General features: G+C 37.5%; 5 protein-coding genes across 5 annotated transcripts in view; 2 read left to right on the forward strand and 3 right to left on the reverse strand.

Annotated features, from left to right (window-relative positions):
* Positions 1-6,403: 6,403 nt before the first annotated feature.
* Positions 6,404-6,922, reverse strand: LOC134654769 (uncharacterized). The gene has a single exon (XM_063510240.1). It carries the CDS (start codon positions 6,920-6,922, stop codon positions 6,404-6,406), a length of 519 nt encoding a protein of 172 aa, XP_063366310.1.
* Positions 6,923-22,127: 15,205 nt separating this feature from the next.
* LOC134654770 (E3 SUMO-protein ligase ZBED1) lies at positions 22,128-23,576 on the reverse strand. Its single transcript, XM_063510241.1, has 2 exons — positions 22,769-23,576; positions 22,128-22,153 (listed from the first exon to the last, which is right to left on the reverse strand). Exons 1-2 carry the CDS (start codon positions 23,574-23,576, stop codon positions 22,128-22,130), a joined length of 834 nt encoding a protein of 277 aa, XP_063366311.1.
* Positions 23,577-32,072: 8,496 nt separating this feature from the next.
* Positions 32,073-33,894, reverse strand: LOC134654771 (uncharacterized). Its single transcript, XM_063510242.1, has 2 exons — positions 33,572-33,894; positions 32,073-32,198 (listed from the first exon to the last, which is right to left on the reverse strand). Exons 1-2 carry the CDS (start codon positions 33,731-33,733, stop codon positions 32,073-32,075), a joined length of 288 nt encoding a protein of 95 aa, XP_063366312.1. The 5' UTR covers positions 33,734-33,894.
* Positions 33,895-48,470: 14,576 nt separating this feature from the next.
* Positions 48,471-53,181, forward strand: LOC134654772 (uncharacterized). The gene is made up of 3 exons (XM_063510243.1): positions 48,471-48,658; positions 51,930-52,132; positions 52,464-53,181. Exons 1-3 carry the CDS (start codon positions 48,471-48,473, stop codon positions 52,961-52,963), a joined length of 891 nt encoding a protein of 296 aa, XP_063366313.1. The 3' UTR covers positions 52,964-53,181.
* Positions 53,182-70,896: 17,715 nt separating this feature from the next.
* Positions 70,897-72,089, forward strand: part of LOC134654773 (uncharacterized) — a 7,614-nt gene continuing 6,421 nt past the window's right edge. Inside the window, exon 1 of the mRNA XM_063510244.1 lies at positions 70,897-70,928. Within this exon, the coding sequence (XP_063366314.1) occupies positions 70,897-70,928 (32 nt within the window). The remainder of the gene's footprint in view (positions 70,929-72,089) is intronic.

Raw genomic sequence — 72,089 nt, forward strand, 5'->3', positions numbered from 1 at the left:
TATGAGTCTTCCAATTTAAGTGAGAGTCTATTTTAACACCTAGAAAACTAGCATTTGTAATTTCCTCAATAGGAGTCCCTGCGTCAGATATATCTAAAGGAATTGGTGGAGTTTTATAATGCCTAAATTGAATCAGCTTTGTTTTACTTAGATTCACTTTAAGATTTAGAGTCTCAAGCCAATCTAGAAGTGTTCTAAGGCTGCGCTTAATATTATCGTTCATATCTGTGTCCCTGTTCTCACTTGAGAATAATATAGTCGCGTTATCTGCAAACATCACACATGGTTCTTCAATTTGATTTGGAAGTTCGTTTAAGTAAATAAGAAAAAGAAGTGGACCTAATACGCTTCCCTGAGGTACCCCCAGTGTAACCTTTTGAAGGGTAGATTGTTTGTGTTCAATTGTTTTGTTTTGCCTATCATAATGTTCGATAACCACAGCTTGCTCTCTGTTGGCTAAGTAGCTCTTGAATAGCTGCAATGCGTTCCCTCTAACTCCAATGTGTTCTAGTTGCTGTAAAAGTACGTTATGTAGCACACAGTCAAAGGCTTTTGACATATCGATTAATAGGGAAACGCACGGTTTACGCTCATTTACGTTATCCCAGATTTGCTTAAATAATTTAAACACAGCCAGAGAGGTCGATTTCCCTTTTTGGAAGCCAAATTGGGATGAGCTTAAGATGCCATTTTTATTGAGAAACTTGCTTAGTCTTTCATAAATAACTTTTTCGAATATCTTAGAAAAAGCAGGCAGTAATGCTATGGGTCTATAATTTCCCATATCAGTTTGGTTGCCTTTTTTATATAGCGGTTTAATCAGCGCTTTTTTCAGTTGATTGGGAAATATGCCAGATTCAAGTGTCAAATTTATAATATAAACAAGAGGTTCAACAATTTGGTCTATGCACGACTTAATGAGTGTAATAGGTATGCAGTCATAACCTGTACTCTTTTTATTCTTTAATTGTCCAACAATTCTTTTAACTTCGTAAATGTCAACGGGAGCTAAGAAAATGCTTTTTGTAGTGTTTATTTGAGATGAATTGTATTTTGGTGATTGAATAGAGCTGTGTACGTTTTGATTAATAAAATATGTGTTAAATGCTTCTGCTATATCAGAAGCATTTGATAAGTTTACCCCACCAGCGTGGATTTCAGATATCATAGTTGGTATGGAATTTGTGGTACTTGTATGTTTTTTAATTAAGCCCCAAGTAGCTTTAGTAAAGTAAAGTAAAGTAAAGTAAATTCTTTATTTGCATTAAATGTGCTTATTAACATTATTAACACTTGCTTTATTAGCTTTATTAACACTTGTTTCAATATAATTATCATTTGTTATAATTTTTGATAGGTTAATAACTCTCTTCAAAATTTTACAATATTTTTTATAGCTGTATAATTTACTGTCATCTCGCTTATTTTTTTGTATTCCTAAATACATTTTACGTTTGTTTCTACTAGACTTTAAGATGCCCCGCGATTTCCAATTTTGCCTCTTCCTATGATAAATTTTTACATTCTCAAGTGGCACGCAGAGGTTAAATATCATTGTAAATGCATTAATGAATTCGTTATAAGCGGCGTTTGGATCTGACTCCATGTATATACTCGTAAAATTCATTTGCTGTAAATATTTTAAGAATATTTCTAAATAGTAATCTATTCTCCGAATTTTCTTATGCCAATGTTTTTCTTTAAAACTAAAACTAGTTGGTATTATAATTATTTGGCCAGTATGGTCTGATATTCCCAAATTCAATACATTAGCACTATATTTAGGACAATTGGTTAAAATATTATCAATGCATGTCTGAGACTGAACATTAATTCTGGTTGGTTCCTTTATTGTGTGACAAAGATTAAATTTACTTAGAGTCATGAGAAACGTTCTTTGAGCTGTGTCATTATTTAATATGTTAATATTGAAATCCCCTGCAACGACTAGCTTTCGCTTCAAATGTCTAACCCGAAGTGTTAACTTATCAAGTAGAGTTTCGAAGTTCTTCATAAATATTTCAATATCGCTGTTTGGACTTCGATACACACATACAATAACAAGATTAAGTTCAGGTAAAAAAATTCCACAGGTTTCAAAATGTTGTTCGATAGACATATCCGAAACCCACTGTAAATTATGACACGTTATAGAGTTTTTTACATAAATGCAAACTCCTCCACGTGTCTTATGTGTTCTACAGAAATATGAGGCCATTTTGTATTCCTCAATTTGTAAAATAGATGCCTCGTGCCTTTTTAGGAATGATTCAGAAAAACATAAGACATCAATTTTGTCCGAATCTACAAAGATTTCTATTTGACTAACCTTAGACTTTAAACCTTGCACATTTTGATGGAAAATGCGCAGATTACCTTCATTAGGGACACTTATTTGTATTTTATTCTGAGTACTGCTATACTGCACTCTTGGTGCGAAAAAAGTAGTACGGTATTGTGCCTTTTCGTGGTAGAGGTTTATCTGACCTTAGGCACTTTTCAGAATTTTCAGAGTGTGCCCCATTGTGGATAAGTTGAGTCTGGGAGCCAGAGCACATCACAGACTCGTTTTCACTTACTACATTTACACTTACATAGTTATAATATGCATTTTTGAAATCTATTTGGTCAATTTTCAGGTGTATTTTCATACATGTTTCTCTCAAATATCGTTTGTTATTTAAATTATTTCCTAACTCAACGAAACTATCTATAAATATTACATTTTCCATTTTTGCACAACTACACTTTAGCATATAATTTAGGTTATTTACATCAATGTCTCTATTTCTGCTCGCCTACTGACAGTACAATTTTATCACCCTCGATATACTTATGGTTGCTAATAGTCTCTAATATAGATCTCGTAGACGCGCCTGGTTTAACGAAGGCACTAATTTTGTAATTTACAAGATTACTCTCCTGCTGCATTTGGTGAAGCCTAGGGCCTACTCCTATGCATTGTTGGCCGCCGCATACAAATATTGTTGGCTGTGTTCGTTGATTTTGAGCAAATTCCTGATGTTCAACTAATTCCGTAACTGATTTTTGATCATCCTGTACAACATTTGGTAAATTTACTGGATTTTGAAAACTGATCTCAGCATTTTCCGTCGAAATTATCAGTGGGTCAATGGAAGTTTTGTTAGAGTCATCTTTTGTTTTTTTCCTAGCTGATTTAGGAGTTAATTTCTTCTGTTTTGCATCGCTACTATCCAGAAGGTTCTTCAGGGCTGAGATTTGCCTTTCCATTTCTGTTTGAACCTTAGTTAGTCTAGTTACTTCGGCATTAAGATTATCAATTTCTTCGTTTGCGCTATTAAGTTGTGTGTTTAGAGTATCAATTTGATCTTTCAAGTCACATATCTGGGGAAGTTGAGTAAAATTTGGTAGGCTTCTTGAACTGTCGTTTTGACTTGATTCACTTGATTAGGTTGAATCTAATGAATTGAATAATGTTGAATCCTTTGGTGAGCTAATAGTGACGCCATCCCTAGAAGGCGACAAAGTAACACATTTTTCTTTACTGGTTGTGCCTGAAGTGGTCGCTTGCGGGGAATCTATCATATGTGATTGTTTTTTCTGTTTTTGTGACCTTGGTGTGACTTGATTGCTTGATGAGTTAGATGGAAGTACCACACATTTAGAACATTTCCATGTTTGTTTACTACTAGTTGTCATTAATCGAAAGCGGGCGTATGTCACATTTGTACAGTTCAGTTCAAAATTTTTTTTACATTTATTACATTTCAAAAACTCACTCGATTTTATCTCCGCTGAGCATACTAAGCAATTTTTTTTTTTTCTTGCGTTGATTGATTGCGTTACTTGTTAAAAATAAGTGCGAGCAAACCAGTCTTTAATGTAAATCATTCAGTAAGATCAAATCAGTATATATATGTAAAGGAATGTCAATAACGTATGCCAATGAATTGTCAAGGAATGTCAAAGTATGTCAAAATGCAAGGAGTGGTGCCGAAGCACCAACAAAAGATAGCAAATATAAGACAAGAGTTTACTGCAATGTTATAAATTACAATGAATACAAAACGTTGATCTTATTATTAATTACGGCTAGGTTGAGTGGGAGATTGCGATGCGTGTGCAAGATGACGCTCTACTTTTTGGACAAAGTACAGATGCATCGTTTGCACGGAGATGTTGTTTTGGGTCAGGTCAAAGTGCACATGCATAGCTGCAGAAAATGTACATCTTTGTACAATATACATAGATTTGAAAATATTACTTACTTGATTTCCCAGATGCTTGATTATCTGCTTGATGTCTTCAGTACGGACTACTTCTACTGTTCTACGGACCTGCAACTAGTCGTGAACAATCTTAATTGACTTTCTTAAATTTTATCGATAGAAAGTCTGACTTAACACTTTGTGTGTCGTGGCTTGATACTCAATGGCGGTATTAGTGGCGCGGCCACACCGTCAGGGTCGCGTTCGTCGACACTCGGACCGATTGGAGTCTTGAAGTGACTGAACTAGGGTGTTCAGAACCTTCAAAGGGAGAGCGAAATAGCCACTTTTAACTCATTACAGTCCGGAGGTCGAGTAGTGTAAATATAAGGATTATAAGGAGTCTGGCTGGACCACTATAGGTTTGTTTGCATTTATGTGGGTGCTCATAGCAGTCCTAACCACAGTTCGAGCGTGTGAAATATTTGTTATCTAATTTAACGGATGTGTTTTAATAAATTATTAATTGTCTGCACAATTTTATAGACCAGCAAAGAGTGTGAACATTTATATTATATTACATTGGATTACGCAATTTCACTTTGTGTAAGGTTGTGGTTCAACTCTAATATCAGGATAGTTGTAGGGTGACTGGAGAAAGGTTTAGAAGTGATAGGCTAGTTGTCCAGTATAATAATCCCATTTATTCTATTCGCTTATGCGTATATATACATGTATTTTATCGCTGATACAAGCAATATGCATTATGTCGCAGTAATCCATGAAGTTACTGTTAAACACTAAATGTAGTTGTTTACTACATTACACCTCCCCCGAAAGTCCGTTTCCCCCCCGGGGTGGCAGGAGAAAAAAAAAATGCATGTTACTTGCTTACATTTGTTAAAAAAAAAAATAGAAGTTATTTGAACCGATTGTCTTTTACTTAGGCTAAATTTAGACAGTTAATAATAAAAAAATTTAATTGATTCGTGGTTCAAACTTTTTGCTCTTTCTAGTGTCACTGTGAAAGGTAATGTATTAGAGATATGATAATATTATTTTAAGAAGATTTTATTTGGAAAGAAGTATACTTGTCTAATGTTATCACGTTTTAATGTTACAATGTACTTTGATGCTTGGTTTTTTATTTTTATTCCGTTTTGGTATGCCTCAACGATAGCTATATAATATAATGTTTTAACTAATGCGTGTCGGAGTCCAACGCTCCTAACAATAAAATGTGGGCATGGTCACCCTACAAGTGTGGGTATGGTCACCCTACAATGCCTTGTGCTACGCCTCTGTGCGTTCACAAATACATGGGAATCGTTCCCTAGGGCATGGTCACCCTTTAAAAAAAAACACGGCATATCAGGCCTGTCCTTTAGGGATATCCTGTACCTAGGCACATCTACATTAAGACAAAAAGGGTCTCCTACATCTTTCACGGAGGAATACGGTTGTTCTCACCATGATCAAGTATGAAGGACTTGTGCTCTAGCTGTATGAGGTCACATAACTTTGATGTGCCTCCACGTTTGCAGAAACTATTTAAGACCTCGTCTCCAAATTGTTGATTTTATCTAACAAAAAGGACTAGTTACGCAACGCTAACCTATCTGTATTCAACGATTATTAAGTGCTATACCGTTCCTAAGTGTATTTTTAGTGAAATAGTTATTTTAATTATTGTTTCCAAGCTTAATAAATTTACGTATTTAGTTAGTTATTTCATATTCAATCACTGGGTAGCTAATCCAATAATTTCATAGAACATAACTTTTCATCGATAAGTTAATTTTAATAAAATATTTGTTGCTAAGAAAATTTCTAAATGTGAGTATCATATTTCATTCATTGATTAAATAAATAATGTTAATTCGCGGCGAAGTCACGCGACCTAGTTAAATTTCAGCTGACGCGCGCGGTCGAACGGTGGCGCGTGCGACGGATATTGTGAAATTTATTGCGATGGACTACATTCGACACTGCAAAAATGAATGTAATCAGCTGAGAGATTAATTATATAGTTTTTTAAGTGATGAAATTTACGAGTTGTTATATTTTATGCATTTTACGTGTGACACTAGAATTACGCATGTTATCCGTATTTAGTCAGCGATATTTTGAGAAAAAGAGAAAAAAAAAATTAACATGATTTACCTCTACGTTTTGATAATGAACAAAAAAAAACAGAAATTTACTATCAACCGTTACAGCTGCGTTACCGTCCGTCGCCATCCTCTTCCTCGTCCTCGTGGTGGGCTCCTTTCGTGCCGTTGCGGGATGTAGTGGGGCCGGAGTGGCTGGTACCTTGGTGGCAGCGGTTCTACGACTGCTACTGGTCTTGCGGTGGTCCCTGGTGGCTGCGACGGGCACTGTGGCTGCGATCCGTTTCCGTGTGCTGGGGAATTGGCCAATATGGCATTACAATTGGGCAATGGGCATTGCGGCTGTGGTTGTGGTTGTGATGGGTGTTGCGGGGCATCGGGCGGCGTCGTCGTGCTTGGTGTTGGCGGTGGTGCCGGTGACGTGTCGGTTGTCTCCATTACTGTACATGGTCTGTCTGGGGCCATGGGAATGTTCACGGTGAAGGTGGCATTTAGTGTTACCTCCACTTTCCTGCTTCCATCATTATTCACAGTCACCCTTATCGACTGTTGGTACTGCACGGGGCAGGTCATCGTGATGTCGTCGCCCTCGACCGTGATGGTTATTTGTTTCGTGGCCATTTTTCTTCGAAATTGCTCTTCTTTCTTCTTAACTCGGCTTCGGTTTCTTGATTCTTGATGCTTGACTTTACTGAAGATTCTTCACTGGTACGCGTTGGGCAAGGTCGCCCACACCCATAGGACATTACACAACAATGATGGCATCACATATAATTACAAGCGTAATCATAATCATAATATCAATCGTAGTGGAGATAACAGCGAAGATACTCTTCTGTTCATCTCGTGCGTCGAGGCGTTCGCCCCCGAAATAGATATAAATAAATGGGATGCAGCGCGAAAGGACTAGAAAAAGGTCCTCACGGAGCAGCTGACTGAACATTCGGTGGCGTCACTACATTCGGATTACCATGCAGAAGGGGTCCTACAGGAGACTCTAACCAAACATGAAATCAGGACATTCCTCGCTGTTCCATTGTAAATAAAGGACGACTATATTATGGAAAGAAGGGGCTATTTGGTTCATGGAGGTGAAAATTCCCTTAATAACTATATGTTTGTGGACAGAGTTAAATGCCCCGGTTCCAAAACAACTATTGTTTGCATTTTATTTTTATCAAAATGAGACGTTCTTTTGTAACAATCTAACACACGGTAGGGTCGTTTTAATAGTAAAATTTTGGGTTTAATCCAAGTCACAATATCACTACCACGTTCGTTCAAAAGATTCATATACTTCGTTATTAGACATGATTAAATAATAATTTTAATTTCTAGTTTCTCTTTACTTTATAGCACAAAAATGATGGGAACAATTAGATAATCAGAGGCCGTGAGTTCAAGTCTCACCCAAGACAGTAATTTTCCAATTTTAAATTTATTCTAAGCTTAATTAGATATGTGGTTTGAGAACGAAAGATGAGGTTATAACCTCATCTTTCGTATTTGGTATACCAAATAATACTACTTCTCAGTCTCACGTGATAGTCTGATAAAAAGAGCTGTTATCGAATGTTGTTGTTGTTGTTGTTGTAGGCGAAGAACTTATGTCTTGCCGGAGTTGTATTGGTGGTGCTGACAGTAGTAGCAGTCATTGATTTAGGCGTGGTAACGCTTAAAAGAGTGCTTGTAGCAGCCAGGGTACACTATTATGTTCAGATAGCCTGGTGGTGAGCAGTACAGTAAACAACACTTTGTGTTGAGAATGTAGATATATTACCAGCAAGGTACACAGTTAATGTTGACCCTCCTTCTCAAAGATCTAAGATGCGTCTATCGCTCTCCTGCCTCTATAGTAGTTTTATATCGTTGATTATCTTGTTTCCGCCGTTAGAGTTGCTGTTCGACAAGACGTGAAGAACGTGCGACTCTAATACGGATTATAATCACGTCTAGCATGTACGACATGTACGCGCAACTAATTAGATTCCGAAATGCATGTACAGTGATAAGACTGTACAGTGCTTGAAACCGGTTTCTTTTTCATTACTCGAACAGTCATCTCTATTCCATTGCCATCTTGAATTACTTGATAGTATATTCGTTTTCTGTCCATGATTGTTTAACACTAGTTTCACGTCGTACTCTTCTCTCATGTCCAATAGAAGATGAAGTTTTCTCTTTGCTCTTTTATAACCTCCATTTTAAATATTATCATATTACCATGGTAGATCTACAATTTGATTGTGTCGCGATTTTCGATTTTCGATATTTGATGATGACGATACGATTTTTGATGTAATTGTTGTACCCCTCTCTCCCATAAAAAAAACTTTACATACCCTTCCCTTATTACATTGCATACCATTTGTGTGGGCCGAATGGTGGGCGTCGCTGCTGTCGTGGTCTTTAGTTGTTCTGGTCGACGTAGTTGGCAAGACCCGAGGGTCTTCGGTGGCTTGCTCTTCTGCTACCGGGCTGGCTGGCTTGGACTGACGTAGGCAGTAGCGGCGCGGCCACGGTCAGGGTTGTGTTCGCTGATCTGTGGACCGATGGGTGCCCTGACGTGGACGGTGATCTGCAAGCTTTGGGCTACACTGATTGTCCCAGTCAGAGTAACGTTTATTCCTTCTTGACAATAGGCCCAGCGCGGATTACGGTTTATGTTGACATTACTTTACACTAGCCACTTCCAATGTCTCTCGCTTGCTTATCTACGTGCTAGGAAATTCCTTATCGGATGGAGAGGTGCTCTAACTGTTTATTAGTATGTAATTTTACGCCGTAAAATTCGTTGTCCGCGGTCATGAATGACAATTCTGCGAAAAACAGCGCCCAAAACACTACGCAGCATTTTTTTCCCTTGTTGTTACGCAAATCCAGCGGTGCCTGCTGTTCCTCGTGATTATCAGAATGCCGTGCCCTATTCTTTGTGTAGCGATGCAGCTGTTTTCCCAAAATATTACACTCGTTTTGCAATTCTTGCAAATATATTTCCTTGAGAGCAAAATAGATTCTTTTAAATTCTTGCCCCTCTTCGGTGATGGCCGAGAAAAGTACATTTTCCAATGTGTCTCTGTCCACGTTGATGTACTTATTGGTTGAGGAGGGCGGCGGCGATATCTTGATTAAACGGAGATGCGGTTATAGTGTGCGAGTAGCCATACATTTAAAAAAACTCTTCAGTCAGTAGAATATTTTTAGAAGTCACAAGTTCCCAAATGTTATAGTTGTGTATATCTTCCAGGTCGCAGCCAGCCCTCTTGCAAGCTTCCATTATGTTGGGGCGCAGATTAAAGATTCGGAATATGAATTATTAAACAATTTCTGGAATCTTTAAAAAAAGACTTTATTTTATACAATTTTTTTTTTATTAGTAATAACCAACGCTACAATGCATATGCAAGAGTGATAGAGAGACACACAGCGATTCGATAGCTGAGCGCATGCAAGCAATCATCACCTTGGCTGGGTGATGCTTAAGGTGGTAAACATGTTTTTAAACTTGGTCATGCTTATGTTTTCTAGTCATTTGATGATGAATTGTGTATGTATTTTAGGACCGTTATGTTTTCTGTGTTTTTCGCCCCGAATAGCCCGCCGAGCCGCTCGTAGCTCCCAGCCGCTCTACAGGTGTCCTTTCACTCGTTCGTACTGTTCGTAGACCCGGGACAAAGCGTAGATAGACATGTATCCCACGACAGCGATCATCAGGACCTCAGTCAACTCCAGACCCGCTGACACCAGTGGCGCGGTGTTGTTATTGGGCGCGGTCACGATAACGTTATCTTTACTTTGCTGTCCGCCCATTGCCAATCAACAGGTTAAATACACCACAATTTGAAACGTATTCTAAGTTAGGTAATGAGTCAAACGTTACCCTGTTGATGGACTTGCTATGGATGTTCTCATGCCGCCTTCCTGTTGTATCCTCAGCAGCGATGCGATGAAGTAGAACCTCACGCAGAATTCATGTCCACGGTCGCCATGTAATAGGCGGAGCGCCGGAGTGAAGGGTTGATTCACCAAACACAGTATACAGTCAGGTTAACAGATGTAATGTCTCCCAGCTTGTACACTCTAATCCCCACAATACTTGCTATTCTATCATTATATATAATTATTCTACGTGACAGAAGAGGAAATCCCTTATCGAGTGGAGGCGCAAGATCTACATTAAATGTGCTGATCACTCAATATGCACAGACGTGCCGATATGAGTGTCTGCCTATCGCAGGATGGAGAGGTGTTTTATCTGTTTAGAGGAACTGAGTTGTTTGAGTAAAAGACACCGTTGACTGGTACACTTAGACTAATTTATTCACCAAATCATAAGCTATTTATACCTACATCAAAACTGCTAACACTAACAAACGCCTAATCTATCGTTCCTTATCTGAATCAGTGCCTTTGATACGCCACGGAGAACGCTGTCAGTACTTTATCGGCACGATTCAGATAAGGTCCGGAACAGGGCTACCCCCTTTAAAAACTGGTTACGATGCTTCTTGCCTACTGTCCACCACGGCCTTCACTCTTCCATCAAGTAGCTTAAGGCCCATTACGATCAACAGTATGACGATTAGTTAGCACGACCTGAAAGAGGACGAGCTGACGATTGGCTCGTGTTTCCTCGAGGAGTAGTTGCTTAATCTCGTCCATCTCCTGTTGCTGCAACCCGTTGTCGTTGTTGTAATTGATCTGATCCTTTGAGTTGTGAATGCCCATCTTGTGACGTGTGGTGGCGGTCGAGCGACTGTCGTGGCGAGAGAGTACGCCTGCTGCGGCGGGGTGGGCGCTGTTGCACAACGGTGAATGGCTGTCACAAACGAGCACGGTGGCTCGAAACACGCCGGCGTAAAACTCTCTCAGAGGAAGAAACCTTGCTTGAATGAGCTTGCCGGCGGAATGGTGGCCTCTGAGCGTCACGGCCTCTATATAGCATAGCCCCATCTAATTCTGAAATCGCACCGAACGCCCCGACTTCATGATCGTGACATAAGGTAAAGGGCCCCAAGTTCGTGTTAGTACGTTATTTCGTTAGTTTTGTTTCTGGCGCAAATAATAAGGAATTCAAGTATTTTTTATTTAAATTATACATATGAAAAAAATCTGTATTATTTAATCTCTTTAATAAAATAATAACCAATATTTTAGTGATTAAACTGAGAGTAATACGATGGTCGATACTGTCAGATGGCCGCGAACAGCTGTGTTGTATGCGTGCACTTTTTTTTAGGCGTAAGGTGTGAGAGTAACATAGGTATTGACTTGGCTTTGCCAATGAAATGATCCCTCATTAACAATGTTTGATTTACAATCGTAATTCAGTTTCGGTGATCTTCAGTTCGGTGGCTGTCTTCTTGAGTGATTTTTCTTTTTTGAGTGATTTCATCGCAGACGGGAATGGCAGCAGGCTGAACACAGCGCCAGGAGGGGAGTAGACACCAAACTCAGATTACTGTGTTATAGTTTATGTCATGACACTCTACAAGTCACTACCGAACTCCCCCAGTAATTCTAATAATGAACTATATATATTGTTAACCTACGTGTCTTGAAGAGGTAAAAATCCCTTATCGAATGGAGAGGTGTTTTATCTGTTTATTAATTCGCTTCTCATCCACTACGTGGTTTACGTGTACATACGTATACTACGTGAGCTACGTGTAGATACGCGCATCTGCCTATCACAGAACCCATAAGCTCCAGTTTGAGTTGAAATTCCTAGTTTGTATTCTCAGATAACTGCCAAGATGTTTATGCCAATTATCTAATTAACTTATACTTTCATGATGGTACATATGGTGTCGAGTTAATTTTCTCAACTTCAATAATTTACAAACCTCCCCCAATGTGGAATTTATAAATTTAGTACCACAATCCACAATCTGTTGCTGGAGTTTTGGAATGTTCAACAAAGGCTCTTGCTACCGTCTGATAATCCTTATTTTCTAATATTATTTTAAAATATTATAAGTACCTATATCTGGTGATGATATTGACTAAGGCGAAGCCGGGTAAAAGGGTAGTATAGAGGTTTGGAGTCAATAGACGAGTGTAGGTATAGCAATGAATCTCTTTATTCGATGGATTGCCTATTTTATACATATGAAGTTATCGCTGACGCTGATACAAGCAATACGCGTCTATGTCGCAGTAAACCAAAGCGTTACTGCTAAATTATTATTATTAAATGTTAATTATTATTATTATAATGAAACAATCTTTATTCAGCTTGGTCCTTATGTGTCGTAAGTGTCGTATTACTAATAAAGGAAAGAAAAAAAATGTTTTGCTAATAAGAAAATATCATCACTTTTGTATAGAACGTTAAAGTATTTATTAATTATCTTCTTCCTCGAAAAATCTAAACCTTTATCTTTAAATCATCTGCTATCAGTTTTACTTTAATATTCATTATCATCTTTCTCAAGAATATGATCTTCATCTTTTAAACATTTAATCTTCATCTTTAAATATTTATTCTTCAACTTTAAAATATTTATTCTTCAACTTTAACTGTTTATAGTTACGGTACCCTATAAATCTCGATTAAAATAAACTAATGCCGTATTAAGACGGAGTCCTATTATATACTCCTAACAAAATCAATGGGAATGGTTACCCAGGGCATGGTCACCCTATAATCATGGTCATCATGGGCTACGCTCCCGTGCGTACCCGAACTTCATAACTACACGTGGGATTGGCTACCCGAGGGCATGGTCACCCTAAAACATAATAATAGCGGCATATCAGGCCAGGCTGTACAGCTCTGCCTGTACCTAGAGACACAAATACATTAAGACAATAAGTCTCCTACAACTTTCACGGAGGATACTGTATATCACACTATGATCAAGTACGTAGGACTAGTGCTCTCTAGCTATGAGGTCACATTATACGAATGTGCCTATATCTCCTAAAAATACTCCTATCTATGTACCGTACTGTAAAAAAATAATTTTTGTTCTTTCTAAGTTAAAAAAAAATTAACCTTTCGCTGCATGTCAGATGATCAGTCTGACACGTTGCTAAAGTATCAATCATTACTAAGAAACAATTAAATAATTTTATTGAATTGAGTTGTTAATTATTTAATTGATGGCGATGTATCAATATGAATTCTTACTCAGACCAACTAGTTAATGTGGTTAAAATTTTCTAAGTGTGAGTATCAAATTTCATTCACTTAATATTAAAACTTGCTATAAATCGACGCGCGGCACGCGACCTACTCGCGTTTTGCTGACTCGCGCGCCTATTACTCGGCGCGTGTTGATGATTGCGAAATAATAATTAATTTAGGACTCGATTCGACACTTACAATTTATAATTTATGATCTGTATATCCAGCGAGAACTTTTACTTTAAAAAAATACTTTAGGTTTATTTTTAAAGGCTTTACGCATTTAGTACCTTATATCGTGGGACTTATAGCTCGGTTTCTTCTGGTATCGGTGGACTTCGCGGGGGCCACACTCGTCCTCGGGAAGGCTCTGGTGGCGTTATCCCGTGAAGAACCCGGAGGTGCCTGAGGTGGTACGACTCGTTGAGCCTTCGCCGGGTGTCCTCGTGTAGTGGCCTTGGCGGTGCTAGACGCACCATCCTTCTGTATGTTCGTCCTTGCTGGGCTGGTGGGTCCGCTCTTGTTCCTTGGCTCGCTTGAACGTGTTGCGGCGTGACCCTCTGCGTGGGTCGGATGGTGGCCGTTGGTACTGTCCTTCCTGCTGACGTCGGCGCGGTTGGGAGGTTGACGGCGGGGCATCGGTGTGGCGCTTCTTGAGTCGGGTTGCGCAGGGTCGGTGGCATCGGTTCTGGCGCCACTGGTCGTATTGATTGTACGGGTGCTTCTGGAAGCGGTGACCCTATCGTCATCGCTAGGTTTACGGTCTTCTCCACCGTTCGCTCTTGGCCGGTGACGGTGATGCTAGGCTTTCGAAGAAATGTAGCGGCCCCACTACGTGGATGTCTACTCCTTCCAGGGTAAATTTGATGGCGGTCTCGGTTGTGGCGTCCATCTTATTTTTCTTCTTAATCTTCTGACTCTTGTTTGTTTGCTTGTATTTGATCTGACTGCGTTCCGTTTTCCTTGGTTACTAATGGCAGGGTCGCCATCAAATATTATAAGTATATCTGGTGATGATATTGACTAAGGCGAAGCCGGGTAAAAGGGTAGTATAGAGGTTTGGAGTCAATAGACGAGTGTAGGTATAGCAATGAATCTCTTTATTCGATGGATTGCCTATTTTATACATATGAAGTTATCGCTGATACAAGCAATACGCGTCTATGTCGCAGTAAACCAAAGCGTTACTGCTAAACATTAAAAGTGGACACTTACCACATTACAGGGTATGCCTCTACATATTTGGTTAATTCACATTGCAAAGTTAGGATATCCTTATATCCTGCATTATCCACAACCAATGGTCCTACAATATGTAAATATAGGTACTTTTTCAAAAGTTGTTGTAGCTGTGGTGGTTATAACCATATCATCTCGCGCGTTCCTGTTGCTAAACTTTTGCTTTTGACAATCTTCACATCGTTCAACATAGTCGTCTATATCGTTCGGCATGTTTTGCCAATAGTTTTTCTGAATACTGTTTATCATTCTTGTACTACCAGCGTGTCCACTAGTGGATAATAAATGATAGTCATTGAGTATAACACGAATCATTTCCCGATCGATAACTCTTGTTTACCCCTGTATATTATACATAACCTAGGTAATTTGTCTTGTCCCGCGCGGAAGACTTTCGTTAATAACATCATATAATTATTTTTTATTGACCTCATTTTTAACTAGTATTAACTCTGCTATATTTAAACTTTTGAACAGTATAACCAAGTCTCGTAACGATACGTCTAAGCGTGCCTTCGGTAATAGAAAATCTTGGTTTATGCAAATTGTAGAGTTTACATAAACAACATTATTAGACCCGGTTTGCTTCAAATCTTTAGTTAATTCCGACATTTTCCTAAATTCTGTACTCGAGCAAACTTCCAATTCTGTATCTCCTTTCGACCCTTTTATGATATCTACTACTCTAGGCTGGCCAGGCGCCAAAGATGTAGTACCCGAGTCTCGTATTTCTTGTGATACGTTCGATGAGCGAGTCATTGAAAGAGTAACTACCCCAACGAATGCTGAATTAAAAGATTTCTACTCGTCAGATGTAATGACGATCCTCGATTAGGCATCAGACGTGACATTTTCTGAACCTTTAATGTAGGTATTCACGTCGAAATTATACTCCTCTAAAGCCAACCTAAACTTCGTTAAGCGACTCGTATAACAAGATTGCACTTGTTATATATTATATATTTCGAGCAGGGAGGGGAGAAGGTAGTGAAATACCTTATGTTGATAGTATAAGAACGTTTATTCTCTAAATGCCTGCCTATATATACACGTTAGGTTGCACTGACACAACCCGAAATGCCGCTCCCCAATTTCCCAGGCGGGAGTTTGAAGAGATATGTAAGGATGTCCCTCCGGAGCGATATAGCAGGACTGATACACCAGTCCATACTGAGGGTGGTTAGAGAACACCCTCGAGTACATAAATTGCAGCCCGTGGCGCGCTGCGAAAGCGACACTACGCGCATGAACATGGGTGAGGACCGGTACTGTATCCATGACGAATAAACGGATACTACCACTAATTAAATTATAAATAATGAAATTATAAAGACCACTTAGGATGCAATTAGAAACCAGTAGGTATGTATTGGGCACTGAAATCCACGACGCTCGCTCTCTCTGTGGATTTCGAGCCCAATACATGCGAATGGTTGGTCATAGTTGACGGAACCCGTGACATTAAATCCAACAGTGGGTCAGAATCCGAGTTGCATGAAATCTCAGAACTATTTAATATAAATACTCTCAAGTTCGAAAACCTAAAAAACCTTACTATTCACATATTTAGTTTCAAGTTTGTTGCACGTGCCCATTGATAATATGAAATTCGTAAAACAAGCTCAAAAATTGCAGTTGGATGTCGTTTATTTTTCACACAAGATACAAGATACAAGACATTTATTCATAAAAGTCAATGTTTTACAGGTCAGGTAGGTACGTATTCAACTAATACTAGTAGGTACAGCATTTCAGGAGTGATATTTATGTCACTTAACTTATTATAAATAAAACATAATTGTAAACATAACAAATTCTAAATCAGTAGTATAGTCATTAGGGTCGCATATGGCTTAACCAGTCATCATTTCATCATCAATAAACGCTATTATCGTCATGGTTTACTTTTACCTGATTCTATTCGCTTTATAATATGTGGTCCGTCTAACTGCGGAAAAACTAATTTGATTGTTGGTCTACTGCTACATGAACAAGGTCTACGCTTCCAAAATGTTTATATATATTCTAAAACCTTGTTTCAACCTATGTATCAATATTTAGAACAAGTTTTAAATCTGGTTCCCTCAGTGTCATTTCAAAAATATAGTGAAAATGATGACTTAATAAGTCCTCATACGGCTGATATTAATTCAATCATGATATTTGATGATGTAGCATGTGAAAATCAGAATAATATACGAGATTATTTTGCAATGGGAAGACATAAAAACATAGATAGCTTCTATCTGAACCAAACTTATAGTAAAATACCTAAGCAATTGATAAGAGACAATGCTAATCTAATCGTTCTTTTTAAACAAGATGATGTTAATTTACGTCATGTTTATGATGAACACGTAGGAAGTGATATGTCATGGTCCCAGTTTCGTGAAATGTGCGGACAAGTATGGAACAAACCTTTTAATTACTTAGTTATAAATAAAGATTGTAATATAAATTCTGGATGTTATAGAAAAGGTTTTGATACATTTATCATGCTAGATTAACTGAATACATAAAGAATAGTGTTAACATGTAGAACTTATTCCTTAATATAAAATCATCTTGATCGGACATGAATTCTAAAATGAACGAGGAGAAAATATTTAAAGAAAAAGTACTTCGATCTGCTGAAGCAGTAAAAAAAAAGTCAAGGTTCTTCGTGATGTTAAATCTAACAATAACATGATGTTGGAAACAATGTTAAAGCCAGTCACAGATCCTCTTAATGAAATGGTGAAAAATAATTATAACAACCTAATTATTAGTGACACTGATTTTGATAACAATGGATTTAAATGGAATAAGTCAGTAAAGACATTAAAATATAGTCCTTCTGAAGATGGAAAGAAGGAAAGCTTAGCTAATAAAACACTATTGAGAAAATCATCGGAATCTGATTTAGATAATAGCGAATATGAATTAAATGAAGATAATTTTAGTGATGATGAATCTATATCACATGAAAATACCACACAAATTGATTCTGATTCAATAAATAATGTTTCATTTAAAACGTCAGAATCGTATGCTTCACCCCGTGAAGATTCTACGTGGCAAAAACAATATTTATACATGAATATTCCTTTCGGTGTACGAATGGAGCGTGGTAAGCTAATTCTAGGATCTTATCCAATTTCTGTGAATGAAAAATAGGTGGAGAAAGGTATTGTTTAACGCAAGGATTAAACGATTTATTGTTTAAAAAAATACCTGATTTACAAATGGTAACTGAAGACGATAAGCGATTATATAAAACAATATTATTAAAAACAAATGCACTTAGACGTGACTTTGATCCAAATAAACCTATAAAAAGCAACAAGGGTATGAAATATTTAAACATAATAAAGCCACTATTCAAATTAACTAAACAACGTTCAGTAAGCGATGAAGTAGATGTAACCGGTGATGGTTTACCGGTAATGAAAAAATTCAAAAGAGACATCTGTGTATTGGGATGACCCGAATGAATTAGTAGAAAGATTGAAACTGCTCATAGCATCGCGTGATGCTGGCAATACAGGATTAGATAACGAAATCATATCTATTATTGAAGAACTACGCGAAGCAGGCTTAGTAAATGATATATAAAAGTAAAATAATCCTAAATTTTTATCAGTTGTAGTTTGACTCACAAGTCACAACAATACAAAATGAATATTGACAAATTCGATCACCATGTTCATAAGCACTTGCGTACTAATGAGGTTTCTGATCTCAACTACAAGGCTTTGCTTCGAACAAACGGGGCATGTTTTGAAGGAAGTTTACAATTAAAGGGAGTTGCAGAACCTTTGTCACCCGATGATGCAGTAAACAAGCAGTACGTTGATCAATACATTCAAAACATGTACGACAAGAAGCATCTAGATTCTTCGTTTAGTACTATAAATAATCAAATTCATCAGCTTTCGTCTCAGTTAAAAATAAACTTTTATACAAAGAAGGAGATAGATGATATCTTCAAAAATAAAAAAAATGGAAAAGCAACAAATAGTGAACGAGATCCATCGATCGGCAAGAAAAAACTTTAAGCGACGATCAGTTGTACTAAAAGGAATTGACGATTTATGGCAAGCTGATTTGATCGATTTACAGAAACTTCACACGATTAACAAAGGAAATAAATATATATTAACTGTTATCGATACATTTTCGAAGTATGCTTGGTGTATACCTATTAAGTCTAAAACTAAAACGTCAGTAAAAAGTGCATTCGAACTAATCATGAAAACAACTAAACGCAGACCTAGAAACTTACAGAGGGACTTAGGAAAATAATTTTATAATAATGAATTTGATTCCTATTTAAAATGCATGAAAATACATCATTATTCTACATATTCAATTAAAAAGGACTCTATTGTTGAAAGACTAATAAAACACTTAAGATCAAACTCTATAAATATTTTAGTTTCATTGGTAACTATAAATGGGTTGGTAAACCGTTAGACGATATAGTGAAAGCATATAATCACACTGTACATCGTACAACAAAATTTAAACCTATTGATGTTGATTCAAATAATGAAAAAGAGGTAAAAAAGAACATTAAAAACTCACAATCCAATGTGTATAATAGTAAGTTGAACAAATTTAATATCGGTGACCATGTGCGTATAAGCAAATATAAAAGTAACTTCTCTAAGGGTTATACACTTAATTGGTCTACAGAACTTTTTACAGTTAAACATGTGAATCACACTCTACCTGTAACATATCATATTGAAGATCAGCGGAAAAACATAATACTGGGTACCTTTTATAAAGAAGAACTTCAAAAAACTAAGTATCCAGATATTTATTTAATAGAAAAGGTGATTAAAAATAAGGCTAGTAAGCTGTTTCTCAAGTGGTTAGGGTTAAGTGATAGTGAAAATAGTTGGATTGATATGAAAGCCATTGTTTAATATATTTAATAAATTGACTTTCTTTAAACGAAATTTGTCATTATCATACCTGATATGAAAGGGAGTGGACTTTTAAATAGTGCTATTACTAATTTACCATTTGAATTACACTTGCCTGGGTATAATTATTGTGGACCAGGTATAAAATTGCATAAAAGGTTACAAAGAGGTGACATAGGAATTAATGCGCTAGATGACGCGTGTATGAAACACGTAGCTCATGATAAATATCCTGATTTAGCTGGTAGACATCGAGCTGATTTAGAACTTTATAAAATGGCAAAACGAAGAACTAAGTCGAAAGATAGCGGAATAGGAGAAAAAATAGGCTCTTGGTTAGTGAGCAAAGTTATGAAATCTAAACTAAAGGCTGGCGCAAGTATAAAATCATTCAAAAGCTTTGTGTCCAAGATACGCACTGAGTTAAAAAAGAACCCTAAAATAAAATGTTATAATATCATGGATCGTGCGAAAAGTTTATGGTAACAACTCTAAGATACGGTTACCTCGTTTAATACCGATTCCAAAAACGGGAGGTCTGTTACCTTTGATACCTATTTTTGCTGGACTTTCTGCGTTAGGATTATTAGCGGGAGGAGCTGCTGGAATCGCTAAAGCTGTAGGTGATTACAAAGCTGCAAAAAAGAACTTAACTGAATCAGAACGACATAATAAAATAATGGAATCTATTGCATTAAAGGATTACATATTAAGCCATATAAAAATGGTAGAGGTTTGTGTATAAAAACTTCAAAAAACTAAGTGATAGGTTACCCAGACGTGCTCTTTCAAATATTGACATCTTAAAACACTCTACAGAGATTCCGCATTTTCGTGGAGTTTATATGAGATACAGTTTACCAAAGCGTCCTAAAAGAGTAGAATGTGGAATTGTTAACCTGGACAGTTCTAAAAACAATGGAACTCACTGGGTAGCCTATGTCAAAGACAACAGTTATTGTGAATATTTTAATAGCTATGGTGACCTTCCACCTCCGTTAGAGCTAAAGAAGTATTTAAATAACTATGATATTTACTATAATTATAACACATACCAAAAGTTTAACACAGTAAATTGTGGGCATTTATGTCTTAAATACTTAAAACAATATTGGTATAAGCGTTTAAATACCTACGATCAATAAACAAATTATCATTCTCACTTTGTCGTTCACTTTGTCTATAACTGGATCATCTTCCACTCTGAAAACATACCATTCGCTAGCTCTTCAACTGGAAGGAGAATATGAGTGTGGTCTGTTGTATATATCAACATTTAATTCAATACCTAATATAGACTACAGAAACAATAAATTCTATTACGGAAAAAACAAAGCAATTGAAATTCCAGAAGGATCATATGAGCTTCAAGATATTGGCGATTACCTTAAGGAACACCTTCAAGGATGCTCGTTTTCACTAACATGTAATAATAATACATTAAAAACATCTATTTTATGTTCGCAAAATATTTATTTCGATAAAGAGAGGTCTATTGGTAGCTTACTCGGTTTTGGATCAGAAGTAATTCAAGCTATTATATTAACAGAATCTCCATATCCTGTTTCCATTATGTCTACAACCATAGTCCGCATTGAATGTGACATAGTGAGCGGTTCATTTGTTAATGGAAAACCTAGTCATATAATTCACGAGTTTGTGCCTAATGTACCGCCAGGTTATCGACTTACAGAAACACCGAAAAACGTAATTTATTTTAGCGATGTGACGAGTCCACTTTTTTTCAATTCGAATCATTCGAATTGATTCGGCCGCTGATTCGAATTCAAAATCGAGTTGACTCGACTCGACGATTCGCGTGGTTCGCGACAAGGTCACAGGCCCAGAGGGCCTACCGCGAACCACGTTCGACGTGTTGCCTCCCTGTCACACTTACGTACGAATTTACAAGTGCGACAGAGAGACAACACGTCGAACGTGGTTCGCGGTAGGCCCTCAGGCGCGGAGCGAGTTGAGACGGCGAGTTACGCGGCAGTTGTTGTAAAAAGAACCTTCGGGCTACGGAATTAAGGTTTATTTTTGAATGGCCATAGTATCAGTCAACTCGAGTTGAGCCGGCGAATCAAGCGGCAGTGTTGTAAAAAGAACCTTCGGGCTATGGAATTAAGGTTTATTTTTGAATGGCCTTAGTAGCAGTGTGATAGCGTTAACTCGGCTCGGAGAGTTGGCGAATTGGCGATTCGCCGAGTTAGCGGATCGGATATCAACCTACAGTAGTAACTGCCGATTTCGTTTTAATGTTGGTTGATTCTATCCTTTATCTCAGAGTAAATTAAGCTTTGACACATTGACTTAAGGTTTAATTTTGGTTTAGCATATAACAAGTAGGAAAAGTTAGTTTTGTTCGTATAGTTATTTAATATCTACATTGTACACTGACGGCCTACCGCCGCGAACTATTTCTTTTAATAATTCCTCTATTTGCCGCTCTATGCTCGAATGTGCAAGATTTTTCGGTGTCGAAAGAAAACAAAGGTAGTTAGTTTCGAAATCAATATTTAATTTATATTATTAACTATTTTTATACGTACTTAATTATGGACAAACCTTGAACAAAACAAATCTTATGTATATAATCAGTCTCACCACCTTATTATTTACCTATTAAAGTAATAAATGCCTTTGATGACTCAACAAGTACAGTAATATTTTTATACAGTCTTTTATTGCTGACTATACTTCTCCTCTGTTGTATATCTATCAAGAGTATCAAGCTACTCGTCAAGACATTTCTCGAGTTCAATGTAATTAAATATATAATACTGACGTTTATAAAATCAAGAAACAACACAACAAACTATAATACCTACCTAATACTACAATATTATATGTAGTTGTTTTTTTGGAACAATAAGTACCTATTTAAAAATATCTACTGACGTTTATAAAATCAAGAAACAACAATAAATATACTTGGTCAACCAGATCTTGACAGTAGAAAAAGGCGGCAAATTTGAAAAATGTAGGCGCGAAGGGATATCGTCCCATAGAAAATTTGAATTTCGCGCCTTTTTTTTACTGACAACATTTGGTTGACCAGCTATACTATACCTACAATACCTATTACAGTTGGTTTTTTTTTTGAACAATAAGAATTTAAAAATAAGATTTGGTCCACTTTTTTCGGCTTAAGCCGGTTCCTTCTTTGGTTTGTAAGGAAACCGGCTTTAGAAAAAAGTCTTTCAGATGGCACCGAGGAAGCTGGTATGCACAAATATTTAAACGCCATTTGACTGAGGCTTGGAAAAAGTTGCTGCCGCTCTGCCCAGAATTGCAGAGGATCTTGTTTTCTGTCCAGATACGGCAAGTCTAAATATTGCTTCAGCAAAGTTGTTGCCGACGAGATCGGAGTTTGCTGCATAACGCTCTCCGTTAACTTTTTGTCAAAGTCCTCCCAGATCTCGTCGGCGTTGCTAAGTGGTGGTACATTGGTGGTACTCGTGTCTGCTACTGGTGGCTCAGTTAGGACGTAATCTGGCTCGTGGGTAATGTAGTACGCCAATTCTTCGGTTACGTGCTTTACTGCATTTTCAGCCGTGCTATCAAGGCCGAAAGCCTTCTTTTTGAAGCGCGGGTCGAGGAGGGTTGCTTTTGCCGCAGTTCTGTTGGATTTGTAAACACTTAATCGCTTGTCTACCACTTCTAATAAAGCCCGTTGTAGGTGCTTGCCGGCATCGGTGATCGGGGTCCTTTTGTTTAGCGAGTTTTGTAGCCCCCGTACTAATGGTATTATGCAAGATAGGGTAGGATATGATTCCGCAGACAGCACAGCTGTAATTTTTTCGAAAGGCTGCAAAATGGCTACGGAGTCTTCTAGGATTTGCCACTGGGCTGCTTCTAAGTTGGGTGGAGGAGAGTCTAAAATAGATAATGTCGCGGACAATTGCACTTTTACTCTCAAAAGTCTTTCAAACATATAAAACGTTGAATTCCATCGGGTTTGTACATCCTGCTTTAATTTGATTGTCATGTTTCATCTGGGTCTGCATTTCTCTAAGTTCACTTAGAACTTAATTCATTGGAAGACTTTACACTTTGTTTGAAGTGAGTAACTATTGCGCGACTTTTTGTGATAACTTGCAGTACTTCTTCATTTTTTAAATGTGCATTTTGTGGTTGGTCATTGTCTTTATTTATACAGTCTTTTACGGCTAGATTTAAAGTGTGGGCAACACAAAAATGGTTCCTTTTCTGGAGATAGTCTTGGACGGCTTTTTTCATATTTGAAGCGTTATCTGTTACTATTGTAACTACTTTGTCGTAAATTTGCCATTCGGTCATTATGGTGCGCAAAGCATTGGCAATATTTATAGCAGTGTGCTGTTCTGACAACTCGGTTGTGGATATGACTAACGAGTGCAAACTCGCGTCCTTAACAAAATGCGCAGTTGTACTAATGAAAGCATTCTGTCCATCCGAACTCCAAATATCTGTTGTCAGGGCGATATCTTTTACTCCTTCCAACTTCGCCTTAACCTCCGAACTGCATAAGTCGTACCTATCCTCCAACATTTTTGTTATTTTTTTTCGGGAAGGCAAGATGTAGTCAGGATTCAATTTTTTTGTGTATGCGATGAAACTCTTGTTTTCAACAATTTGTAGAGGCTGCATGTCTATCACAATCAGATCTAGAAGGGCTTCATCGCCAGCTTTCTGGTTAATTTTTGTTGGAGCTGTTAAACGCATTTGTCGCGGACGTTTCGCCGGCGGTGGATGCGGCAAGTTTTCGTTCCGGGCTCCGATATGCGGTGTCTGCGGCAAGTGCTCGTTGACAACTCTTAACATCATCTGCGACGCCCGCGGGAGCGACAGCCGCAACGCCCGCGGCGGCTGTTAGTGCTGGTGCTTGAATTTCGTTACCGCGACTTATGCCGGCTACTTCTGCGTACTGAATTATATGCTTCTTTTTAAGATGGTTCATTAAATTAGTTGTACTGCTCCCGGCATTTTTGTACTCGGATGAACACAAGTTACAAATACACTTAGCCCCATCGTCACTTTTTTTAAAAAACTCCCACACTACACTTCTTCTGTTACCGGGTGGCATTCTGTTACCGGGCATTATAAAGGAAACTCAAAATTAAATTAATGAGACCTTGATATACAGCGCAATGAAAATACAATGAGAAAGCGCGCGAAACTCAACGAGTGTCAAACAAAAGATTAGGCATAGATTAATACATAGACATAAAGATTCTATGATTGAAATTCCATTCCCCATTCGCCGGTCACCAAGATTGTTTATAAACAATATTTTTTCGTCGTCTAATTCAAGGTCAAGGGCAACGCCAGACATTGCATAGTCTAAGATACGATAACTAATTTTTACTTATCTTTACCTCTTAATCGATTCAACCTAATACTACGTAATGTGTAGACTGTAGTATGTTAGATAATACGTGGACTGAGAAAAAAACATGTGGTTAATATATAGATAGAGATCCTTATATATATAAATGTGTCTCAAAAAATATATTTATTTATTTAAACTTTATTGCACAAAATACAAATAAAATGTACAAATGGCGGACTTAATACCTAAAGGCATTCTCTACCAGTCAACCATAGGGCTAAACAGAGATGTAATAAAAATGGTGCGAGAAGAAAAGTAAGAGAATTTAATTAGGAACTATTGCAAACAACTGAAAAACATAATAAACTACATGTACAATACACAGATAGAAATAATAAAATATATACAATGAATATACTACTACATAATTCTCACATACATATTAATATATTACGATGGATACTACCTACTCATACTCTTGTTTTAGCAGATGTTTATGCAGCATCCTCTTAAAAGCAAATTTGCTCGGGGCTTGTCGGGGCATATATTGATGAAATTGAAATATGTCTGCAATGGTGATCCATAGAGAAAAGTTTACATGTCTTTTTTGTTTATTTTGATGAATTTTTCTTTATTTTTCCCCGTAATAAGAAACGAATCAAAATACAAACAAAAAAAAATTGGGCCGTATGCAGTATTTCGTTTCGTTTTTAAAATGGTTCTTGTTATTGATAGGTACATTTTTTATTACTAGAAAATATTTTTTTGTGTGTACCTAAAGAAAGTGAAAAAATCGTTTCACAAATGTAAACCATTTTACAGTGATATTTCCAACATGTTTTTTTTTCGCTTTAATCATTTATTTGCATCATAACGCATATACTTAACGCAATAATGCATAACGGATGAGATGAAATAATCACTCGGACTCTCCGACTATAGTCAAGTGTTTTCAAAATTCGTGTACCTATCCTATCGCCAATATCGCCATCACTGTCACTCCTATCAGTAGGAGCGAGAGCGACGGTGACAGATAGTTCGCTATTAATTCACAAAAAACTTCTCTCGTCTGTGAGCATGCAGCCAGTGTACTTTGACACCTCGTTTCATAATAATATCCATATGATCAGAGAAGTCACTTAACTGGTCATAGTGGTCATGCAAGTAGGTAAGTTTCGATTTGTGAATTGATTCGATCCGAATCGCTAGCCCGCCGCTAGTGGCGCTAGTTGGCGACTCGCCTTCGTACGTTCGAGCCATTCGGCATCTGTGGCATCGCCGAGTGAGCGGATCGGATAATAAATGTTCGTTCATTCAAATTTCAAAGGTTCGTTATTCGCGCGTGGAGATCGCTACGTTGCTATTGAGGTCGAGTTGATTCGAATTAACTTGTTGTAAAAAGAACCTTCAGGGCACGGAATTAAGGTTTATTTTTGAATGGCCATATTAGCAGTGAACTCGAGTTGAGATGACGAATCAAGGGCAGTTGTTGTAAAAAGAACCTTCGGGCCACGGAATTAAGGTTAATTTTTGAATGGCCTTAGTAGCAGTGTGATAGCGTTGACTCGGCTCGGAGAGTTCGAGTTAGCGGATCGGATACCAACCTACTGCCGATTTGATTCGGTGGTCCGAGAGGTCGAGTTGATTCGAATTGCCAATAGTCTTGATTCGAATCAACTCTTCTGTGGGGTGATTCGAATTATTCGAATCAGATAACTCGACTCGCCCATCGCTAATTTATTTTCCTGTTACTCAAAACAGTTTAAGTTCTATTACAGTAAGAATATTAGACGTTAACAATAATTTGGTTAATTTACGCGGTGAAGAGATTCAGATATATTTACACCTTAGAAAAAATTATAGACTTCAATAAAACTTCACTCCCAACGAAATTCAGTGCTAGTACTTACCAAGCAATCAAGAAAAGAAGACCTAAAGTGCAACTCACAAAACAAAACAAACAATTCCTCCAAAGCATAGGTCTAATAAAATGAGTATATTAAAACAGAATCTTTCACCTTAGACAACTCAATAGAGAGCTTTGAATATCATTCGTATAAGCCCTACGTATCAAGTTTTAACTTCAATGATGAAATACGCATACCTATTAATCAGCAAGATCTTTACGTACTACCATCAGCAAGTACTTTATACATAGAAGGTACTGTTAAATTTGTAACAAAATCATCATATATTGTATACTACTGCTGCCATCTGTTAATGGCTAAGCAACAACTTGTATCTTGGATAACGGTATATTTGAAAAATAAATTTAGTCTGTTTGCAACTTTTCACAAAAAGTAAAGTAAAAGCGATCAGATTAGTCCAGAATTATTGTTCAGTTGTGCAGTGTTAAATTGTTAAAATATGGCTACAAATTTCATCGCGAATGTGCCAAAATTGAAGGGCCGTGAAAATTACGATGAGTGGGCGTTTGCGGCTGAGAATTTGCTCGTCTTGGAGGGAATGACTGATGTCATCCTAAGCAAAAAAGAAGACGAAAGTAAACCGGCTACGGCGGCAGCGACTGCGGCAGCCGAAACGTTGGACGCAAAAGCCAGAGCGAAGCTAGTTTTAACAATAGACCCGAGCTTATACGTCCATATTAAAAGTACGAAGACCACGAAGGAATTATGGGACAAGTTAAAATCAATGTTTGATGATCGAGGCTTTTCGAGAAAAATTACCCTTCTTCGTAATTTAATATCAATTAGGCTGGAGAATTGTGATTCAATGACGTCATACGTAACCCAAGTTGTTGAAACATCTCAGCGGTTGAAAGGTACGGGATTTGACATAAACGAACAATGGATTGGATCGTTACTGTTGGCAGGATTGCCGGACAAGTTTTCGCCAATGATAATGGCGATCGAGCACTCAGGCATTTCTATCGACGCAGATGTAATTAAGTCGAAACTGCTCGATATGGAATCGAGTGAACCGCAGTCTAGCGGGGCGTTTGCAGTAAAAGGTTTTCAGAAGCAGAAACCTGGCAACACTAAAAACGAGTCTATGGCGAGAAACGTCAATGTCAAGTCGTCGAACAAGAAAAATATTGTTTGTTATTCGTGTCACCAGCCGGGTCACTACAGAAATCAATGTAAAATGATCGATAAAACTGAAAAACGGAAGCAATCAAACGCATTTAGTGCAGTATTTTTGAGTGCGCAATTCAGCGCGTCTGATTTCTACGTGGATTCGGGAGCGAGTTCAAATATGAGTCCGAATAAAGAATGGTTGACAAATGTGTCAAACAATCCTCGAGTTAATGAGATCGTGGTGGTTAATCTTTACTTTATGGACCGTCGATTTTTGGGGTGGGAAGGGGGGGAGGGGGGAGGGGGGGGAGAGGGCTACCCCCTAGTCCAACCCCCATGGCGCGGAACCCCATGGTTATGGAGATATCCATGGTTAAAGTTTGTATGGAATTACTATGAAATAAGGGATTACAGCAAAATTTGAAGGGGGAGGGGGTGAGGGGTGAGGGGGGGCGCGAAAATTCGGTCCATTAGGACAGACAACGGATTAGAATTTTGTAATAAAATCTTTGATAAATATCTACAAGACTCAGGCATAGTACATCAGAAGAGCAACCCATATACGAGTGAACAGAATGGCCTTGTTGAACGGCAGAATCGGTCGATCGCAGAGAAGGCTAAAAGTTTGGTGTTTGATGCAGAACTAGACAAGAAGTTTTGGGCAGAGGCCGTTCATACATCTGTGTATTTAAAAAACAGGTCTATAGCATCAGGTTTGAATAACAGAACACCATATGAGATGTGGACGGGGCAGAAGCCAGATGTAAGTAACTTACGTATCTTCGGAAGTAAAGTTATGGTCCATATACCTAAGGAGCGTCGTCTGAAGTGGGACAAGAAAGCAAAGCAGTGTATACTTGTCGGCTACGCTGATAATGTCAAAGGCTATAGAGTGTATGATCCTAATAGCAACAATATAATTACAAGTAGAGATGTAATTATAATTGAAGAGGGAGTCGAGAAAGAGAGCAGCGTGCAGATTGATATTTCATGTCCTGAAAAGAAGGTGGATTCGGCAGAAGTAGAGGTTCAAGCTGAAATGGAGCAAAATGCCCATACCTCAGATCATGGCGGACAAGAACTGAATTCCTCAGTTGAATCTGATGAGGCAGAGTTTTTTGAGGTTCCAAGTGGCCCAGATGACCATGGGCCTAACCCCATTGAGGTAAGCGTTTCAGCGACTGAAGAAGCACCAGTTCAAGATGCATCCAGTGACACACCTACCAAGAGAATAAGAAGGAAACCAGAGAGGTATGGATTCACAAATATGTGTGTGGAATCAAGTCAAAGCTCAGTTGAAGGAGGTATTAGTCTTCAAGAAGCTCTGAATGGCCCTGAATCTTCATTTTGGAAGGAGGCTATGAGAGAAGAATTAAATTCTTTTGAAGAGAACAGTGCGTGGGAATTAGTGGACTATGCTGAGAATAGCACAGTGGTTCAGTGTAAGTGGGTGTTCAATAGAGAAACGAAACAAGAGGTGAAGTCTGTTCTTTTTACGAATAATCCAATACACCATCTATTTCAAGACATTCGATACGAATACGAACTCAATGGAATCGAAATCGATAAAATTAAAAATGTAGGGGTTACAACTACTATGAAATCTTTTGTATCTATGAATGAACTTGAAGCATTGATGAGCAAGTTATGGGGATGGGATATCAACGGTACAAAAATTTCACATAGATCATTTTCTGTATCTATACCTTTAAACAAAATTCTTGGGTTTGCTGAGGACTACAACAAAATAGTTATTAATTTTAAGCATGAACTTATTCTTTTAAGATCTAATACTAACTTAAATAGCGTTAAATTAAATGCGAATGAATATATAGACAATATAACTATCTCGAAAATAGTGTTGTCTGACCGAGAAAGATTGACCTTACTCAAATGTTTGGAAAGAGATCGTGGAATTCAAATAGCATTTAGGAACTGGGATTTGTATGAATATCCTCTCTTGCCTGAAACGACCAAACATTCTTGGGCTATCAAAACTTCATCTCAAATTGAGAAACCGCGTTACATTATAATCGGATTGAAAACAGCACGAAAAAATGTTGTTGATAAAGATGTGACACACTTTGATCATTGTAACTTGAGAGATGTTAAGGTTTTTTTAAACTCAAGCTACTTTCCTTATGAAAGTTTTGACGTCAGTTTTTCTAGTAAAAAGTTTCCTATATTATATGAGAAGTATGCAAAATTTCAACAGTCTTATTATAACCGTGCTCAAGCACTTTTGCTAACCCCAGGAGATTTTAAAAAGATTGCTCCTTTATTTGTTATTGACTGTTCTCGTCAAAACGAAACCTTAAAAACCGGTTCGGTTGATGTGCGAGTTGAATTCGAGTGTGAATCAACTATACCCTCGCAGACGTCAGCTTATTGCCTGATTTTGAATGATATTATTGTAGAATACAAACCTTTAAGTAAATAGTATTACGAAAAGGATATCATAAATAATCATAATGCAGGACTACATATTCGATGATCTTCAGGGTTTTAAATGGAGTAATAATGAATTCATAATAAAGGAATTTGCGCTCGCCACAAATTAATATACACAAGTTTTTTTGGTAAAGCCACCATACCCGTTTTCCAGTCTATCTCCAAACGAAAAAAGGCAAGTTACGTGGTTAGAAAAGAATTGTGGCATTTTGTGGCGTGAGGGTTATATTGACCACCGTGAATTTAAAAGAATCATTGTAAACTACTCAAAAGACAAAGATTTTCGTAAAGGGAGCAGAAAAAGTTCAATGGGTTAAGCATTTGTCTCCTGGTTGTACTGTTTTAGATTTAGATGAAAAACAATATAGTTTTAGACATTTGTATGAAAAATATTGTATTAAAAGTGTAGCCTATAATTGTGTACACCACAATAGTTATTTGTACAACAAGTGATCAAAGTTTGATATTTCTTCGAGTGCTTATTTTGAGTCCCGTGCAAGCGAAAGATTCTATAATAGATTCACGAGCGTAGCGAGTGAATCTAATTTAGAATCTTGAGCGTAGCAAGGGACTCAAAAGCGCACGAGATGTAAATAACTTTGATCTCGTGTAGTACACAACATTTTTCACCTCAGCGCAGTGAGAACATACCTATTAGACAACTTGAAAAATGTAATCCTTCTTCATCACTTAATACCTGCACTCATGTTTTCTTAAGATATACAAACAATTAAGTTTAATTACCGCAATGGAACACAAAAACAAAACGTAATAATAAATTCAATAATATAGAAATAACAAACATTAACTGACACTTCAATCGACAACTTTATTTTGTAAAAAAATCTTTGTAAGATACGGTCCGAATTGCGGATACGTACTATTTGTCAACTATGGTAGAAACTCTTAAAAGTAAAATAATTAATTTTGCGTGATGATCTGTGTATTTTTTGAGTTCGTTATTTTAATTGTACAATAAAATACCTAAAATATAGTATTTTATCAGTTTTTATCAAATCGTAAACTTTATTTTTATTTATTAATTATTAAGAATTCATACTCGTACGTGGTTTGGAACGATGCGGTCTGAAGTTTTTCGGGGGTCTATTATAAACCGTGAATATACTGTTGAATGTCGTTTTAACTTTTTTTTGTCTGTTTCTTTTTGCTAAGAGTGTGAAAGGGACAGAGATAATAGAACCCCAAGTATTTCGGACTTTTATTAGACCCCGCATGTTGAAATGACATTTGACTATAAAGGTCACTTGAATGTCATTTTGTCTCACTCAGTGAGCAAAATCGCATTTTGCTCACTGTTTTTAAGAATCAAAGTACCTACCCTTGTTCGAGCTGCTGAGGTGAAAAAAATGTTGTGCTTTAAAAAATGTGATATGTATTAAGAAATGGTATTTAGATTATAATTTATGTTTTTTTGTAAGTAAATGAATAAAATGTGTACTAATCAAACAGTTGTTTTATTTTATATCTCTAATATGTTTCAGTACCATCCACGAAGGCACACCCCTCCATACAACTATTAGTAATATTAATCATTTGCTAGTATGAAATGGACTTTGGTGTGGAGGGTGCGTTGTCGTGCATGACACTGTCTGTAAACTAAAGAGTGAAACAATAAAATATTCAATCAAATTTATTAAATGTCCACATTTAAAATAATAGAAAATTAATAACTAAGACTATATCCACACAGTCTTTTCGAAATTTTATTTATTACACTCTCTGCACTGTCGATAATTTCATCGAATCCATCGTCTGCTATGTATTGTGCGTAGGGATTGCAGAACCGGTACTGTTTAAAAGAACCGGGATTTTCGGTACCGGGCAAAAATGGAACCGGGATTTCCCGGTATTTTCGGTACTTTCGGGACTGCCTTCAAAAATCAGTTTTCACATCAATTTTCAGTAAAAAAAAAGCGTAAAACGACCACGAATCTTTCTTAAAACAATAAAAAAGTAGCACAGTGAAGGTACACACTTCTTTTGTACCATAATATGTGTCTTTAAGTCACACAATCATTAATATAATTTTATTTTTTTTACTAAACTATATTTTTACTATCTTTGTTGATTGGCAAAAACTGAATTGTGGCTCAGTAATATCATCATTTTTTTAAAATATGTAAGACGTTTTGTGAAAGAGTATAAAAAAATTGATAATTTTTGCATACGTTCAAAATGGGCTATGGACCTTCGAACATATAATAACAGAACTATCAATACGTTAAATCAAGAAATTATTCAGCCAGAATTATTAATTCATTTAAAAACTTTAAAATATCATTATCATATGTGAGTTTCTTATACCGTGTTTGAATTTGAATTAAAAGTAGTATTTTATTAATTACAAAATTGTCTCTATTTTGCTTCTAGTTAGTATACAAATATGAAATAACTAATTCTTCGTATAAAATTATTTATCGTACAAACATTTACTTATGCCCTTAAAGTATCAAATTACGCAATTTTATATTGTCGGCATTGTCAAACCCATTGACTTTTTTTTAATTTATTTTAATGTAGTGATCGGCCGTAAAAGTATTACCATCAGCCTTAGATTGATAAAATATATTTATTTTCTTTATAAAACACGATATTTATGGTTTAAGACATTTATTATCTCATTAAGAATTTACAAAATTCACTTACATGAGATACACTATATAAAACAAATTTTTTTTTTTTAGGCTAGCGTGCACTAATTAATTTACATGTAAACAATATTATATACATACTATATTTTTTGTTATGCATGGTAAAGTGGGTAGAAATCATTTGTAACAAGTATTAACCAGCGGCTTAGAGAACAAGTTACTTCGACCGTCCTGTTCAGATGCGTTGCAGCGTAGATAACGAACTAGTATGAATGTTCACGAGTTAAAATGTAAGGCGACATGGATGGATGCGGCATAGCTGTGCACACTACATATGTGGTAAAATATTTCAATAAGGGTAATAATATAGTATTAATAGTTAATGTGTTGTGTTAATTTCATGCTAAGTAACAGAAAGCAGTCAAATATTGTACCGGAAATTTTAGTCCCGAAAATCCCGGGAGTACCGGGATTTTAATTTTGAAATCCCGGTTCTTTGTTTGGCTCTAAATCCCGGGAATTCCCGGTACTTTCGGTACCGGTATTTCCCGGGAGCAAACCCTAATTGTGCGCTTAATATCACATCTTCGCTTTCTGGCACTTCTTTGTACTCATTGTCAACCAAGTTAATTATTTGGATTTTAATTAACCTGTTACCCTTTCCTGGCTTTTTATTAACCACAAATGATGGAAGCTGACCTGGAACACTTCGTTTTTGCACTTTATTTTGCATTTTGGTTTGCCTTTTTTTTAGTTTTCGGTGTCATTATCTTCTTTACTAGGTCGTTGTTGACGACATCATCCTCATCATCAGGAAATGGGTTCTGAGGAAACACCTGGGACAAAAATAGAGGAGTGTCTTCTACGTGATCCATTTTACTGTAACAAAATTAAAGAAAACATTATTTAATCTGCTCTTTGTATACTAAAATATCTCACAAAAATATATTCCATATACTAAACGTTTAAATCTGTGAAAAATAACTAAAACTTACCAGCAGATATCAGATGAAAAGCTGTGAATTGTTGGGGTTATTCACTGTAGGGTAATACTCTTATCGTGTATACAAATACGTACTTAAAATGAATTACCTAATTAATGAAAAGGTTGTTTATATACTCAAATAAACCACGATGTTGTCAACTATAAAACAATGTATTTGCTCGATTTATTATAAATGAAACTATACCCTTACAGAAGTGTATAGGTATTATATCTGCTTTGGTGCTTTGCGTCAATTTCATTTTTTGCAAGCACATCAAACTACAATGCAATGCTGAGCAATGAACTGCGGCGGCGTAAATAAGGCTCTTAGGATCATGTTACTACTAGATCCGCTAATTTGTTATGCAATTAAAAGTTACAGGTTGTAACTTGTTTTCACGGAATATCGGTAGTTGAAACGTACAGTCAAGTCTAATAATATGAATATGCATCGGAACTAGTTAGAAAATAAAAATAAATGTACATAGGTACTACATTATTTAGACTTAGAGGTACTAGTCAATAGGGTTTGGTTATTAATTACTTAAAAGAAAAAACGAAATTCTAAGTTCGTGTTTATTTCCATAAATTACATATGCTCAATTAGTGTTTCTGAACGCAACCATATTTAAGACCGAATGGTTTTATACCTGTATCCATTCATCGACCTTCTTTCTCAACAACTCCCACTGTTAACATCGCTCTTTATTTGAGTTTTTATTGAAAATACATAATTTTCTTTGATTAAAAGTGACTTTTAATCATCCACCAACATAATGGTGCCGAAACCAGGGACCTTTAGATCAAGAATCAGCAATAATCAGATTAGAACAAACTGAAGCAATCTTTAAAAAATACAATGACTTGACGCTGGAACTAGCCATATTAACAGTGTGACGTTTACACAATAAAAGTGCAATGCGAACTACCTGCAAGTCGACATTCTGTTGTCAACTGTCATGGCGTGCGGACGGGTCGCAAAGCACATGACTGAGCAACTGAGTTTTATTTATCACCTTGTAATACAAGGGAACCTAGACGTCACAATGGCGACGAGGATAAAGAACGTAAGAAAAAGAAAAAAAACCGATGTAGTTGCTAAGTAACTGACAAAAAGACATTGAAATTGACAAAATTGACAAGAGTTTGAAATTTTCTTTTTTCAATCAAAGGGAGGGAGACGAATTACCCAAAATAGCACAGGTATGATTGACCCATGGTGGATTTAATTTATAGCTCTGAGCACATAAACATCTTTATAAGGTACACTTATGGTATTTAAACTATATTATGGTCGACAAAAGAACTATTTTTACGCTAATAGTATTACTATAGGGCACATTTCAACGTCTCATTCAGTTTAAATACTATTTAATGCTTTTACCTTTCTAAAAAGGTGAACCGAAATTAAGCCAAATACGGTAAAATAAGTTAATATAAAATAGAAATAAAACTTTTATAGCGACTGTGAATTTAAGGAAGCGTATAAAACTATAATTAGGCTATACGTATAATAAATAAACTGTCGCGCATATTGCTGTGTAGTGCTGTATATGTCTGTTCACCGGTAATGTATTTGTTACCTGTAGGTAACTAAGTAAGTATATCAACGTGGTACCGTCTGCGTTAACGTTTGTTGAAACAATATCTGGGTGCGACGTAGTTTATTATTAGCTCACAAAGATATCAAAATGTATTAGAACAAATTAAAATATTTTCTGAAAATAATTTAATTTGTTTTTATTTCAAGTAGACACACTACTATAAATTATAAACTTTGAATAAATGTCATATACTAAGAAAAAGTGACCAAGGCCTCCAGTGCCCCAGGCTGGAATCGAACCAGCACCTGCCGCGATAGCAGAGGACGCTGGTTCGATTCCAGCCTGGGGCACTGGAGGCCTTGGTCACTTTTTCTTAGTATATGACATTTATTCAAAGTTTATATCAAAATGTATTAACGACAAATGCTTAATAATAGTTCACATAATAGGTTTAACACTTTTAACCAGAAGTTATGTACCTACCTAAATAAATAATAAGTGTACGCTTTATTTAGCGTCAGACTCAATAAAAATCAACAGATCAGCTGCTATACAACATCTGCTACTTAGCTTACGTGTGCTACTTAGAGATGCATTTAAATTATTTAACCAAATCAGCATAATATTATCTGGGTCTTGTTTCTATCATGCAAAATGAAAAAATGAGTAAACAAACTGATTCTGTTGGTGAAATTTGTCGTAAAGCTTAAGCTTAATACGAGTATTCTCCAAAAAGGGAATACCTTTATAGTTGTCAATGTTGTTGTGTTAATATTGCACTCACCCTCCTGGGGCCCAGCCATACAAGGAAAAAGTCTTGGCTATTGAAATCTGAATTTATAATGTAGGATTCAGGGTTGATTTTGTTTTGTTTAAAATGGAACGAAGCAAAACAGATGCAGCTCTGCTTCAATTAAACATTAGGTTGTGTCACTAAGGAGCAAAATGTCATGATTACGGCGATGACGAACATTGAATCCTGAACGAAGCGAGGGATTCTAAAATGGAATACTGAGCGTAGTGAGGGATTCAAGTGTTAACGCCCAAAGTGAAAATAATTTTGCTACCATGTGGCCCATACTGCTTACCACATCACATAATACATAAAGGAAAAAAATAAAAATAAGCCTAGTCTAAAGAACCTACAGAGTCTAAAGCGTATAAAGAGTCTAAAGAGATTAAAGAGTCTAAAGAGTATAAACAATCTAAAAAGTAAAGAAGCTAAATTGTCTTACCAGGCTAAATGGTCCAAATGGTCTAAATAGTCTAAATGGTCTAAATAGTCTAAAGAGTCTAAGGAGACTACAGAGTCAAAGTTAGAGTCTAAACTAAAGATTGTAAGAGTTTAAATAGTCTAAAGAGTCTATATAATCTAAAGAGTCTAAAGTCTAAAAGGTCTAAGAGTCTGAAGAGTCTAGAGTCGTACTTACATGTGTGCAGTAGACAAAATTTTGTTGAAAATAATTATTAAAAAAAAAAACTTTCACCGAACTTAGAAAGTACCTACTACAGCTGATAGGACCGTGGGCCTTGGGAAGGTATGGTTAGGCTTAATAATTCTGCCGCGCCAGCAATGATTGCGCGGTGATCGATTGCATTTGGAAACTCATGAAATGCTTACCTTGTCCTCCTTAAATAAGATTCTTTATTTAAACGAGTTTTCAAATCCAAGTACCGCGGTTATGGTGGTGGGGCAGGGTTGCTGATACCGACTATGGTGTATTTAAAATAACTAACTACACATTGACACAACCTTGCCTGTGAATATGAAAACTAGCAAAGTCGAGTTTCAGAGACTGAAAAGACGAACGTATTAATGTATAGAGGTCATGCAAGATACGAGTTCCGTATAAATAAATACAATTGGAGTAAAGACTCTGTGAGTGGAACCTAAGTCCGAATAAGGAAATACCATTGGAGTGAAAACTCCGCGAGTGCTGCATGAGATATCGGCCCATGTAGTGCAAATGATAAGTTCTTCAAAATTAAACATAAATATATTTCAGGAAAAAAAAATCCATAAAATATTGTTATGAAATGAAATTATTTATTTCCAGAAATAGTTTCCATATGTTACAATGAAATTATACTATACTACTAATTAAAACTAAACATTAACTAGACCTAGGGGCGTGTCACACGGACCTCATGTGACTATAATTAACGCTAAGGAGTGAAACTCGGGTTATTGTCACAAAGACTCGTTGAACTTTAATGTATGTCTTGGGGTCCAATCCTATATGTGTCTACCTGTTCTGTTTGTTACACGTTAGGTTACTTCGGTAATTTCTTAAGTATAGAAACTCGGTAGTTAGAAGGTACTTACCTAACGCACATGTTTCGTGCTTACTTACGGATAGTACCTGTTACAATGATGTCTTAATTGTCCGCTTCAGAATGTGCCTGAGTGTACGGAGTGTGCCTGCTAGCTGTGAGCACTCTTCCAAATACGCACGGTTCAAAAGCTAGCGTAATGGACGTTTTTAAAGTTGCTGTCGACAAATTAGACGAATACTTTTCGCAAGAACAGAGTTGGTATGAACGATTCATAGACCCGACTCGACTAATGCAACAAGAACTGGACTGTGAAAATTTCTAATCTAATATATTCCTAATGATTCTAATATACTTCAATGCGGAAAGGAAAACGATCTTATTGACCAAATCGTTGAAAATTGAGCCTCCGCGGATCTAAAGGAAAATGTTGAATCTAGGGGTTTCAGTTACAATAAACAAGTGATTATGGGAAGAAATTTGATAAAATGTTAGGAGGCAACTGAAAGACTTTTGGGCAAACATAACATACCTTTCTTTCCTCTAAAAGATAAAATGTGCCGGCATGTTAGTGTTGAGTCGCTCACTCGTGAGGCACCTCATTTGTACCACTCATTTTGTTAATTTGTCGCAGTACTTCGTACCGCAAAAATGTCTTACTTCACTCCTCTATTCATTTTACTCATTTACTCGCGCGCATCACATTAATCTGAGGTGGTAAGTTAGTCACTTCTATATAATAACTAGCGACCCGCCCCGGCTTCGCACGGGTTAACAAATTATACATAAACCTTCCATAAAAAAATTGTCGCTGTTGGAATTAATGGAATAGTCGATGCTGAAAATATGCTAGTACCTCACCTCATTTGAAGTAAGACATTGTAACACCTCATTTTATTAAATGAGGTACTCATACAAACTCATTTTAAATTGATGTCCTACCCATCACTACGGCATGTGATAAATGTGTCTGCAAAGGCCAATTCAAAATGCAAAAGGCACTAGGACTAAATGAGTACCGATAAAAGTCGACGGGCCGACTAAATAAAAGTCCAAAAATTTAATAAATTACCTAAATCCAATCAACTACTTAATTTTAGTGCCAAAAGAACACATAATTCTATAAATTAACAATAAGATCAAAGGTTAATTAAAGGTAAATAAGTAGACGCTGGGTCTGTCACAATACCACACACCGTGTAGGTATCTAAAGTAAATGCTGAAAAATAAAACAAAGTACCAATCAGTGGCGATGCGTGAAACCTTGCACTCCCACTGCGCTACTTTATATTGCCGACCAAAGTCGTAAACTTTTTAAGGAATTTTTACGTTTTGCGAATCAAACATGCAATAGGTAGCTTATTGGTCGCTTTATTATTACTTACTTAATTATACTACTTAATTTTACAGTGCATTGGTGTTAGCTGTAATGCTGTAAGATTTGATTTCAATAAATATCAATATCAATATGACTTGTTCCTAATAGTGAAAACATACACATACGAACATAGTAATCAAGTCCGTAAAACGGACGGCCAAGCGATGGCGTCAATATCGGACAATTACCCAGATAGAGATGAGTTTTAATTAAGTGTAATAAAAAGGCACGTTAGTGGGAAATTTATACTGTGTACGTATAAAAACGTAAGGACCAGACGTGATCTTGATTGCACCAAATTACAGTTTGCCTAGTTGAGGTTGAGACTAACAAAATCAAACAAACCTTGTAAATTGAGGTTGCAGATCGAGTCTCTCTATATTTTCAAGAGTACATATATATTATCAAAGAGTTATTTACTTAAGTCGTTGTTTAATTATCATATAGGTACTAAGTACCAAGTATGAACTAAAACTCAAAATGGCCTAGGGTTTTATTAAAGCAACGGAAAAAAAATAAAAAATTTTTTTCGAACAATGGACTCGGTGAAACCGTGTTCATGGTAATGAAATTCCATTGGTTCCTTGTAAAATATACATAATTAGAGTTAAACAATATATGCCACCATCAAGATAGGAAAATGAACATACACTGGTGCTAGATTTGCTCTATAATATATCTGTAAGTACTTAATTGAACCTAATGGAAGCAAAATGTCTATAAAAATAATAATATTAATGTGACCGTTTACTAGTCAAGGATAAAATCAGCTTACAATTAGTACGCAGGTATTAATGTTGTCTTCATAGCATAAATTTTATTATTCGTTGCATAAGTAACATTAAGTTGCTAGATTATAGAGTCGAGATACGATACGATACGAGATATTTGAATATAATTGATGTCTATATTGTATTCCAAGTATTGCGACCATAATTATCTCTTCAAGTGGCAGGAACCGGTTTCCGGACAATTTAAGTCATTTAGATCTTGAAAGGTTATAGAACGATGATATAATAATATATCCAACGCAATTTATAATAATAACGGTCAATTATAATAATATGTAGGTACATCATTATCATTATACATGAGTAATATAAATCTATTTATATGCCTAGAACTAGATCATTGTTGCTTAAATAACATACCTGTACACAAGTAAAAACTAAACAGTTTGTTGTGGTATGTGCTGTAACAGTGTGGCATTCCTACCTACTTAACATTGGACCATTTATGAATATTATAAATTGCATTCTATCTATACATATAGGTATACTGTAAATATCAAACAAGCCAAGTAAAACTGAGGCAATCAGTTGTTGCCAATAAATAATGTACAGGTTCAAGATGTTATTGGCAAGCGACCTGTAGGTTAGAATTTTATTGTAAACCATAGACTGGGAATCCTCTAGACGGAGTTAAGAGCAATTATTTCATGAAACCGATGCTGTCAAAAATACTGAAGTGCCGTGATTGGTCCGTTCAAAGACACGGACGTCACACAAAGACACTTTGACTCGAAGATGGAGTAAAACTACCGTATATTTGTGGCAGAGGGGGTAGCGCTACTATGCTCAGTCTAGAGGATGTCTTGTCTGTGTTGTAAACTCACTAAATAGGTATTAATTATGTGAAACATGTATGTAGCTTGTATGCTAATGAAAATACCTAGAAATGTGTAAGCTTCAAAAGAAAATATGTGGCAATTAAGGTTAATACTCGTAAGATAAAACTCCGAGTTATTATCAAAACTGCAAAAAGGAGGAGGAGGATATTGTAAAAGTAAAATAATAATAGTAGTAAAACACTTTATTGCGCTAAACAAGTACTTAACAATAAGAGTATACAATAAATGTGTACAAAGGTGAACTTATCCCTTTAAGAGATCTCTTCCAGCTAACCATTAAGCAACCGAGAGAGATATTAGAAATAGTTGTAAACATTCCAAGGTTTGGTATTGTTGAAAAATGTTTATCGTTGAACTGTTGTAAAATGAATGTAATACATCCACACCTCGCCGAGTTCCTTTCGCCGGTTCTTCTCGGGTCTGTGGTTAACGCCGTTTCCAAACCTGTAGTAGTATGTCTGAATTAGAATCTTAATAACGTAGATAAGTAAAATAAATAAAACATTATAAAAAGGAAGAGATGTGACGTTTACACAATAAAAGTGCAATGCGAACTACCTGCAAGTCGACATTCTGTTGTCAACTGTCATGGCGTGCGGACGGGTCGCAAAGCACATGACTGAGCAACTGAGTTTTATTTATCACCTTGTAATACAAGGGAACCTAGACGTCACACATATGTAGAAATAGTTACAACCCTGTTCATTTTATTCTTTGATCTGATATACATACTACAACAAACTGTGTGTCGTATGTGTCTTTCTCATGTTTAGTTATGTCCCTATGAGAAAGACAGAGCTTGAGTTAGATTTATGTTTATACGTACATGACTTTGGAGTAAAATAAATTTAACTTTATTTTCAATCAATAAGTCTGATTTTGCGTTAACCTTACTTAACGAATCGTCTGTTTTACACTATGCTTACGAGTTTACCTATAGATAGACATAGTATATCTGTTATCCATATCAATGTAATAAATATAGGTAAATAAACAATGTTAAAACGTAATAACAATAAAAAAGCTTAATATTAACTCTTCTTCTTCAACCTAGCGTTTTTCCGGCATAGCGCCAGGGTCCGCTTTCCTGCTTAGTCTTCTCCACTTTGCCCGGTCTTCGGCATCCTCATGTGTGAGATTGTTCTCTTGCATGTCCGCTGTCACGACGTCCAGCCAGCGCTTCTTAGGCCTACCGCGGCCGCGTGATCTAGGGCCTTGGACAGTGAGATTCAGGCATCTATTTCCGACGTAGTCTACCGGTCTGCGGCGTATATGGCCATACCATCGGAGGCGACTTTCCTGCAGCTTATCCGCTACGTCACGGATTCCGAGGCTGCCACGGATGTGTTCGTTACGTATGCGATCTAGTCGCGTAACGCCACACATCCATCGCAACATCTTCATCTCCGTGACGTGAAGCTGCTGGACATGCCTTCCGAGGACAGGCCAGGTCTCGCTACCATATAGAAGGACTGGTCGGATGATGCTCTTGTACACAAGGCCCTTTAGCTTCACCGGTATCCTGGGGTCGCAGAGGACACCGGTTACTTCTCGCCATTTTGCCCATGCAGCGCTAATTCGGGCTTGGACGTCGTGATCGATTTCACCCGATTCGTGCAGCACGGACCCAAGGTATTTGTATTTATTCGTTTTCACGACAAAGCATACAGGAAACATATTTCTAAGTGTTATTTAATACGTAACTAAGTACCGCCTTCTGTTTAGCATTAATATGTACCTATAAAACTTTAGCTATAAATAAAAAAGATATCTATTTTCAATCAGTAAGACTGATTGACCGAAGCGTAGCGAAGGTCTACGTTTTGACTCGGGCATTTTGCTTTTGTATGTCCGGATGTTCTCCTCTACAGGTCGCAATTCTTAACCGATATTCGTGAAATTTTGTGACCGAATTCTATGACTAAATAAATTTTTTTTGTCGATCCGGTTTTTGGAAATTTTTCAAAATGGCGGAGTCGTGATAGCTCCCGCCTAAACAAATAGTCGTATCGGTATCATAATAGTTTTTTCTTTTTGAGATATGTTTATAGATTAAATGGCCAAAAATTCAGAAAATTTGTATCGCTGGTTTTGGCGGTATTTAGATATTTCGTTTTAACCTGAGAATGAGTAGCTAAATTTCGTCAGCTTTAGTAAGAACTATAATGAAGTATTTTGCAAACGTTCGCTTTTTTGTTTGCATCGGCAGGTCCCTGGTTCCATCCCCAGTAATTGTATACTTCTACATAACTTTTTGTATTTTTTTATACTTAAATTTCGTATAGTTGTTTTTTATTTTATTTTTTTATTTTGAAAAAATGAAAAATTTTGTATTTTTTATTTATCAAGCGCGGGTTAAGCGTATTCGTTTAATTTTTGTTTGTAGCTTTATGTAGTTTAAATTTTTTGTTTATATTACATGTATTATATTTTAATAAATATTTTTGCCATACATTTATTCAGTTTTAAGCTCTGCTCGCGAGGTCTACAGCTCACAGAGCCACTAGTTTTATTAGATCCTAACTTGGTGATTTGTCTGTTTTATACCACGCTTAATAAATACGTATGTTTCGACATTATACCTTTCTTATGCATATTAGTTTTGAGCTTTAATAGGTTTGGGTATGGATGAAATTGGATAAAATAATATCAAATATCAAAATGACATTGATCATCCAATCACATTAACGGGTCTACATCGCGCTAATGAAGTTTTCATAAAAGTTTGCATAAATACAATTGACATTGATATAGCTTCCGGAGAATCCATAGCTGCACAACCGGTAGTTGTGGTTACTCTTACCACTTAACCCTGTCAAAGAGCTGGCCACTCTGCGATGGCGACTTGGTAACGCGGTAGCGTGTACGGTGACTAAATCCTGTCAATCAGGTACTGTACATATACACAACAACCTGGTGAGGGTCAAACACAAACTACGCGGTAGCGTGTACGGTGACTAAATCCTGTCAATCAGGTACTGTACATATACAACAGTTCTTCTCATGCTATAACGGTTGATGGCATGGAAAACCACCCCACCTACTGACATCAAAGTTTCTGGCCAACCCTGCGATGTGTCTAGTGTGACAAACGCCTCACAACGAAAGTTAGTCTAAAGATCCGTTGCTAATGTGTAATTGTGGGTAACCCTCTGCTATCAGAGGCTTAGACGTGTTCTCGACTCCTATCACTTAACCGTGTCAAAGAGGCAAGAGCCTGGCCCACTCTGCGATGGCGACTTGGTTGGTTTAACGTGACACGTTGCGTTAAGCTTTTGCTTTTTTTAATTAGTAAAAAAATAAATCAGAAATTAACAAGTTCAGTTTCAATTTTACCGATGCGATCCAAGTTAAACGCATTAAATGTAGAGCACACGATTGGGTGAGTGTAACGAAGGCGTTGGGCACAGTGTTTCGCTTGCGATGTGTGTGTATCGGAAACTATTCCCAACATGCGAGTCGGGTTCTGTCCTACTCTTGGAGAATAAAGTTGCTGTAATAAGAATGTAGTCCCAACGTGGTGACGTTACAGCGTTGTATCATCAGAATGTCGATTAAACGCAATGTATTGGGCTCGAAATCCACAGAGAGAGCGAGCGAGCGTACTGAAACCAACAATAATAACTTAAAGAATCAAAAAAAGGGAATCTCCATCATCCTTGTCAAGTGTAACATTATCGAAAAGCATTATTAACTAAACAACACATTGTTGAAAATCGCACCTATTCAGAATCAGAATCAGAATCAGAACATTTATTGATAAAAGCAAATTTCATTTACATGTCAGAAATGGGGTTATAAATATTTACAAGATATGTCACAACAAGTATACATTCATACAAATTTATAGGTACAGGCAATAATACAAGTAGGTACAATATCAGAAAAAATGTTAGGTACATTCCTATAATATAAGACCAAAATTCGAGGACATATAAAAAAATTACAAGGCATTTGTAATTATATTTAACAGTCTTTAGAGGAACATGGCTGGGTGAGTAAAAGGTACCGTTGACGGGTATACTTGAGACCACAGACTTAAATATACCTAGATGACGCAAATGCATCTACTTCGCGTGTCCGAACCCCGACGAATCGTCGAGGTTGACCGTCGCTACTGACAGTCCACGCGCGTCAGTTGTTGCAGCCGGTAGTTCGTAAAAAATTAAAAAATGCCTCGTTGCGGGATAAGTAACTGCAACAGCCCAAAAATTGCAAGCACCCAAGGGCAAGGACATATTTCCTATCACAGGTAAGTAATTTTAAAATGATATTATGCGTAAATTCATTTTAAAGCAATTTTTTAAGTATTCCAAGTTGTGTTTCCAATAATATACCTAAGTAACTATAGATTAACGTTACAAAACTATATTTACATTACATTGCGCGTTTGCTTTGAGCATTTGATCTGACGTTGTGTGTTAAAGAGTCGATGAATATCGGAACTAGCGATACTGTCGCGCATCGCTTCGACTTCGTGGTACGGGCCATTAATCATTCGTCCGTCAAATTTAGCGACTAGTGTTGTTCGTTCTACAATATCAATAATCGATTCTAATCGATTACTCGATTTCGAACAGACGAAAGATATTATCTAGTATTAAAAAAAATAATTAATCGTTATTATTAAAAAAGGAGGGTAATTTGAACATATACGAATATATGTTTATACGTTTAGTATGTTTATAAATTACTACCGTGTTTCAAAAAAACTTTCATTATTTTTGTTTTCCACATAATCCAGTCATAGATTTTGAAAATACCAGTTTCATTGAAAGGAAAAGTTGGGAAGAAGATCATTCGTCTGTCAGAAAATCGATGTCATTCATGACAATCGATTTGTGATTTTTGGCGTGGTTCGCGGGGGAGCGGGGAGTGAGCGAGCGAGACCGCAGATATAAAATCTATGAGTATGAGCAAGACAGTTGAATCGTAGCGGGGAAGAGGGGCATCGGTGTCTTTGAATCGGTTAGGGTTTCCCATCACTAAATTGCAGCTGTGACGTCACAGTAGGTGGTAAAAAGTCGGCACGCTTGGTTTCAATACAAATCGTGATATTTGCTTTATCTATGGTATATTTAAGTCTGTGCTTGAGACTGATTTATTCCATTATAACTTAAGTGTTTTATAAGCGCGGCGCGCTCTTTCTTTCTTCCGTGGTTTTATACATCATGCTATCTTAACATCACATCGAGGGACCTACAATTCTGTTTCTTCTGGTAACGGCGGACTCCGGGAGGTCCACACTCGTCTTCTGGAAGACGCTGGTGGTGTCATCTCGCAAAGAACTCAGAGGTGCCCGAGGTGGTACTACGTCTCGTTCGCCTTCGCTGGGTGTCTTCGTGAAGTGGCCTTGGCGGAGCTAGACGCACCGTTCTTCTGTATGCCCGTCGGTACTGGGCTGATGGGCCTGCTCCTTGGCTCCCTTGAGTGTGCTGCGGTCGCGGCTGCGGAGTGACCCTCTGCGTGGGTCGAATGATGGCCGTCGGTGCCGTTGCCTGTAGAGTTCCTCCTTTCGACGTCGGCGTGGTTGGAAAGGTGTCGGTCCTTGACGTAGCGGGGCATTGATGTGGCGCTTTGACCGCGTTGGGTCTCTGCATCTCTGGTGGGTCTGTGGGTGTGTTTGTTATGTTGATGTTCTGTCACAGTCCGCTGGTCCCCGTTGATGGAAATTATCAGGCTTCTTATCGTCGTAATAGGCCCCACTATTGTTGATGCCTTTGATAGTTATGGTGATAGACTCGATCTTTTTTGATTCGGTTGGACGGAACGTCTTTATTCGGTAGCTTGCCTATTTTATACATATGAAGTTATCGGAGGCAAGCAATATGCGTTTATGTCACAGTAAACCAGAGTGCAACTGTTAAACATTGAAAGTGGCTAATTGCTGCAATAACAACCGTAGTTGTTATGCAAAAGGGGTGCGGATTACTTGGTGGCCGGGTAGGAACAGGGGAGTAATGTAGGTGAGTAATACCACGCGTGTAGTCTTGTATAGTAATCTCCTTTATTTCATAATGCCTAACCTTTTATACACGTAGATTGTCGCTGATACAAGCAATATGCGTTTATGTCGCAGTAAACAAAAACGGTATCCACGACGGGCAGCTCGGAATGCAACACCTCCTCCAGATGAGGTGCCGGGTTCATGGGACACATCAGAGGGTGTCCAGTAGGTGCGTCAAACACGCTGACGTACTCGGGCACGCCTCCGACAGTCCTCAGAGTAGAGCAAAGAAACGCTACGGCGTTCCGCGCACCAAAGGAATAGCTAACATCAAAGATCGCGAACAAGGTCGCATCGACATCCCATATGGGCACCAGACACAGGGACATAATTAAAGAAAGGACAGTTCCACCCGGAAGTAAGAAAGTGAATAAATAAAGCCAGATAATAATGTAACAGAAAACCTAAGATTAGATCACATACCGCCATCCAAGTAAAACAGTGTCCTATAACCACAGACAACTTACTTTATGCTATAACGCATAACATGTAAACATCATACTAACCGTGTAGGTAAAAGTAAACAGTAAACACATGAACCAGTCGGACTCGACAGCTCACTCATACTCGGTAAACTTATGACTTGGGTTCTGGTTGAGTACTAAGTATTTTTATTTAATTATGTTTATGTATATATTTATTTATATGTATGTATTCATATTTATATGTATGTATTCATATTAATATGTATTATATATGTGTATTTATATTAGAATGTAGGCTAAAGGTTTTAATTATTTACTTGGGTAATAATTGAACCATAATTTGCTTTTCAGTACATGTGTTCGTTTGTCTGTCATTTTCATTTGTCTACTCTCAATTGCTCAAAGGTTGACTGGAAGAGATCTCTTATAGGGATAAGTTCGCCTTTGTACATTGTATACTTTCTTTTAATTGTATCTTAACCTGTCTTATGTACAATAAAGTGTTTACATACATGCATACATACATAAACTACTGAGAAGGTAAACCCTTATTACTACAACTGGCTATCCTGTCGCCTGTCACGGTAAACAGAAGACCGACGGCGATTGGACATAGCAGCTAACTTCAAACGCAACTCAAGCCACAACGTTAACGACAGCTTAACCTTCAACTCATATCATGAGCAAACTCTCGCAGCAACAAGCCTGCTTTGAAAGCATTAAGTCCCTGTGCATCAACTACAAAAAAGACTCAACGGACAGAAAAAATAGTGACTATTTAAACAAACGGCTGGCTAATCTCGACGCCTTATGGGAAGAATTCGAAAACCAACATGGGGTCCTTGATAAGGAAATCGAGGACAAGAACATTAACTACTTCTTGGAGGATATCCACGCGAAAACTAAAAACATGACACCTATAACTATAACTACCCTATAACCCTACCCCCTACCCCCGTATACCCTACCTACCTACCCTATAACTATAATTATAACTTACCTATTTGATGGATGTAGCACCGCACACACACACACGCACTCACACATACACGCACTAAGCATTATACATAAAGGTTAGTCCCCGAGCTCTCGCATATCTAAGTAGTCCCAGAGCCAGTCAACGTCAAGGCGCATCCAAAAGACATACCAAAACAATTGGCTGGGCGAAAGCTCGAATTCCGCGCCATAGAAGGTATTGTCCGGAGCTATAAAAGATAACTTCCCAAAATGGCGCTCCCCATCTTCCCAGGCGGGAGTTTGAAGAGACATGCAGGGATGCCCCTCCGGAGAGATAAAACAGGACTGATAAACCAGTCCATACTGAGGGTGGTTAGAAAACACCCTCGAGTACATAAACTAAAGCCCGTGGCGCGCCGCGAATGCGACACTACGCGCATGAACATGAGCGAGAACCTGTGCTGTATCCATGATACTACCACTAAACTAATTATGAAATTATAGTGAAATTATACAGACCACCCAGGATGCAATTAGAAACCAGCGATAATAAATTAACAGAATCCAAAAAAGGGAATCTCCATCATCCTTCTCAAGTGTAACATTACCGTAGAGGGAGAGGTGGGTTATGAATGGGGAGAGGAGGTTTGAGAGGGGGGTGAGAAGGGATTTTAAGGCTACTGCTACAAAAATAATGTATTCCAATTTAAAATGGAGCTATAGTAATACGCATAATAAAAAAAAATCGATCCAACAATCTTCCAAAATCACCTTTGTATGAAAACCCCTCTCACCCCAAATACGAGGCACTACGGGGTGAGGTGGGTTTTCCTCTTTATCGTCAAAGTTATGAAATGGAACTACCCAAAATAAAATAAAAACTAAAATACAAACGTCCGGAACACTTATTATATATGTTATGGACCAAGTGATTAATGAGGGCATTATGAATAATGACAAGCTATATTTGGGGGGGGGGGAGTCGCCTGATGGGCCAAAGACGGAGAGTCCTTGCTTTTGTTTATAATTTAAAAATTTTGCTTAAAGACTGCGATTTAAGGAAAATCCATCATGGACGACTGGGAAGGCAGGCCCCCAGACAGTGTCGGACTCTTACCGACTAAAAACCTTAACCCGCAGTTTTTAAGCAGCTCTCTTGGATTTAGAAATTTTTTCGTTGTTCAAAAGGAGGAGGGAGGTTTGGGGGGAAGTGTGAGAAAGGAAGCTTAACTACCCGCTAGATCCTTGCCTCAGCCAGTGCTTCAAGGCCGGGAGAGAACATGCTTTCTCCCGTTTGGTTTCTGCGGGGTGCTCAAGTCAGACATTTTGACGCCGTTTCCAGCTTCTCCATGTTTGACCATCGCCCAACTAACTACATTTTTTATTCTATGAGTCAACTTGTGGGTGGGGGATTTCTGATGCATGCATGCTTATAACTATGGGCTTCCTATCTTATGCCCACTGATGGGGAGATGGGTCGGAGATCTTTTGTGGACCGCTTGTGTGGCTGTGGGCGCCCTCTTTTGGATGGGGCTACCCTTTGGAAGCCTGCTCTTTTGCTTCGGAGATGTATTTTTGCGTGTCTCCTCGCAGTGCCCTCTTTTCGTTACCTCTGCCATCAGTAGTTATTACTGCAAAAATAAGGAGGGGGGGGGGGAACAGAGAGCCTGTCGTACGGATGAACTTTAACCTCCAACCGTTTTACCTCCACTGTGAGGCCCCGGCAGATCCTTGCCCCAGCCAGTGCTGAAAGGCCGGAGAACAAAAAGGGGTTCTCCGTTAAGGCTTCTGCTGGAGCGACACGTCCGTGAAGGCCACCGGTAGCCACTTGTGGGTGGCTCACCTATTGTTTGCCGTTTCATCCGCCCGACAGGCGCCTGTCAAGGTTGGGAGATGCATGCTTCAGGAATTTTTGGACAGATGCTGTTTAATCTTTAAAAGTGAAAGAAAAGGAAAAGAAAAGAGAAAGATAAGGGGAGCATGCTGTCCTGTTGATGCTTAACTACAGTTTTATTTAACTACATGCTGAATTTGAGATTTTTTTACATTTATTAATTAGGATTGTTCATTTTTTTTAGACCGCCATTTTTATTTTATTTTCTGAAAATATAGGTTAGTTTAAGATACCAATTTGAATGATTTAGTAATTCGTGGCTCGGTTGAATATTTATAATTTATTGAAAATATGAGATACGACTTCTCGTAAATTACATGTCGTGGCTGAATTGATAAAGCACAAGCAACAACAAGCATTAAAAAAAATAGTTGTCATTGTCTAATTGTATGTCACTGTCAATGAATTGTCATATTCGGATGTCAGTAATGTCATTTCATTTGAATATCTTAAAAGAATAATTTTATTTATATTAATTTATAAATATGGACGCAAAATTTGTAAAAGCCGATTCGAGAAATCTGCCTAAGTTAGACAACATAGTTTTACTGGAGTACCTAGCATCTAACTCCAACCATAACTTGGCTGAAATCAGGGGAGCAAAAATACTAATGTAAGTTCATAACATTTTGTAATTCAATTAGTTAGGCGTTTTGATTCTTAAAATTGTACCAAGCGTCCATTGCTAAGGCCGCTTAGCATGCAGTATACCGCAAGTCTAACGCAACTAGGTAAATGTAACTTCATATAAAAGTTTTTTCTTCTTAGTTACGAAGTAAGTAATATATAATTCAAGGCTGTCTATCGGCTTACTACCATTGTTGTATAAGAAACATAATTGAAATCATGAACCTATAATATTACGGACAGAGTTTCGCTTACAACACAACTGTGATTCCAACATCCACCAGTTTCATAGTATTTACGCGTGACACACACACATTAGACAGCCCACATCCACCAGTTTGCCGTCAGACGAATCGAAACGTCATTGAAGTAAACATGTCGAAGAAAAATATAAAATATCGCGGCATGCGTAGTTAAATCCTGCTAGAATTATACCGATCGAAAGAAAAAAAGTCACGGAATAACTTTTCATACTTAAGTTTATCAATTAGTACGTAAAATCACGATAATTTGTTGTTTATAAATTATCAAACTGCAAAACAGGAGTGTGACCAGGAACATGAATAGGGTAATTTCCCGAAAGTAGGGTAATTGATACCCTTCTTATTAAATCATTATGTATTAAGAGATCATTTAGGTAAATGGTTAAATTATTGATTGTGCATTTCAAACTAGGTTGGTATGGTAATTTCCCGATACTAAGGAGATTAGACGCTTACATGCATGTTTGATAGTTAACGTTTGTTTGTTATGTATTATATTTCTTTTGTTGAAAACCATATATGTTTCAAGTTAAATGTATAAATTAAAAAAACATGACGAACTGATTTCATTACGATGCTAACTATCATTATTCATTAGGTATTGAAAATAATGTTTGCACAAAGTAATTGTGCAATATTGCGTATTTTCAAGACCTATAAAATCAGATACGTACACACCTTTTTTATTGTGTAACGTAAAACTGTCCTAATTTTTTTATTTGAAAACAAGGACGATATTAAAAATAATTGTTTCACCATTAGGGGAGAATTTGTGTTACATGGTAACACTCGTCTACACGCACACATTCAAACCGTCCGCCATTGCAGTGTCACAGTTTGTCTTAGGTGACAGTCCGTCCGTAATATTCTAGGTCCATGATTGAAATGCTACGTTTGGATATTGAATTACATGCCCATTTTGCTAATTATATCCTATTATTTCAGGTCCTCACGTGATTCCTACTTGGAAACAGCTGTAGGATATGTTCAAATATGTAGAGAAGGTGGAGAGTGCAAAGTAAAAGCAAGAGTAGTTCCTGAACACAATGTTAACAAAAAACCCTACACTGTTGTGTGCATAATAAATGAAAATGATGATGTCATTATAGACTCAACTTGTGAGGATCCAACTTGTGCTGCTGCAGCAGGTAGATACATTTGTATTTAAATTTATACCTTTTTTTTTTGTAACAACCAACCTGGTAAAAGCCCCCGAGATGTCAAGAACATAATATTATTGCAGTATTTTAAAAGCACCTCTTTCACAAACATGCATGGATTAGGTATTTTATTAAGTAACTAGCTTTTGCCCATATGCATACATATCATGAAATAAAATTTCAATAAATATCTCCAGTTTTATCCTGTCAAGGTATGATTTTCGGGGGTAAAAAGCATCCTATATATTAATCTTATGATTGACACTTTTTATTCTGCCATGAAAACAATAACCTTCATTTAAATATAATTTGTGTTTAGGTGGTTGCAAGCACTCACTGTTGCTTCTCTTCTGGTTGGTCAAAAAGAGTTTGGAACCTGCATCCACTTCAACGGAATGTTATTGGAACAAACCACCATTGTCACCTGTTCGTGTAGAACATGTCTCTAGCAAAGACATATTTCCTCGAGCAAAGAAACTGAAACTGGATCCAAAAGATCCTTCCATTCTAGCAGAATTTTACGAAGAATGTGATAAGAGACAAATCAAAAATTCATTAATAGTTAAGCACAATCCTGAAAGGAGGGAACTTAACATGAACATTTTTGATCTAACCCTAACTTTAGTAGAAAAAAATTTAACATATGATTATTCCAGTTTCAAAGATTTTTTGGATGAAGTTGTTGACAGTCATGTTATAAAGACTATAAATGAGAAAACTGAAGGCCAAATTGCAAATATTGGCATAACATACGGCAGGGGAGGCTTACTGCATCCAAGCTTCATGAAGCTGCTCATTGTCAAACTGATGGTTCATTAGTGCAACAGATACTGGGCGGATACAAAGTCCCAGAAACCAGACAAATGCAACGTGGAAGAAAACTTGAATGGAGTGTGCTAAAGGAAGTTGAGCGTAAACTGAGCGTATATATACATAAATCTGGTTTTGTATTAATTAATGGAATATTAGGGGCATCTCCTGATGGTGTGGCCGACGACTTTGTTCTGGAAATAAAATGCCCAGCAACAGAAAAAGCACTGCATACTGTAACAACAAAATTTCTATTTCTTTATTTTTTCAATATCAAACAGTATGTGACCCATATTCGTTTGATACCCTTAACGCCATCTAGCGAGCACAGTCGATAACAACATGGTCCGGGTTGCTAGATTAAAAATAATTTCGGTGCCTTCCTATATTTTTGTTTTTTTTTTTAATCGAAAGGGGTTTGTAAATTAAAATTGTCTTCAAATATTGTTCTTTCTTTCTATTTAATATTAGTCCAAATAAAGAAGAAGGGTAATGTTTTCTTTTCAAAATCACCTAGGATCGCACGAATCCAGTTCGGGCTGTGGCAACTCTGTCATTTGGTCTGTCATTATTCTGCCAAAATGAAGGACGAGCATTTTCGTTGGGGTTGTTCCGCAAACAAAAAGCCTTTTCAGGCGATTTCTAACCCAATCGGGAGACATCTCCCTTTTGAGTGGGTATTTTAGTGATTTTTGCGACGGGTTTTGTGTGTAAGATTCAGTTTAATAATGTGGTGATTTTTATTTTCAGCCCAGGCGAAAAACTGGAGCCATGCCGCCCCAAATTTAGTGGCCCTTGATGGCCGTGTTTTATAGACCTCGCTTGTGTCGACATATTTTGCAAAGCACCTTTTGCGGGCCATTTTTCCACAGCGAGTAAGTTATCATTTGTTTTTTTAAGAGTTAACCTTCCGCCGCGCTGGTCAAATGTTAACCTTGACCTGACGCGTGTCGTTCCAAATTCGAAATTATGTATGTCTGGACTCCATTTTGTTGCAAGGTTATTTAGGTTCCAGCGTTGCTAAAGCGTTGTGTACTCTTGTCTTACTATTTGAAAACTTTTCCAGGGTCTACATTTTACCTGCAAATCCGCCTGGCGCGGGTTTTACTTCCTTGTGTGCCCGGTTGACAACGTTGACTGGTGATCGGCGGGTGCTGCCTTGGCCTGTACCTGAGAGGTTGACGACGTGGCGGTGTTGTTGGTACCCTAAACTCTGCGGACCAGGTCAGCTCCTTCCAACTTTTAATTTACTCCTACGGCGCCCAACATTATTCTAGTTTAATTGCAAATATTTGAGTAAAAGTGTTCAACCATAAGATTTTAGCCGCTAAACCCACATTCGCTCCCTCGACCTTATTGGAGTCTCAAGTTAGATAAAATTAAGAGCTAGACTAAGATAACTGCAGTGTTTACAAGGCCCTTAAGGCCCTAGTAATAACTTTCCTTGTCTTTTTTTATAAGAGAATAAACGTTGTAATTACAGTGGTTGTATTTTCCTTTTCTCGCCTTAAAATCTTTAGTATAGCCACCCTAAAATAATTTTGGTAACAGTGACGCCCAACGTGGGGCCTTCCTAGCGAGCTACCTTTAGTCACATTAGATATGAGCGCCGATAGGCATATAGCCGGCGGCGGCGCGCCGGTCAAAATTGGTCGTCGGCGGCGGCGAATCGGCGGCGTGGCCTTGAAACACCTTCGATTAATGAAAAACGAATTCAAACCAAAATTTTACCGAAAAAACATGTTTTTGCTGTAAGAAAGTTATGAAATAAATGCATTTTTTATTTTCAAGGATAATTTATTGAATAATGGTACGAAAAAAATTGAAATCTTATAAACTGTGCATAAGTGGTATCGCGCGGCATCAGAGGCGGTCTTAATCATGGCGAGGCTTTGGCCGGAAGATCTTAGCGAGGCCCTTATCTTTTGTGCTAAGTTAAAAATTGCGGATTGACTGTATCAGGGAAACGTCTTGTCGACAGTCCAAAAAAAACGAGCTCCGTCATTAACCAATATCGACCCAACAAAACCGATTTATGTCAAAAAGTGAGGCCCAACGCCGAGCTCCATGTAACACCGAAGACTTGATTTCGACACCTCCCAATGCGAGGCCAGAGAAGAACGCCATCGAACGAATCAAACGCCAAGTGTAAGCTTGGCTGACGGCTGAACGCCTGGAGCGCCGATTGCGACGCCAAAGGCCGAGTTGAAATGGAGCTAAGATCGGATAAGGACCAATGCTCAAGCGTTTTAAAACAGGCCGAAAGTTAAGCTCCAAACAGGGCCAAAAACTTGCAGGTTCAGATAGCGGCTTAATTCCATGCGAGCGATGCAAGGCCAAAGATTGAGCTGCGAGAGAGCAAAGCTTGAAATTTCAACAGTGGCTTAGTTCAATTGAGACCTGATTCCGACGCCCTTCCGTGCGAAGCCAACGGCCGGACATTTGGACGTGGAAACGCTTAATATCTCAAAATTAACCCCGTTTTATACCTTTTAAAGACGTTTAACCATGCTTGCAATGGTTAAATTCGCGGTAAATGACGGATAGTTAGCTGGCAAAATTAGTTATGCATTGGATCGGTAATCCAAAGATGTGGGTTCGAGTCTCACGTTAGCCAGAGTTGATCACAGTAAATTTTTTCATTGTGATTGACATGTCTAGTGTATATATACATATACAATAGGGTGGAGTGTCGTTGTATGGGAAAAAATAAAAATTTGATTATCAATGTGGAACCGGTACAAAAAGTTGCAGTTTGTCATGTAGATTATAGTGATTATATCAAGTTTCAAAATAAACTCTACTTTTAGCCCTCTACCCAGCCGCTAAAGAAATTAATAAAGGTAAATTTTCATCAATTATTTAAATATACTATTTCACTAATATGTGTACATTTTATTGAAATTATATAATACTTAATAAGCATTTAATAAGTTATTACCAACATTTTTGTGCCTTTTTCAATATTTATGAAATAATAAAATTTCAAACTTTCATATTAAACAGCAATTTCATGCAAAACAAGGAAAATGCTACAGTGTAAAAAAATTATATGAGTTATTTTTTTTAGACGTTCTTGTGTCAAAGTAACGGTGTTATTGATTACGAAAAGTATCATTTTACTGCAAAAAATGGGTTACTTATATGTTTAAATGAGCGTCAAATATTGCCCTTCGGCGTCGCTTACGCCCTTTTTGGGTCATGTTCACACGTATGTTAGGCATATATTTACTTTTACTAGTAGTATTTTTATTATCTTATCAGTCTTATCACGTTCAAAATAGTTTTCACGGTTCTGTAATAAGTTGTAAACTGCAATTTGTGCACAATATCCGGGTTAAAGGGCCTTTTCCATAAAACCTCTATTTACGTGGTTTTACCATGTCATAAAAATATACGTTATAAACAAAAATAAGTATAGGAATCGAGTATATCTGTAACAAAAAGATGTTATTTAATGAATAAAACTTGTTATAAAAAAATAAGCATAAATTAAATTTATTAAAAATATACAAATATTGCTATATATAATCGAATAGTAGAGGGCTAAAAGTATATACCAATATTTTTTTTATTATTTTTCCCTTAAACAATAAAAAATTAGACATCCTTTTAGAGGGGTTCCATTGCTATATTCAAGAATTTTGGATTTCGCTCCACCCTAATATACAATCTATAAATTGTAATGTGGAACGTTCCACAATAAAAATGGAAGGAAATCAGTATGTTTTATTACAAGCATATTGATGTTAAAAGTGATATTAAATAATTTCGTTTCCCCAAGACTAGTAGCGCGGTTACTAGACAGATAAGTTTGAATTTGCCTTCGATATTTTTGAATTATATGGGCCTAAAATACCTTTTGAACGCCTATAAACTATTCGAAGTGGCGCCATTAATGATCTAAACTCGATTAAGAGCCAACAGGAGCTAAGATTTAAATATTTTAGGTAAATATACCCGTCTCGCTAACGGAAGCGGCTCGTAAAACTAGTGCGATAAGGACAAGGCGAAAAATCCTGCGTAAAAATATCAAAAATCGAGGTTCCGTACTCGACTGTTTCCTCCTCCAAAACTTAACCAATCGTAACCAAATTTGGAAATCTAAATGATTATGACATTATCTGTGTCGGATCGTTTTGGTTTTTTGACTAATTGATGTCAGTTTTGAATAGCACGCCTCTCATTGCGGCATAGTCAATTAGGCCATTTTGGCCATTTTTGAAGGGCTCTAGCGCCTTAAAAAACAAAAATATAAAAAAAAGCAAAACGGTCCGACACAGATATTGACAATATTAATCTGTAAATTAAGCCTTCAGTAAGAAGTGCATATACTTGGAAAAATTCGACCTATGCCGCTGTGGCCCGGTGGCCGAATGGCTCAGGCACCTGCCGCGATAGCAGAGGACGCTGGTTCGATTCCAGCCTGGGGCACTGGAGGCCTTGGTCACTTTTTCTTAGTATATGACATTTATTCAAAGTTTATAATTTATAGTAGTGTGTCTACTTGAAATAAAAAACAAATTAAAATATTTTCTGAAAATAATTTAATTTGTTCTAACACAATATTAATCTGTGTTGAGAAAATCAGTGCTCTAGCTTCAAAACCCACGGAGGAAACAGTCGAGTACGTTTGTATGGAGAAATGACCACTCCTGTTGGCTCTTAAAAATATATTATCTGATTCTGAAAGTAGTAGTAACTACCAAGGTCACGCCGATGCCACGCCGATAGCGCAGCGTCGGCGGCGGCGGCGCGAAAATTTTGTCGGCGGCGGCGGCGCGCCGGCGCGGCGCTCATATCTAAGTCACATAGAAGTTAGCTAAAGGAATTTATGGTTGAACATTTTTTTTTCTTAGTGTACCTACTTGTTGTAGCATTAATTCTACTTACTGTCATAACCTTTAGTGATAACAGCACATGTGTCAATTGAATACTTATTATACAAATTGAATAGTGTTAGTGATAAGAGTTAATATGAATAGTCTAAACTTTAAATATACATTCTTGCTGGTATTTAAATTCCAGATAGATTAAAAATAAATAACTTACCTCTTAGGATTATTTTTTGGGTACTATTGTGAACAATAGTAAGGTTAATAATTTTATTTAGTAGAAGTGTATTGTTGTATTGGGCCGAGCACACAAGGTCAATTTTATTGTTTCAAATCTTATTTACATTGTTTTTGCATGCACTACTGTGTCCCGAACAGGGGTATTGTCATAGGGTTATTAGCGTCAACATAAAAAAAAATCTTTTGTGTTAAATTGATTGTAATTGTAAAATAAGTTTAAATTTTTTAAAATGGAGGACCGCCCCATTAACTTTAATTTATTGCATAAAGATGAACTAGAGTATGAAGTGAAGGTACGAGATGCCACTCCGGCAGACGATGTAAAGGGATTGAGGGAGCAAATTAGGAAGTTAGCGAAGTACCGTCAGCAAGTGTTTACATTTATTAAATTTATTATGGGATGTTTGGAGTTGAAGTTTAAAATAAATAAAATTAATATTAAATAGTTTCTTGATATGGTTGGGTACAGTCAGTCACAATTATTGTTGACTTATTTTATTTTTAAATTACTTACCGATATTCAAACAGCGGTTTATTTTAAAGGTTGAATCTTATTGTAGTGGTTTTTAAAAATTGTTTGACCGGTAGTTATGTTTATTACATGCTTTTTCCTTATCTGTTATCTCGACTTAACTCGAGTTTTTTTCCTTACCTATTGTTGTTTCTTTTGGTGAAGTAAATACTTACTTACTTATTAAATTGCTATCGGTGAGTGCGTAGTTCTTAATATTGCCGTAAGGTAGGAGTTTTTTTTTTGTGTTGCGTGTAGGAGTTTTGTTTGCGTAGTGTCCGGAGGGGAAATTACCTTTCGTACACACGTATTACTTTTGTTCGATCGTGTCTGAGCAAACGTAACTCAGGCACGTGGTTTGTTGTTGTTGGTGGGCGGAGAGGACGATTTAAAGTCTCTTCGCGTGTTTTACCGGGGTGCTGGCGCTTTAAACCAGCATTCCAATCGGCACTGGCTGGTCGGGTTCTGGCGGATTTTAAACCGTCAAACTCTTAATAGCAGTGTCGTATTCTTTGTTAACGCTTTGCGGTATGACTTAAATCATATGCGTGAACGTTAATGTTGATGTTGAGGGGTGTTCTGTGGTACACGCCTTAAAGCGTTATCCGCAAACATCGGATTTTTGTGTATCAGACTGACAGACTTGCATTGCCTGAAATGCAGTCTGTACAGTCGACTTGCTTGTGTCTCGTGTTGTTTCGAACGTTACCGTCTGCCTGTCGTTCAGACACAGCTGGTTAACGTATCGTTGTGTTGTGGTACTGTCTTTTACAGTGACGTCTGTTAGTCCAGTCCAGACCTGTGACGTCTGTTAGTCACGGCCTGATAAGCGCGTGTTACTTAGTTAGTAAACTTGTTTGGCTATAAGCCGTCTATCCACAGTGAGTGTTGGCAGTGCAGGGCAAAGTCCCTGATTTCGCACTGCAGGGCCAGTGTTCCTGTGAAGAGTGTCGACTGGTAGCTCAGTGGCTCTTTAGCCGAGCTATCGGACACTGTCCTTGACACATATGGGTAATTGACTGTACTCAGTCATTACCGCAGATTATTGAATAATCTGTTACCTTACGCACATTCCGCCATATAACTTGGACGTGCAGCCCGCGACCCAGGTCGCTCGCTGCGCCGCCAAGATATACAGCGATGCAGTGCGTAGGTAGGGAGCTTTGCAGCTTCGCTTATTAGTGTTTAGTTTCGTTTAGGTTAATATACGTTTAGGGTATCGTAGTGTAGATTACAGTACAGGAATATTATAGCTTGTATGTGGTGACTTGTGCACAGCTCGGCTGTGCTTATATTTTATTATAGTTTAATGCGTGGGTTCGAATTGGGTGGTCGTTGCTTTCCTTTATGCCTTTAGTGTCGATTTTTTTTTTGGGACGTTGTCTAGAAAATTCTAGGGTGGTTTTGCGAGCTGGGGACCAGCTCAAAATTTTGCCGTAGTCAAAATTTTCTTCGGGAAGGGGAGCACTGTAACAACAAAATTTCTATTTCTTTATTTTTTCAATATCAAACAGTATGTGACCCATAGTCGTTTGATACCCTTAACGCCATCTAGCGAGCACAGTCGATAACAACATGGTCCGGGTTGCTAGATTAAAAATAATTTCGGTGCCTTCCTATATATTTTTTTTTTTTAATCGAAAGGGGTTTGTAAATTAAAATTGCCTTCAAATATTGTTCTTTCTTTCTATTTAATATTAGTCCAAATAAAGTAAAGAAGAAGGGTAATGTTTTCTTTTCAAAATCACCTAGGATCGCACGAATCCAGTTCGGGCTGTGGCAACTCTGTCATTTGGTCTGTCATTATTCTGCCAAAATGAAGGACGAGCATTTTCGTTGGGGTTGTTCCGCAAACAAAAAGCCTTTTCAGGCGATTTCTAACCCAATCGGGAGACATCTCCCTTTTGAGTGGGTATTTTAGTGATTTTTGCGACGGGTTTTGTGTGTAAGATTCAGTTTAATAGTGTGGTGATTTTTATTTTCAGCCCAGGCGAAAAACTGGAGCCATGCCGCCCCAAATTTAGTGGCCCTTGATGGCCGTGTTTTATAGACCTCGCTTGTGTCGACATATGTTGCAAAGCACCTTTTGCGGGCCATTTTTCCACAGCGAGTAAGTTATCATTTGTTTTTTTTAAGAGTTAACCTTCCGCCGCGCTGGTCAAATGTTAACCTTGACCTGACGCGTGTCGTTCCAAATTCGAAATTATGTATGTCTGGACTCCATTTTGTTGCAAGGTTATTTAGGTTCCAGCGTTGCTAAAGCGTTGTGTACTCTTGTCTTACTATTTGAAAACTTTTCCAGGGTCTACATTTTACCTGCAAATCCGCCTGGCGCGGGTTTTACTTCCTTGTGTGCCCGGTTGACAACGTTGACTGGTGATCGGAGGGTGCTGCCTTGGCCTGTACCTGAGAGGTTGACGACGTGGCGGTGTTGTTGGTACCCTAAACTCTGCGGACCAGGTCAGCTCCTTCCAACTTTTAATTTACTCCTACGGCGCCCAACATTATTCTAGTTTAATTGCAAATATTTGAGTAAAAGTGTTCAACCATAAGATTTTAGCCGCTAAACCCACATTCGCTCCCTCGACCTTATTGGAGTCTCAAGTTAGATAAAATTAAGAGCTAGACTAAGATAACTGCAGTGTTTACAAGGCCCTTAAGGCCCTAGTAATAACTTTCCTTGTCTTTTTTTATAAGAGAATAAACGTTGTAATTACAGTGGTTGTATTTTCCTTTTCTCGCCTTAAAATCTTTAGTATAGCCACCCTAAAATAATTTTGGTAACAATACATACTTGAAGAATGGAAAAATTCAAGACAAATTCAAAGCACAGATACAGTGCCAAATGTTGGCATGTGGTAAAAAGAAAGGTTTGTTTTGTGTTGCTGATCCAAATTTCGAAGCAAGAAAAACTGTGCACTTAGTTTGGGAAACGTTTGATGAAATTTACATAAACAACACTATTACACTTGGTGAACGTTTTTGGAAAACATACATTTTTCCTAAGTTAATAAAAAGTGCTCTATTGTAAATAAAAAAAAACATGTTTTATTTTTAACAACTCTTTATTAACTCATCTTGCAAGTTTATTAATCCGCAAGCAATCTTTACCATTTCATCCAGGTAAGGCGCATATTTATAATGGACTACTGAATGTGATTTTAAAATTGAGAATTCCCTTATGCGTCTGATTGCCCTTTCAATGTGTATTCTTAAACTAGCTATCACTTTACTCTTCTTGACATCTTCTGCTGTCGGCTTTACTCCACTGAGCACACTTGGAGGCCGCAGCAGTTTTATACCGCGGGAGTTCAACAGACATTCAATTTGTTTAAAACCTCGATCAGCTAAAACAACAGCATTTGGATGCAAGATATCCAGTAGATTACTTATCTCTACAATAGCCTGATCCGAAATTCTTCCACCCCAACCTCCGGAAATAAAACTTATTAACCCATCAGGGGTACAACCGACCAGGTATTTTACTGTGTTACAGTGTTTATATTGCGACCAAGTCTGTGCCTGCCTTTTGGTATGTGAAGGTTTGGAAATTTGTATTTCAAAACAGTCTATGATTATTTGAACATTTGAGTATCTGATTTTAAATACTAAAGGAAGGTTTCTTTTTATTATCATTGGCTGTGGTGATACAATAAAATTTTGGAAAAAAGAACCAAGTGCTATAAAGCCATTTAGAATCATTGTTGAAAGTTTTGTACGGGATATCTCAAATTCATCACTTATTCTGACAATGGTATCATTTTGTTTCATTTTGAATAAAGTTACTACAATGCACAATGCATTAATTTTTGATGATGATTTTTTAATTATCAAATCAATCAACCACGTACAGAATTGTTTAGGTATACCTAAATACATCTTTGGTCTGTTGTAAATTTTTTCTAAGTTATTTTTTCGTACATTAAATTCCTTTATAGCTAATGTTATCGGTCCTTCAGATTCTGTTGTATAACTAAACAAAGACTGAGAATCTGACACAGCTGCTGATGAACTCGGTTGCGGGGAATGTATTTCGACAGGTGCCATTGAACTGAGCTTGATGGTCTTTGTGTTGGTGGACTTGTCCACCATGACAGCAGCAGCCTGAACTGCAACTTGTACCTGAAAATTAGAAATTTTATGTATGCAGCATACATACAAGAATACATAATTATTAGTCATTAGACTCATTAGTCATACTCAAATACAGCATTAAACTGCTTTACGTATAGTACCTTAACGACATTGCTTGCAAAAAAAAATCAGACACACAGTTACAAACTGCCGCTTCATCCCCTATTTCTCCACACAAGGCCCAAGGGGACGATTTACGGGATAAAAACTATCATATGTCCTCTCCCGAGACTAACTATCTGCATACCAAATTTCAACTTAATCGGTTCAGTGATTTAAGCGGGAAGAGGTACCAGATTGTATGGATTAACAATTAGGTTGGTCTTAGTAGGTACCTTACCTTCAAGGGTGGAGTTGAAATTGCGCCCGAGTTACTGGGCTTATTTACTTCTTCATATCTCCTTTTCTTAGCCTTGGGTTCAGAGTATAATAGCATTTTTTCTAACTCTGATTCATCTCCTTGTAATCTTGTAGAGGCCTGAAATGTTTAGTAAAAAAAAACAAATGTATAATAAATACTAGCGATTCGCCCTAGCTTTGCATGGGTAGTAACACAAAACCACAAATTATAGACTCAAACCTTCCTCAATAATACACACATAATAGTAGGTACAAATGGCAGACTTAATGCTATAAGGCATTCTCTACCAGTCGTCCAATGGGCCAAACCAGAAAGATTAAGTAGGTGCAGGGTCTTTTAAAGTTAATGACATTGTAACCAAGACATTAGATGAATATTTTACTATACCTCTTCCTGTAAATGAACTCCCATATTTCTAAGTTTAGCTGTGGGTTTAAATCTTGGTTCTTGCATTGCAGATTTAAAGTAGAAATTTTTCAAATCTTGTCCAGGCTGTAACATTCAATTATTTATATATTTTATATCATTTATATGTTACCTAAGTATATGTCTGTTTATTGTTAAGTATTTACTTTAAAATGCAGGAGTCAAAGTTAGTGTGAACAAGTTAGTGACCCTACTAAGAAAGTTAACTTTTAAATATTCGTAATTTATTTGTGGATATGACGTCCGACTTTCAATCCGGAGATCGCGGATTCAAATCCTAGCTCGTACCAATCAGTTTTTGGGAACTTATGTACGAAATATCATTCGATATTTACCACTAGCTTATCGGTGAAGGAAAACATGTTTTTTTTATTTTTTTATTTGTAATATAATATAATAAGTAGGTATATTAATTATATACTTACATCGAAGTGGTCCTCGCAGCAATACTGTGTGTAACACTTAAAGTATTCCGCATTCACTTCACGACACCATCTTTCACGCAGGTCTTCGCGGATTCGAACTATTGTTTTTGTCGTATTTTTGGAATCATTCCCACACGTAGGAACAAAACATTTCATGTATTTTTCCATTTTTCCAATGATAAAATCTACCTACCGTTTATTAATTACAAAACGCAGCAAGCAAGCGGTTTAACAGAAAAATCAAATTATGTTATGACAGATGACTTTGACAATTACGTGAGTGACAGATAAATTACTATGGTTCGATAACTTTTATTATTCGAAGACCTTATATACATTCAGTCAGCCCAGGAGAAAGGTCAAACTAAGGTCATAAGTATATTTGTTGAAATATCTGCAATCCTCGATTATTATATTGCAGAAAATGTTAGAAACCCTGATATGGTTTCGAAATGGTTTTCGAAATAGAACATTTAAAAAAAAATGAACAATCCTAATTACAGTAAGAAAGAAAAAGGGAAGTCTTCGCTTTTAGCGGCTCTGTTTACGGTTTAGTTTTGAAGGAGGGGGGCGGCCGGGGGGGGAATCAGCTTCAGGTGGCGTTTCTCAGAGTATGACGCACTCGGGGTCACAGCGAGCCAGGGAGGCTGGCTGTGGCCGCGAGCCCGGTCCTCCGTTTTCCGGTCCGGGTCCGGGTCTTTTTCCACCAGTCCCTGTCCAGACCTTTTTCTGAACAGAACCTGAAGAAGATTTTCTCCAAATGGTCATCGTCTGCCGGGAGACCGCTGTTTATCAGGTAAACCTTACCCGCCACGTACGAGTTTAGGCCTACGACTGCTTCCTTATTATGTATAAAAAAAAGGCCAAGTGAAGCCTGGCCCTCTGGAAGACCGCACCAGTTTTGACTCCCTTACGCTCCGACCGTCGAAGGTCACCTCCCTCGTTACCCCGGTGTCTTTCCAGACTTTTTTCACTCTCTCCCTCCGATGGACTTCAACCGCTTCTTTGCTGGTGTCCATCAGAGTCAAGTCTTCGGGGTACGCCTGGGAGGCCGTGCTTCGGATAAACTTTATAGAATAAAGGGAATGTTTTCCTATAGGTATAAACCCGCACATTTTATTATACAATACAATTGATGTCCATCCGTTGCGTGTATCACTCATAAACCACCCTCTCCTAGCCTGTAACACTTCACTCTGCTTAGCAACGTGCAAAAACAGATAGCTAAGCTAAGGGTATCACGCCAGCTCAGGCAGTTTTGGACCGAGCAAAGTGGCGTGCTCTTGTGTTGGAGGCCAAGACTCATTTTGGGTCATCGCGCCAGCCAAGTAAGAAGTAGTAAGTTAAGGGTGTAACCATAGCCTCAATACAAACATAAATAAAAAAGAAGTACAGCTAATGGAAATACTACACAGCCTACGACAGGAAGCCTTTTTGCGGCACTAAAATAAAATGTGACCGTTAGGAACTGCAAAAAGATCTGCACCGAAACGCCGTAAGATGAGTGTTTCCAATGATCGCCGCATTATACATGCCCAAACAACAAAAAAATGGAGAAATAAGTATCGGTTACTTTGTAGAAAAATTGCGGCTTACAATTATAAATTTTATTAGCGCGGCATGCAGGTGGTAAAATATTTGTTTACATCAAAAGGATAGCTGTCAAACAGCTCAATCTATAGAAGAAGAGTTATTCTTTTTAGGAAGACTAATAGCTGGAGGGGGATAACGCCATCACCCCAATTGAAGAATACGAAACAGAGGATAGCGATTTGCCACTAGATCCGGCAAAACATGATGGCCCCTCCGGCCCCCTCCCCATCATCGTTTACCTTGCACAGTTGGGTCAGAACTATAAAAGACACCGTGGTAACGTCGATACAAGACGACCCAGAAGGCAAACTCAACCCCTACTATTGTCCGCCGGTAGCGAACGAGTTCATTAGCACGGCCACAGAATTTGTTCTGTGGTCGAATGTCATACGACCGACGCGCCACTTCGGCACCAATTGAAGGCGAGTTCGCCGATTCAAAGTGCCGCATTTTGGAAGGGGTATCAAACCCCTAAAAGTGGACACATGTTGCTGGCGATGCCATAGAAGTAGCGTGTAGGCTGTCCGACATGCAACAAATACGCTCCCAAGAAAAAAGCTCGCTCCCTTTTGCCATTGCCAGGTCGCCAACTCGTATACAGTAATCCGGTAAGGCAAGCCCTAGACGCGGTGCTGGAGCCTCAAGGGCAGCAGGATATACTAGCGTCGTACTCTAGCACCAGAGACGGACGCCTTCGGCAATGTAGTCACGCTTCTTAATCAACTGTTAGAACCTCATGCGTCACTTATAGACCTATATAGATCTGTAAGAAAGCTCGGAAGTAGAAAACGATTACGAAATGGATGATTTAAATAACAGGAAGAATTGGCGGGAACTAGTCCACCCTAAGGCTAAATACGTGACTGTTCTCTCTGGCGCCGATTTATATGCAATAAAAATTACATTACTATTTCTGTATATAAAAAAGGTCTGAAAGCGCCCGCGAATCGGCTCCTAAAAACGGCACAGGGGGCGCAGTCACGTCAAGTGGCACCGTCTTGCTTGTAAAAAATACATGCACTTCTGACTCTGTTTGCCCTTTTGCCATTGTCAGGTCGCCAACTAGTATACAGTATTCGAGTGCTATCGCTACCAAATGGCAATCAGCGAAAATAACCTTATTAAAACCGCAAAGTCCCTTGCGCATTACGGTGCCACTAGCAATACTTATGAGGCTCGCGCCGATGCCCTAGCCGCGGTGCTGGAGCCTCAAGGGCACCAGGATATACTGCCCACTGGGCGTCGTACTCTAGCACCAGAGTCGGATGCCTTCGGAAAAAATATTTTTAATCCGGACTCGTGTATTTAACCGATCATGGAATTGTAGGCCTCACTGAAGCCTTGTGCAAACAAGTGGATAAAAGAGCTCCAGAGGAATACTATGATACGCCTCGCTTCCCACTCCCCATGCTGTTACTCATATTTAGAGCGGAAATAGCGAGATGCTTAAAACAATTATACATCGAAGGTTACCATGATGATTGTCATATTTACCTACTAATCGTAATGTATTGTTTTAAAGATGAAGTAAAGAGAATGGTGGGAGACGCTCAGATCAATTATCAAGATTGAAATGTGATTGAAAAGCGGAACATTTTTCACGTGTGATTATAATTCAAAGCCATTTAATTACTTACTTTTAGAACTCGAGAAGATTCGAGTTCCTCGATATCAACATCAACAAATATCAACCACTCAGGATCTACATTCATACCTCTCACGCCATTAGGTGCAAACGAAGAAGGAATGTGTGAACGTGAAAAATAATGATAATATATGTTGAAAATTTTAATAAATTACTTGTATTTCCTTCACATTACCATGGACCAAAAACTGACCGAATGTATTTGCCATATAAAGCACTATGCTATTTTATTGTAAATGCTTAAAAACGGCAATGAATGGACACCAACGCCAACCAGACATTTAATCTAGGTATTTTTAGACCGAATATTCAAGGATAAATTTAATGTAAAATCAATTTGAAAATAACACAAAGAACCAACAAGTACAACAACCTAGAACCCTTCATCGATCAAGAACTTCAAGCGCACCTAAAGTACAGCTTCTAATAAGTATGCTTACTGACGATATTTTTGAAAGTTACATCGTTTGGCGAAGTATTTCTGAAAGGATTGTTTTGCTCGACCTACGCTCGCATTGTACGTTTCTTCGAGTGCTGTGCGGAATAATTTTATACAGGTTGTAGTAATCATAATACGCTAAAATATTACATGTAGTACAATCATGGTTTAGAAAAATAAACATAAAAGATCTTGTAAGCAAAAATTGTAACTGCAAAGATCAAACAACAAATTGACAAACTATTTTTGACTTAGCTCAATGAGGCGATTTATCAAAAGCATGGCACAAATGGCATAAAAAAATAAAAAATAAAACGTTTATTCAGAGATCTTGCTTACAACTAATTACATATATTCTTCTGCCAAACCACAGAGTGGTTTGTTGGCAGACGAGGCTCCTTTATGTATATGCAAGCTAGGTAGTTGATAGGTAACTTAAACTTAGGTATCTACTTAACCCTTTACCGCATGCGCAGCCCTATATAGCAACTATTAAAGTTCATTTTTAAACAAATACTTTTTATTTATGATATGAAGTAAGGGGTTAACTCTATATTCTTAGCGTACAGTAAAAGAAAATCAAAATAAAATAAAAATGTAACGTATTATTGACTTTGTATTTTGTTTAATAAAAAATTGCTTAGTTTCTTTTTAAATGTTTGTTTTGTCATCCTTGTGGTCTTTAAATCCGACGGTAACTCATTATAGATCTTAGGGACTAAATATTTTCTACTTCTCTGGCCAAAATAATTTGTAAAACTAGGTACCAGCAATTTATTACTATCTCTGTTTCTTATTAACCTTTGATTGACAATAGGTATTTTAAACTCATCATTACACATTTGTTCTAGAGCTAATACTAACTTGACTTTTTCATGGACTGTTAAAATATTACATTCTAAGAAGAGCTGTTCATAGGTAGTACTGTTACATTTTATTTTAGTTTTTTTGTCAACCATTAATTTCATGAATCTAATCTGCAGTGCCTTTATCTTATCTAGATACGTTTTAAATGTACGACCGTAACTTGACAGCCGATACGACAACAGCGAATCCACTAGAGCATAGTACACTGCATACATAGTAGCCCTATTTAACACGAACTTCAGGTGGTGGAATTTTGCAAGTACTGCTCTTAATTTATTGTATAAGCCATTTACATGTGGCTGCCATGAGAACTTATAATCTATAAGCAAGCCCAAGTACTTGTATTGTTCCACCACCTGGAGCTCGACACAGCCGCACACGCTCCTGGCCGGCCGCGCACTGTGGAGGCAGTCGAAACTGTGCCCCACAATGCACGGCGTCCTGTAACTATCTTTAGAGTAAGGAGACCGTATGCACATACATTTAGTTTTTGCGATGTTAATAATAATGCCATTATCATGTGACCATTTAATAATGTTAGTTAGATCCTCCTGTACTCTGTTTTCTATTAGGCCTAGGTTATATATCAATTGTATCGTATTTATTTGAAGGTAACAGTAACTTTCCCAATAAGATTCTCATGTAAGAGAGGTTAGAGAGGCAGCACCGCCATAGCCAATTTATTTCACCGTTGTCTTGGTCTTTTACATAAACACCGTAATAATCAAAAAGCGGCCAAGTGCGAGTCGGACTCGCCCATGAAGGGTTCCGTATTTAGGCGATTTATGACGTATAAAAAAAAACTACTTACTAGATCTCGTTCAAACCAATTTTCGGTGGAAGTTTACATGGTAATGTACATCATATATTTTTTTTAGTTTTATCATTCTCTTATTTTAGAAGTTACAGGGGGGGGGGACACACATTTTACCACTTTGGAAGTGTCTCTCGCGCAAACTATTCAGTTTAGAAAAAAATGATATTAGAAACCTCAATATCATTTTTGAAGACCTATCCATAGATACCCCACACGTATGGGTTTGATGAAAAAAATTTTTTTTGAGTTTCAGTTCGAAGTATGGGGAACCCCAAAAATTTATTGTTTTTTTTCTATTTTTGTGTGAAAATCTTAATGCGGTTCACAGAATACATCTACTTACCAAGTTTCAACAGTATAGTTCTTATAGTTTCGGAGAAAAGTGGCTGTGACATACGGACGGACAGACAGACGGACAGACGGACAGACAGACAGACATGACGAATCTATAAGGGTTCCGTTTTTTGCCATTTGGCTACGGAACCCTAAAAAGCGGCCAAGTGCGAGTCGGACTCGCCCATGAAGGGTTCCGTATTTAGGCGATTTATGACGTATAAAAAAAAACTACTTACTAGATCTCGTTCAAACCAATTTTCGGTGGAAGTTTACATGGTAATGTACATCATATATTTTTTTTAGTTTTATCATTCTCTTATTTTAGAAGTTACAGGGGGGACACACACATTTTAACACTTTGGAAGTGTCTCTCGCGCAAACTATTCAGTTTAGAAAAAAATGATATTAGAAACCTCAATATCATTTTTGTATGGGTTTGCGGTTCACAGAGTACATCTACTTACCAAGTTTCAACAGTATAGTTCTTATAGTTTCGGAGAAAAGTGGCTGTGACATACGGACGGACAGACAGACGGACAGACGGACAGACAGACAGACAGACATGACGAATCTATAAGGGTTCCGTTTTTTGCCATTTGGCTACGAAACCCTAAAAAGTGGTAGAACACTTAACAAAAAGAGCACCTTCTTACGGCGGTGACAGATACTGCTGTCTACGTTTCGTCGAGCCTTTAGCTACAAAGCGCAACACCTGAGAACGAACACGAAGGAGTTGTGGATCAATCTGGTGAAACCGCTGCCGGTAACGTACATAAACGACTTTGGACGGGAGATCAAGTACACTCCGAAGAGGGCGACATTCTATTCGGAAGGAAAGACTCTACAGCATATTCCATGGACGGTGCACAAGATCGCAGCGTGTACGGTGGAAATACAAATATTATTTTACTTTTATGCAAAGACGGTGCTTTCTCAGAAGCCAAGGCTTTAGAAGTTAGAAGTGCTTGCAAGAACTGCTGAAGGGATCGAATTCATGTGTAGCCTCTAGTATTTTACTTTGTAATAAAAAAAAAGGTAGTGTCTTCGGCCAAGTTGGCAACTATTACTAAACAGGGTTTAAAGTGAAGGCTACAGTTTGCGAAAAGGGCCCAACTAATGCGGGCGCCCTGAAGATATTAAAAGACCCTTCATCTGATAAACACGCCCCCCCAAATAAAAAGTGATTTCGTTGTAGGCGACCGAAAAATATTATATTTTTTTAAGTCTCATATATTTATTCAAGTCGGTCAGAAATAATTTTCTTAATAATGGAATCCTTCATTTGGACAGTAAAAAGGCTAAATGGGAATATAATGGCTGGTACACCTACACAACATGCCTTGGAGTAAGTAACTAAGCAGGGTGACTGAAAATAACGTCAGACCTAAATTTTGAGCGAGAATGAAGTTTAAATACGCTGCTCAAGCATTAACTCGTTAAAACGAAAAGTATTTAGGTATATAAAAAATCAGTAATGATGAAATGAAGCTACTATCTCTAAAAAAAGCATTATACAATCATAGCATAGATTATCTCCAACACTTCAAATGAATCTGTTGAGCTGAGAAATAATATTGAACTTGACGTACATTATCTCAATAAGGACTTTTGCTACTTGTTCTGTTACAGAACGAGTATTCCCGGCAGAAAATAGCTCTATTTATTACACTAAAGGACCTGAAGTGTTTGGGCGAGCCCATGATCGGTTGTTTGACGCAGTAACTAATCTGAAGGCTACGTATCGATCGCCGAAATGAAATATACCAGTCAAGGGCGCGTCGTTCTTTAGAAAAAACGTTTAATCCAACAACAGCATCAATGCAGTACGCTACAACTAACAGAAGGACAGCAACGGTTAGAGAGGACCCTGAAACCACCTCGGAGAGTCAAGCAGACCTAGATTGAAAGAACACTAAAATAGAAGAATGCTGAGTGGCTCAAATCGTCTGCAGACAACTATACACTTTGTGATGAAAAGTGGGCCATAACAAGGAAACGGCGCCAGCAGTCTGTATTACAGAAGACGCATATAACTTTACCAAAATAATAACGTGAGATTGCATTATTATGCTAACTGACGCAAAAAAAATGCAATCGAGTTGCATCAAATACGGATTTAATGCATGCTATGATTTGAAATATCTAAGCATTAAGCATGGATGTAAAAATTCGGAAAATGAGATTTTATATAGGTTATTTAATATAGTCGTTCCTTCTGTGTAACTTTTATTTTACTATTTGTTCACTGTACGTTATTTGATGTCTTTTTCTTCTTGTCTGTTACCCTCCATGATTCTTCTCACTTGATGGTCTCATCGGAAGACCAGCGCTGGAAGCCACCAGCAACATGCTGACATGAGGCCATTCCGTGGCACTTTAATCTTATTTTGTGTTTTCTTTCATATTATGTATTGTCTGTGCTTACGAATAAATTATATTCTATTCTATTCTATATACAAATCAAAAAAAGGCCCGCGACGAAGCGGCTCGAGCCCGGTTGGCAAGA

The sequence above is a fragment of the Cydia amplana genome, chromosome 15 (assembly GCF_948474715.1).
Source record: "Cydia amplana chromosome 15, ilCydAmpl1.1, whole genome shotgun sequence".
In the NCBI taxonomy this organism is placed as follows: Eukaryota; Metazoa; Arthropoda; class Insecta; order Lepidoptera; family Tortricidae; genus Cydia; species Cydia amplana.

Bases quoted from the DNA above. Each gene is read 5' to 3' on its own strand.
- LOC134654769 (XM_063510240.1), bottom strand. From the start codon at position 6,922: ATGGCCACGAAACAAATAACCATCACGGTCGAGGGCGACGACATCACG.
- LOC134654770 (XM_063510241.1), bottom strand. From the start codon at position 23,576: ATGACAATCAAATTAAAGCAGGATGTACAAACCCGATGGAATTCAACG. The intron at 22,154-22,768 runs GTTTCCTTACAA...GTTTTGTTCAAG, and splicing joins AAGACTTTTTTCTAAAGCCG to GTTTGTCCATAATTAAGTAC.
- LOC134654771 (XM_063510242.1), bottom strand. From the start codon at position 33,733: ATGCAAAATAAAGTGCAAAAACGAAGTGTTCCAGGTCAGCTTCCATCA. The intron at 32,199-33,571 runs GCACAATTAGGG...TCTTTTAAACAG, and splicing joins GCGAAGATGTGATATTAAGC to TACCGGTTCTGCAATCCCTA.
- LOC134654772 (XM_063510243.1), top strand. From the start codon at position 48,471: ATGGCGCTCCCCATCTTCCCAGGCGGGAGTTTGAAGAGACATGCAGGG. The intron at 48,659-51,929 runs GTGCTGTATCCA...CTATTATTTCAG, and splicing joins ATGAACATGAGCGAGAACCT to GTCCTCACGTGATTCCTACT. The intron at 52,133-52,463 runs GTAGATACATTT...ATTTGTGTTTAG, and splicing joins AACTTGTGCTGCTGCAGCAG to GTGGTTGCAAGCACTCACTG.